The sequence below is a fragment of the Dermacentor silvarum genome, chromosome 11 (assembly GCF_013339745.2).
Source record: "Dermacentor silvarum isolate Dsil-2018 chromosome 11, BIME_Dsil_1.4, whole genome shotgun sequence".
Classification (NCBI taxonomy): Eukaryota; Metazoa; Arthropoda; class Arachnida; order Ixodida; family Ixodidae; genus Dermacentor; species Dermacentor silvarum.
In genome coordinates, this window is record NC_051164.1 from 96,541,230 (window position 1) to 96,602,177 (window position 60,948).

The 60,948-nt window shown below is 45.1% G+C and overlaps 1 protein-coding gene across 1 annotated transcript; it reads left to right on the plus strand.

Annotated features, from left to right (window-relative positions):
• The first annotated feature begins 10,356 nt into the window (after positions 1 to 10,356).
• LOC119432953 (neprilysin-1-like) lies at positions 10,357 to 59,477 on the plus strand. Its single transcript, XM_037700097.2, has 20 exons — positions 10,357 to 10,468; positions 14,330 to 14,371; positions 17,163 to 17,324; positions 19,888 to 19,968; positions 27,205 to 27,407; positions 29,942 to 30,136; positions 31,092 to 31,178; positions 35,550 to 35,680; positions 39,671 to 39,896; positions 41,215 to 41,313; positions 41,953 to 42,030; positions 42,978 to 43,090; positions 44,347 to 44,405; positions 45,136 to 45,187; positions 48,868 to 48,935; positions 49,386 to 49,516; positions 53,529 to 53,594; positions 56,221 to 56,325; positions 56,460 to 56,536; positions 59,286 to 59,477. The coding sequence occupies exons 1-20, from the start codon at positions 10,387 to 10,389 to the stop codon at positions 59,383 to 59,385; spliced, it is 2,157 nt and encodes a 718-aa protein (XP_037556025.1). The 5' UTR covers positions 10,357 to 10,386; the 3' UTR covers positions 59,386 to 59,477.
• The last annotated feature ends 1,471 nt before the right edge of the window (positions 59,478 to 60,948 follow it).

A 60,948-nucleotide genomic window follows, 5' to 3' on the forward strand; every position in this document is an offset into this window, starting at 1 on the left:
CAGAAAAAATGCAGCGTATTTTTTTTTTATTTCCCTAGTAATGATTTTGAACTTTAGCCAGTAACAATTTCCGTGGTACAATGGGGGAAACGGGCCAGGCAAGGCAGCTTCTCCATCGTTTCAATTCTTTCTGCCGCTGCCATGCGCGCTGCTGAGCGCGTAGACACAGTTTTTGCTTTTATTAGTCCCGAAGTTCTCCAGCGTTCCGCAAACTAGGAAGATTTTTCAGCCTACCCTTGCATGAAGAACTCTCAAAGCGCCGTATAGAATGGTTTCTGCTAGCGATATTGCCATAGCCATAGATTTTAATTTGATGTTCAAATAGTTCTATACGCCAGAATAACACCACTCCATCGTTCTCATTATATGAAATCTTGTTGTTGCGGCTTTGACAGATAAACGACGATTGTGTTCTCCATACGCCAATACCTTTTTTGTCTATTAAGCGCCTGGCATGCGCTGTGTTTACGTAACGAGAGTGATCTAATGTGAAAACGTAAGTCATTATTATCAGTGTGCAGTAATACATGAATTATCAGCTAAAATATGTGCGTGTGAATTTTGATGCATCTGCCTCATAGTAAAGGCCATTCACAAAAGCGATCACGGGTCTCAACTCGTGTGAGAAAGGCCGTGCCAAGCTAAGCGCGAGCTTAGCATAAGTGAGACCCTCGCTGGTTCGGGCTGCGCTCTTACGCTATTCTCCTGACACAATTTTTCAGTTATTTCTGAGACAGATGCTACGTCAGACATATTATTGCGATAGCAATTATATGGACACTCAAAAGCAGATTTATGCCGTCGGCGTCGCCGTCGCCGTAGCCGTCGCCGTCGCCGTCGCCGTGAGGTTCCGTATGACGTCAATGGAGTTGAAATCGTCGCCGCGCGCCGAACGCTGTATGTGCGAGTGAAAGGGCGCGATGGGCGCGCGCTTTCACGGGGGGTGACGCACGGCGAACAAACGCGCGTTCTGCGCCGTGCTCGCTTAAGGGCTGCAGATGTAAGCGTCTCTTTCCTCCTTTACAATCACCATATATGTAGAGCAAACGCGCCTTCTTCCGACGCGCGAGAGGCCGTGGGGGAGGGGGGGGGGAGGGGTAGGGAGGCGACGCTAACTGCGGCACCAAGTGCCTATTTATATCAGAGGCTCCGGCAACAGTCACCAACGCCGCACGCATTTTGAGCGAACGCGGGCAAAACGCCGGCGGCGTCGACAACAGTTCTGCGTGTTGCCGGTGCTGCTGCATGTCCAAGTTTACACAGCTTATAAAGCTGCTATCATTACTCCGTATAGCTCTCTTCAAATTTGCTATCGCAATTGATGCTTCGCCTTTCAGGTGAAACTGCGACGACTTTTTCTGACATGACTGCACATTCACGTAGAAACTGAAGTGGACACCCACGTACGCAGATACCCGCTTTCTCCTCTGTGGTTCTCTAAGATTTTATTGCGATAGCAATTATATGGACACTCAAAAGCAGATTTCTGCCGTCGGCGTCGCCGTCGGCGTCGCCATCGCCGTCGCCGTGAGGTTCCGTATGACGTCAATGGAGAGGAAATCGTCGCCGCGCGCCGAACGCTGTATGTGCGAGTGAAAGGGTGCGAGGGACGCGCGCTTTCACGGGAAGTGAACGCACGGCGGAGAACAAACGCGCGTTCTGCGCTGTGCTCCCTTAAGAGGAGGAGGAGGTGTTTATTATACATAAGGAAGAGACGCTTAATTCTGCAGCCCATAAGGGAGCACGGCGCAGCGTCATAAAGAGCTGCAGAAGTAGGCGTCTCTTTCCTCCTCTACAATCACCATATATGTAGAGCAAACGTGCCTTCTTCCGACGCGCGACAGGCTGTGGGGGAGGGGGGGGGAGGGAAGGGAGGCGACGTTTACCTGCGGCACCAAGTGCTTATTTATATCAGAGGCTCCGGCAACAGTCACCAACGCCGCACGCATTTTAAGCGAACGCGGGCAAAACGCCGACGGCGTCGACAACAGTTCTGCGTGTTGCCGGTGCTGCTGCATGTACAAGTTTATACAGCTGATAAAGCTGCTATCATTACTCCGTATAGCTCTCTTCAAATTTGCTATCGCAATTGATGCTTCGCCTTTCAGGTGAAACTGCGACAACTTTTTTACACAACATGGTAAGCAAAGTCACAGAACGTATGCCGTCTGCGTAGTTTGGTGTGCGTCAGCAGCTGCCCGTTAGAACGACAGTCGTACACGCTTTACTGTCCACAAGAAAAAAAAATAACGTGCTTACTTAATTCATCACGATCAACGATGCGGCCTGACCTTCGCAGAGAGCGAGCAACCGTCTCGGTATGACTCCACCGCCACTGCAAGCATGATTTAGTATTTAGTATTTAAACGTGTACAGCCCCGTCATTTCTGCCAAAAGCGAGGGAACGCTATATCATTTAACGAAGTTCTATACCATGTTCTAGAACAGATGTAAGGTTAGAGATTCGAGCTCTAGCTCGAAAAGTGCACACGAAGATGTAATAATAAAGCGAAGTTGTCTAGGCTATAACCTTTCCGGACATTACTAAGAGCGGTCGCATCATGCAGCCGCTGCAGTTGTAGTCATAGTCACTACGCCTACAGATATACCGGTCAGCGGCTATGGTCTCTACGGACTTAAGCAACAAAACAAAAAAGGCTATCTAATTACCCTTACCTAATTATCCTCACGGCAAGAAATTTACGCCTTCAACCGCAACATTCTTTTAGAGACCTCATTGATTTCTTTGGCTCTTTCTCCCATTTTCTTGATTGGGTGGTGGTATAAACCTCTATTTAAATTTCAGAAATTTCTGCTCTAGGTTGGTTTCACGTCGATCTTTGTGCTCGCCCCCTATGGTGTACTTTCTCTCTTCCTTCATCTTTTATCTTCCTTTTCCCCCTTCCTCAGTGCAGGTAGTAAACCAATGTTCCACTCCGGTTAACCTAACTTTTATTGCTCTCTCTCTCTCTCTCCTATACATCAGGCAACCGGGGGAGTACCTGGCCTGAATCGCACGCACATCTACCTAGCCAACGTCGAAGATCTAGGTCTTTCCGATGCTCACGCTCTGGCGCGAGGGCTTTGTAGCGTCCGAACGTTTAGAGGCCGTGGTCGGTGGTTTCGCTGTGTGGCGTTTCTTCGCCACCATCGCTAGACTCTGCTTGAATAGCCATAGCTGGCAGTTCAGGGACGCCTTCACCGCCGAAGTAGACAGCTCGTGTCCCATCATGATGTGCCGTGTCGCCTTGCAGCTTACCACAGCTTCACCTCGACTGACTGTCACACTGCATGAGATCTGCATGATTTTCTCGAATACCCTACCCTGAGAGCTGAAAGCTTACCCCTTATTTACAGCAGCAGGCTAGAGCTCTCCAGAAAGACCTGATGGAGGCTCTGCGTAAAATCTATCGACGACGACCCCGTTGTCACGAGTGAGTGAGTGACTAAAAACATTATTGAAATTAAATAAATAAAAGAAGGCACGCTGGTTGGGGCCCCTATTACAGGGCTCCACTGGCACGGGCGGCTCGCTGGGCTTGGTCCAGAAGAGCCAATTGGCTCTGCCGGCCCTCGTCCGCAAGCCATGCCTCCCACTGCCTATTCCTCATGAGTGGATGTTTCAGTATTATTGGGCTGTCTATGTCCGGAGGCCTCTTGGGACACTCCCATGTGATGTGTTTTAGTGTGGGTACTTCTGTGCACCACGGGCACTTGTCAATGAGCCTCGTGGGGTGTATTCTGTGTAGGTGGTGCAGGTTGGGGTATGTATTCGTCTGAATACGACGCCAGTCCCTCTCCTGTTGGCTGTTCAAATTCGAGTGAGGACGTCCAAAACGTCTCCGCTGCTGCCTTTGCTGTAAAAGGATGTCACGAAGATTCGGTGGAAGGTCGTCGCTGGGCCCTATCGTTGCTCGGACGTTTAATCCTCAATCAATACGGTCTGCCCTCGCGTTCCCTGCCAGTCCCTCGTGTGCTGGGCACCATATGATAGTGTGGTGCCCTTCTAGTCGATTGTCCAAAATTTTGATTATTGACTGGGGTGCCGTCCCATTTCGAAACAGGCGGCAAGCTGCTTGTGAGTCGGATAATATGACAGCCGAATTGCTTTGGCGCTCGGCGTCCTGAATGGCCAAGGCGATGGCTGCAGCGTCTGCCACGCATGCCGAGGAGGTTTTGAAGGATGCCGTTGTAACGTTGTTCTGACACGTAGAGACTACGGTGAACGTGTCGGAGCTGGTTCGACTAGCATCCGTGTAATACACTCCCGGTCCCATGCCGAAACGTTTGTGAAGAGTCTTTGCCCTTGCTCTGCGTCGTCCGGGATGGTACTTGGGGTGCATGTTCTTGGGAATTGGGGCCACCGCAATGTGAGATCGAACATTGCGGTCTATCTGTGCCGTCTCCTCTCCGCAATACTGGGGCCTCAGTGTAAAGCCTAACCTCGCCTAACCTCGCCGTTGTCACGAAGTAAAACTTGTTTTTGCCCTAACGGCTACAGAATGGAATGTCCTAGCTGTTTAATCTAATAGTGTATTCATGCTGTAATACTGCATCCACAATGAATTCCATTTACCTTATTGATGCGAAGGCGTCAAATGGCTCATTGAGCGAGAAAGCCGGTGGCGTCTGTACCCCACCTCGACGCTCGTGACACAGGCTCGCACTTGCTGGCTCGGTCCTCGACGGAGCAGAGTGAGCGAAAAGGCATACCTGCTGCCGCGGTACTGCGTGAGCGAAGACGGCAACGCCACGACGCGACGTCACCCTCGCTCTCGGAAGCCTGTGTCAGCGCCTGCCTGTCTTATCCACGCGTTCCTTATCAGCGCAAGCTCTCGCTTGCGTTCTAAGTGCGCCTCGGTAAGGCCAAATCAAAACACGCCAGTGAGGAGTTTACAGAATTTAGGTCAAAGATATCAGCAAATTTTATTTCTCTTGAGCGGTGACAGCAGTCATACCGAAGAATAACTCGAAGGAAAGAAGGAAAGCTCAGCGGCGTTCAATTTAACATGAATGCTGTCGCATTCAAAACTCTTAAGAAGTGCTTAGATGTCCTCGGTTTTATGTAAATCAAACATAACAGCTAAATTCCTTCATGTCTTTTGCAGCTTCATTGTCTGCAATGTTTTTAAGGTTCTAACTAACAAAGCCCCTCCGACTCTCTTAAGGCCAAACTACATGTACACTTGGCACGTCTTGGCTCACTATTTTTGCCTTCGTAGACATCGTTTCGTATTTGTGTGAGGCAGCCAGAGCTCCGATAACAAGCTATCTGTGCTCATGCCGTACTTCAATGCATACAATCTGTCATGCACAATCTGCGCATGCCTGAGGCGCGTGCGCGCGCGAGCTCTAGTACGCCGGCCCGCGTACGTGTAGTTTTGGCCTTCCTTCATCTCTGTCATCGCACTGCGAGGGCATCGACTTTGGCATTCTTGATTGTCATGAGATAGCATACGAGTCTGTTTGCATGTTACTTGCTCATAAGCTCACGTATATACTACGTGGCATCTGCGGTTTCAAAGGATGTTCTACGTCCCCGTTTTGGTCATGAGAGGCGCTTGCTAACACTCTCGGGGCTGCTATTATTGCGACAGCAATTACAGGGGCACTCCAGGCGCATTTCCGCCGTCGTCGTCGCTGTCGGCGTGATGTTCCGCATAAAGTCGGAGCTCAATAACGTAGCCGAACATCGTAGCCTGTGTGTGCGAATGAAAGCATGCGAGGGTGAGCCGACGATGGTGGCTCGATCTCGCGCGCAAGGGAAGAAGGCGGGGAGGAAGCACGCCGTCTTTCATCGCACGCAAATCGCTCGGTGCTCCCGCCGCGCTTCCTCACACCAGCGCTTTTATAGCGAATGTCCGCGGTCATCGAGTGAAATGTGTTCATGTTTGCTTGTGCGCGCCTGACACCTTGCTTCTTAATTTTGATAGTAAGCGACTAATTACACGTTTATACGGTCAATAAAACTACTACCCTTACTTAGTATAGCTGACTATTATATTTCCTATCACTACCGATGCGTCGCCTTTTAGGCGAAAGCGAGCATTTTAGTCCAGTCTGTGTTGTGCCATTTCGGAAATGGCATTCCAACACAAAATGGCAAAAGTTAAGCGGCAGTGAGGCTTACGAAACCACGGCAGCTCTCAAGGGCTCGACATCCGTGCGTCAAAGCATGCTGATCTTTAAAATATAATTAAAGGCCTCTAGTACGCAGGCTGGCAAAGCGCTGACCGCCTCAAGAGGCATCGGACTTGATCGTTTCATTCGAGTCTGGCCGGGAAAAAAAACGTCTAAACCATCACGTAAGTGTTTCTGTACAGCTGCTGCTGTCGCAAGCCTGCAGATTTTTTCACTTAATTATTTAATTTAGGAAACATTTTTGAGATTTTCAAACTGAAGTTCTTCAGTAGCGCAGGCACGCTTGCTTCCTGTTCAAGTACCTGCTCTTCAAGAGTGCTGCTTCTTGGTCGAGCTAGAAATGTATACTTTGCTGAAGCGCGCATCGAAGGACCGTATCTTTAAATATAGGCCATATGTTTATCTGTGTGTTTTACTCTGTCCTTGTCTGTAAAGCCGCGCCCCAGCACTGTTCTTAAAGTTCTGATTTAATCGCAACGAACGCAGCTCAAAGGTCATAGTCGTGTGTTTGATACGCTAGAGCGATATTTCAAATATGGATAGCTGAGCAAAGCCGTTACTAATTATTTACCTAGATGTAGTGCGATAGCTAGCCCGTCTGCCGAGTTGGTGCCATAAACTAGAGCCAGTGTCACGACGTACCCGCGAAAGCGAACCTACCGCGTTGTTGTGCACGCGTTCGAGCGTGGAAGCACGAGGTGGCCGGTGTCGCAAGCACGGTGAAAGAAAATAAAGACAGACACCTGCGAATGAGTGAGCGCTTAAGAAAAGCGCTCAGCGAATCGGCAAATAACGCGTGGTTCAGGCAGCCTACAGAAGGAAAAGGGCGACGTCGGCATGGTAGACGGAGCTCAGAAGCGGAGCAAGGAAGACGCGTTGACTTGGGTCTGACGTCAAAGTTCCGGACGTAAACAGCTGTCAGAGGGACCCAGTCGAACGCCAACGCACGAGCGGACCTCTAAACGACACGTCTTCCGCTCCCGTCAACCAGCCGACGAACAAGAGAGTGCGAGAGCTCGCCTGCCCTCTCCGCTCACGCCGTTCATCGAACTCAGTAAAAATAACGACTCAGCCACAAAAGATTAAAATTCAAAAACCAATTAAATGGTTTCGGACGTGGGTACTAAGTGAAGGAAACGCTAAAGGATGGTGGTAGAAGTCATAGTCATGAGCATGACTCAGCAAAAATGACATGACTCGGCGAAAAAAGGATTAACACTCAAAAACCAATGGAATATATGGCTTCGGATGTGGCACTAAGTGAAGGAAAAGGCTAAAAGTTCATGGTCGAAGTCATAGTCATGAGCATGACTATGACTTACGCCTTAAGGTATCTCAGGTGTAACTAAAGAGACTCCTGAGGACTCATGACACGAATGTCATCAACTGCGCGTCATGTAGGTCATGAAAGAGCCACCTACGTCTTGGTGCTCTCATGGTCGCTTCGTCAACTTGATAGGCTCCCCCACACTGCTTCGCATAACATCGATTCCCACGGGGCTTGGGATCTGCCGGCTTTTTTTTTTTTTTCAACTGCTTTTCTTGAGCTGGCCTTCAACTCAAATCCGGCAAGTGTAATTTCGGCAGGTGACAAACAACTGTACTTGGGCATCTTCTACGTGCCACCAGCCTGTCCCTGACAAGATTCGTGCCATCAAGAACTTCCAACTGCCGTGTTTTGCTAAAGGTGTTGGGAGTTTCGTCAGATTATGCTCGTACTTTCGACGTTTTGTACGCAATTTTTCACACTTTGCTGGTTCCTTACGGGTCTGCTAAATAAGGGAGTGCCTTTCTCACGTTGCGACGAACAAGCTTGCAGCAATGGGCCTCAAGAATAATACAAAATAAAACTGAAGTCATTTTGTTTAGACCGAAGAACAGAATATTAGGGAATTAGGGAATAGTAAAATTGTAATCGTACCAGCTGTGAAAAGCCTAGGCGTGGTTTTTACTGAATCACTTAGTTGGCATGCGCATGTCAATAGCATAAGGTTAAGAACAAACAGAACAAAGAGTATCGTAAATCGCCATAGACACGTACTTCCTCAAAAAAATTAAAATTAAATTATGGGGTTTAACGTGCCAAAACCAGTTCTGATTATGAGGCACGCCGTAGTGGGGGACTCCGGAGATTTGGACCACCTGGGGTTCTTTAACGTGCACCTAAGTCTAGGTACACGGGTGTTTTCGCATTTCGCCCCCCGTACTTCCTCAACAGGCAAAGATCTTGATATATAATGCATATATACTACCAATTGTTTCGTACTGTTTTACGATATGGGGCAAAATGACAAAACAAAATGAAAAAAAAATATTCTTGTTGCTCAAAAATGAGCAAAACGTCTAATCGTGAATGTACCGTGGTACACACACGCTAGCCCGTACTTCACTTCTTTTCATATCCTCAGAGTCACCGAGCTGTATCCCTACAAGTTATTAAGCATGTACAAAACCGCAGTTTTGAGTAGTAAGAACAGACTATTGTCCTTGTTCAAACTAAACTGTCCAATACCTGCTTACAATACCCGAAATTCTGTCCAGTGGTGCCAACCTTTTTGTCGCACTACATATGGCCAACCGTCTCCATCATATGTGTTACCGAGGTATCTTAATATCTTAATGCAAATAACGTTTCTGTTGAACAAGTTTCAAAGGGCATGCTGATTAACCATATTTATATGTTTGAAGATGTTTAGTAATTATTTATCTGACCTCTTCTAGCTGATCAGTGTTGTGCATGTCATTTCTTTATTTATACAAATGGATGTAATATTGGCCTACTGATACCAGTTCGTTTGAATAGAAGTGTCTATGTTGAATAAGTGGTTTATATATTAATTTATTTGCTTGTGTTTTTGACCGGTGAAAGTATGTCAGTCTCAGTGAATTTTAAATTGTAGTTTTAAACAATCGTTGGTATTGCTGTTTCTTCATTTTGGGCGTACAATGCATCTGTCCGAATGACGTGTGACTACGGGCACAGGGCTTTTCTCAAGCTGAAAAAAAAGTTGTCGCAGTTTCACCTGAAAGGCGAAGCATCAATTGCGATAGCAAATTTGTAGAGAGCTATACGGAGTAATGATAGCAGCTTTATCAGCTGTATAAACTTGGACATGCAGCAGCACCGGCAACACGCAGAACTGTTGTCGACGCCGTCGGCGTTTTGCACGCGTTCGCACAAAAAGCGAGCGGCGTTGGTGACCGTTGCCGGAGCCTCTGATATAAATACGCACTTGGTGCCGCAGCTAAACGTCGCCTCCCTTCCCTCCCCCCCCCCCCCCCCACGGCCTTTCGCACGTCGGAAGAAGGCGCGTTTGCTCTACATATATGGTGATTGTAAAGGAGGAAAGAGACGCCTACTTCTGCAGCCCTTAAGAACGCACGGCGCAGAACGCGCGTTTGTTCTCCGCCGTGGGTTCACTCCCCGTGAAAGCGCGCGTCCCTCGCGCCCTTTCACTCGCACATACAGCGTTCAGCGGCGCCGGGCGACGATTTCATCTCCATTGACGTCATACGGAACCTCACGGCGACGGCGACGGTGACGCCGACGGCCGGAATCTGCTTTGGAGTGTCCATATAATTGCTATCGCAATAAAAAAAAAGCTTTTTGCTCGCCGTTCGCTCTTTGTGTTGAAACTGTACCAAAAAGAGAAATAAACTTGTATTGAATTGTATTGTATTGCATGTCATTACAGCAGTTTCTGCAGTCATCAGTGAGATGCGTTCGTGTTTGCTTGTGCGTGCGCAACACCATGCTTGTTAATTTAGTTAGTGTGCCTATGTTTACAAGTTTATACGGCCAATAAAACTACTATCCTTACTTTCAATAGCTGTCCACTAATCTGCTATCGCAATCGATGCTTCGCCTTTCAGGCGAAACTGCGACTTTTTTTTTTTGTTAGAGACGAAGGCGGATGATCAATAAGTGTATATCGGTATATTTCATCTAACAGAATGTACAAAAATGACTGTTCGCATATTTTATCCAATACGGTGCCCCGAAGCATATGTGTCCGATGTTATTCGACATTTTAAATATTAAGACGCCAGAAAAATATCCCTTCCATTTGAAAGGTTAAAAATGGCATCCACATGTGTTCTCTCTCCACTGCACTAAAGGTCATATAAACCACATTGCCGATATTTCTTACGAACGTCTTGAGACTTGAATTCAACGCTTGTTCTCGAATGCTCGTGTTCTTTTTACTTTCAAAGTTTTTACAGATGACTGAGTGAAGATCAGCCATGAATCTTGTGATATTAGCAAGCTTGATGGCGTTTCCATGCTTGTCATATTCCACCCCAACGACAATCAGAGACTCCGAAGGCAAGTTTCTTGAACTGTAACTTGCGGTAATAACCTTTAGTACACTAAAAGTGGCCGGGTCCTCACATAACATTTCTTAGCCATATACCAACCGTGCACATAAACATAGGCTGTGTATGATGGTGAAGATACCAACCATGGGTAGAGCTCTTGTAAATGTCAGTTATGATCGCCAGCTCGAGTGCTGCGTTTTCAGTATCATACAAATAACACAGGAATTAAAGCTAGTGATTTAAAAACGAGGCTCCTTTTTTGCTAAGTTTCCCGGACTTCCCCAACTACGGCGGCACAGTGCTGCTGGTGTCTGCCAAACAGTTCATATACACAAAAGCGCAGCTAATATGAAGTCATCTCTTCTAAGACCTTAAACCTTTCTTTGCAAACCCTGAAAGACACGACTCTGGCTGCAATCATGCCAAATATATACAAAAAAGGCTATATGACTGCATTCACGAATTGCGAGCGCGAACGGGCTGATATGGCCCATATACTTTGGGAATGTCAACGCCCTGAAGAAGGACCAAGAGGAAGGGGGAAGATAACAGCAGGACCTTCTGAAGCGGGGCGCCTCGCTGAGAGATGGCAAGCCGCCCTCCTCAGCGAGGCACCCGAGTACCAGGAGTGGGCCGTCCAGTGAGCCAGGGCCATTGCCGAGGATTTCGAAAGATTTTTCTCCGGCGATGGACCCCTGGCAGCCTAGCCCCGGGCACCAACAGCCTTAACCGCTGGACAAATAAAGTTTATTCCTATCCTATCCTATCCACGAATTGGCTCATACGGCATACATGCTGCCCACGTATGTCTAGGTCTGTTTTGCGTGTCAAAAAATTACTTCCTCTAAACAAATATTGTCGGCTCACAGGAATCTCAAGCACATCGACCCGTTAAAAGAACGGTGAAGAATTATATTTCATTGATTATTCCATTTACTTTATTTTCTTCGATTCAGGCAATCAGTGTGTGCCACTGTGTCCTTGACCAATCGTACACAATGCGCATGTCCCAATATGAACGATTTCAGCGTAAACTTGAAGTTATAATATCGGCTCAGATATATCTCAACAAAGCCAACCAATCTGTAATTGTAAAGGTTAAATTTATTTCACGAATTCTTTGCTTTACTTGCTTTGATGCCATTCGGCATGTGCCACTGCAGGTGTGCCCGTTTTCGGCCTATCCTCCAGAATGAGTATGTCCAGTTGCGACACAGGTACAGAATCCGCAAATGTTGCTTGATACGTGTCGTACATTTCTGTGCATACAACAGTCACCTCCAAATTATAAGCATCGCCGTCAGTTGTAAATCAATAACCGCTTTATCTAGACTTCGCTTCGCGTACGTTCCAACATGCGCGTCGGATCAGCCCAATATTTTTTTATTCACATGATGTCGGCACACAAATACCGCACCGGCTACTACGTGGCTCTTGAAGAGGTGGTACAGTTATATACAGGTTATAGTACAGTTATAGTACAGTACAGTTATAGTACAGGTTTTGTAGGGGAAAGAGCCGAATAACAATGCACCCTCAACTACGTTCTTACTACCAGTCGAAATAACGTCACGTAATTAAAAATATATTCTAAAAGCAAAAATCCTATCAACATTAGCACCTAACAATGTGATATTAGAAAGGAACTATCAAACAATGCGAACCACAATAACATACCGTAACGTACACGGCGACAACGCAAATAAAGAACGTTCTTGTACATTTCTGAAAGTTTCTTTAAATATGGGTTAATAACGTCCAATAATGCTGCTTTCTTCAACACATTTTAGTGCTATAGTAGACTTGTGCCAGTGGTCTGCTCTCTTATCTACGTAATTGCGCGATAAAACCAGAAACCACCCCTAAACATCCTCCCTGCAACAAATGTACACCTTAGTAATTCTTTTAGTAAAACGAAGCGCTCTCTAGCCCCCCCCCCCCCCCCCCCCCGCCCCGCCCCCCCATTTTTTTTTAGAAAAAAAAAAAACGTTGGGCCCATCGGCTCGCTTGGTTGCTCGGATTAAAATGTGTCATTGCGAGCGACAATGCAATAGGAAACTGGGCTGACTTAGGAGATGCAATGAAACCCCAGGATGTAATGAATCCCGGAGGCAGCGTTATCCGCTGCCGCGGGCCGTGGGTTGGGTCCTGCCGAGTAGGCCCGTAATCGCCATGCTGCAAAGCGAACCGCAGATTATCATTATGCTCTTCGTTGAAGATTCGCTTCAATTTGTAGCATTCTGGACACTGAAACAGTTTCTTCACAGCGGCTTACATGTTCCTCGGTGAGGCATGGTGTAAGTGGCGTAACAGTGTCGCGCGACAATCTGAAGTATACAGATCCTGTCAAACACAGTAAAAAAAAAAGTACAAATGAAATACCTGAAAAGACGTTCTAATCGCAGGATCGCACTGGCATTACGCAAAGAATACAGCACGTAACATCCAAAGAAGCACTGAAATACAATCTCGGGCCACTGTGACCATATTGATTTCTTGCATTGTCGCTTCCTTGTATTACTCGTTACTCTGATGGAAAAAGTAATCACTGCTGTGGTAATGCAGTCTAGTAGCGGCTGCTTTGTTATTTCGCAGGATGCTATCTGTTAATGGTTGAAAACCGTTTCAGAAGGCTCACAATTAAGGGTGAACATTTCGAGGCACAACATTTATTGTCATGTAATGAGCGCCAGGGATGTGTTACGCTAACCGTCAACGCATTCATTTTGAGACGCACAGCACCACCGATTCTTGATGCCCGTTGAATATTTATAGCTATGAGTTCCGAAAACAATGGAAAATGTTATACTCGCGTAATGCGTAATACGTTAGGCCCGCTGTACATGAGCGCCTTATGTCACTGGCTATCATGACATGCTACATTGACTGCGTGACATGGAAGCGGCCAGGTAAGCTGATAACACCAGCTTCGATCCGAATACGCCCTTGCTACTTTCGTGCTCACCGCCATGAGAGCTAGAAATAAACGCGAAAATCAGCTATCGCATCGTCCCCTCGGATGCCGATAAAGTATTTGCGTTGTTCTGTCATTGTTATTTAAGTGAGCTGCTTATTTCGATGCTGCTAGGCCTACAAGTACGGCAGCGAGCTGGGAAAGTGCTTTGAGGTCCACCTAACTGATGGCGCCATAGCATTAGCATTATTGACGCGTTGATGATCTGGAAGCCCAATTCTCCCCCCAAAAAATAATTTACCCGGTATGGTCCGGCCCAGCCCAGCAGACCAGACCAAGCCGGATTGGGGCTGTCGGGTAAGCCCGGGCCCAGGAGTAGTTGAGTATCGACCTCTGCGACAGGAGTTTGAGCGTGCGTTCAAAACCACGCTACCGTCGGTTATACTACCAGTCATCTAAATGACTACAGGCGTCCCCGGCCCGACACTCGGCTTTCATTAGGGATGAATTGTCCTGTGGTAGGAGCCCATGGAGAGGGGGGAGGGGGGGGAGGGGCAATGGAAATGCTGTCGAACTCTGTGGACACAACCAAACCCTGAAAAGAGGGGATCCGGACCACTCCCATAGCGGAAATTTTCAATGTGGCATCCTAAGGCACCAATTAGGTGGGGGACGCCCCGGGTTTCAGAGATAATCCCCCTTCAACAACGTTGAAGTCCCGTGATCACAGGCTGTAATTAAATCACGCTCTCACACTGACGATTCTTTGATAAATCCAGTGTACCTATTTTACCCGGCAGCAGCTCTATAGTCTGCCTCTCACAGCAACGGCGGATGCTCTACAACAAGGTCATCCCTGATTGGAAAGCCCGAAGCAGTCCAGTGCTTAATACCAGTTCCCATAAAGCAGCTCTAACTAATGCCTTGCTCCTTTATGTGCATTTTCTTTTCTAGGAAACTACAGCGTCTGTTGCGAACCCGTCTGCATCGAACGAGGTAATGTACTCATCATCAGAAGTGTAGTGTATCTTTTAGTGTTGCACTGATATAACTTACCAAAAGCCCAATAGAGGCCAGAAGTGCATTTAACCCATTCTTGTTTCAAAGTTGTTCGTACAAAGGATTATCTGTTATGCAGGGTGTTTCAGCGAACACTTTCAAAAATTCTTAAAGGTTGCCTGTGGCAGATAACACAATTCTAGTTCATGAGCTGGTCTACTCGAAAGGCGGACATTCCTTGCACAAGAAATTGAAATGCATAATCGAATAATTAACAGAAATTCACTAATTAAGTTTTTAACTAATTAAATCATGGCTCATATTGCAATTTACAAATTGTACCCGTGGAGTTCGCAAAGCAGATCCACTTGGAACGAATTCTCGGGATGATACCAGTTTCGAGATATTAAATCCCGAACTTTGGGGCGAAATGCATTGGCGTTCCAGTTAGGTTCTTAACAAAACGTCGCTTTATGCATTGAAGCACAAAACTAACTGCAACGCCAATGCATTTCTCCGCAAAGTTCCGGAAACTGGTGTCATCCCGAGAATTAATTCTTAGTGGATCCGCCTAGCGAACTTCATGGCTGCAAATTGTAAATTGCAATATGAGTCATCAGGTAATTACTTAAAACTTAATTAGTGAATTTTTGTTAATTAGTCGATTATGCATTTCAATTTTTGTGCAAGTAATGTCCGCCTCTTCGAGTAGACCAGCTCATGAACTAGAATTGGGCTATCTGCCACAGGCAACCTTAAATAAGTTTTTAAAGTGTTCGCTGAAACACCCTGTATATCACAGTAACAGCTTCTCGGCAAGCTTACTCAATATGGAGGATTTATTTGAAGTAATCAACACAGTACAGAGTGCATCATCTCAAGTCAGACATGATGTCATAGCTAGGAACGAATAAACACAGAAAAAAGAAGAAATAAATCATATCTAGAATAGCTGTCTTTTTTTCCGGGGGGGGGGGGGGGGGGGCAGATAACAGAAGTGAAAATCACTGTAGATGAGTCAAAGATTTTTTTACAGCAACAGACATAGGAAGTGTGTGGGATGTTGGCATAGAAACGGGTAATGAGTTCCAAAGAGATAAAGCTGGGGAAAAAATTTTCTATAATTAGTGAAAACTCTGGGTGGAAATAGATTATTTTCATACGCGATATTATGTTGGAATTAGATAGCTTTGACTGTGGTATGGATTTAGTGGCAAAGTCGCTACTGCATACTCGACATATAAACACTCTTAAGGAAAAACGTATTCACTGAGTAATGGCAAGTATATTGGCACTGTGGTAAATGGGTGCGACATGAGTCCTATAGTGACTAAATGAAATGAGGCGTAAAGCTTGGTTTTGGAACTAACAAATTCTAGAAATATGAGCATATGTTTTACCCCTCCATATTGCACCCTACTTCAGACGACTAAAAAAAAGGAGTATTATAATGAACGTAGAATAAGCAAAGAAATATTTTTATGAGTTTTTACTTTTACCCCGATAGCGAAAGCAAGCTGGCGTGTTATTGACATCATAAAGAAATTAAAATTTTAGATTACGGTCGAAAACAACCCCCAGAAAATTAGCTGTCTCAGATCGGCTACTTATTATAATAATAATCTTGAGATGGCAAGATAGTCTTATTTGGATGGCGCAATGGCCTCAATAGCATTTCCTTTATTAATTTCCCTTTTATCACTCTGGAGCCACATAAATAAATTCTGGGGCTTTTTTTACGTGTCAGAGCCACGATTTCATAATGAGATCGTGGCTCAATACACACCCGTACACGTGTACTGCAAATGTTTAATATTACACCCCTAGAAATAAGGCGAAAATATCGGGATTACTTATTTTTGCATAAACTAATTCACAACCACATCTCCTGTTCACGGTTACCGTCAACTGTAACGTTCTGCGTGTCTCGCCCAAACTTGCGTAATGCCAGCATTTTCTACGTGAACTCCTCTGGCACCTCTAACGCTATAACACGTCTTGTGACACAACAAAACACCTCACGTTGTGATCTTGATATTTTCAGCTCTTGCATTTGCTCATTCTCTGACTTTTGTCATTGATGCAATTCAATTTTATTTTTGCATTTTGTACCACTGTTCTTTCAGGTTTTCTGTTTTGTTTGTTGTTGTTGTTTTCTGTTCGTGTAACACAAGTCCACTACAGCGTAAAGCTGTTCTTGGGCACTTTCAGAAATAAATGAAATGAAATGAATGAAGCAAGTCGTTGTGCGGGAGTGCAAATTAATGATTACCCTCTGGTGTTCTTTAACGTGCACCTTAATCTAAGTACACGGGAATTTTTGCATTTCGCCCCATCGTGGCAGACTAAACCAAATCAACCGCCCTAAATGGCACCGAACATATGTATTAGCCGAACAAAGACAAACATTTGCTGTTATTTGTACGAAACGAAAAATTGAAAAACACGCTACAAAGTTAAACTGTGCAAATTAAATTACCGCCCAAGTGTGAACATCTTATGAGATGACTCAAGTACATGCTGCGTCCCGGTGCTTGTCGCAAAACCAATATTATCCGCATAAAATGCTAGAGTAAGCGAAACTATATGCACAACTTCAGTATCTGGACAACGTGTGTGAAACGATGCGCCATAAGGGCATCTGTCACTGTCCCCGTGCAAAAACGAAGACAAATGAGGACATTCATCTGATCTGTCGTTGGCTTGTATGAGCAGATCAAGCGAGAAGCAGTCGAAGTTCAAGAAGGCATGTTATAACTAGAACAATAACGTCCGAATTTCCTTTCAGCAAACATGATCAAAGAGGCACTGAACACGTCCGTTAATCCTTGCGATGATTTCTACTCGTACGCCTGCGGCGGATGGGAGGAGAAACACCCAATACCGGATACCAAGTCGAGCATCGGGAGTTTCGACCTACTTCACGATGAACTGCAAGAGACTCTGAGAAGTGAGACACCTATTTACATCAAACTGCTACTGTAAACACGATATCTATCACGAGAGTGTGAAATGTATTCCTGTGTGCTCAACTGGATAAACATAGTCTATTACCGTACCAACTCGAGAAAAGGCCGCACTCGTGTAGGGGCCGCACCAGTGTAGGGCCGCACCAGTGTAGGGGCCGCACCAGTGTAGGGGCCGCACTAGTGTATAGGGGCCGCACTAGTGTATAGGGGCCGCACTAGTGTATAGGGGCCGCACTAGTGTATAGGGGCCGCACTAGTGTATACAGGCCGCACCAGTGTATAGGGGCTGCACCAGTGTATAGGGGCCGCACCAGTGTATAGGGGCCGCACCAGTGTATAGGGGCCGCACCAGTGTATAGGGGCCGCACCAGTGTATAGGGGCCGCACCAGTGTATAGGGGCCGCACCAGTGTATAGGGGCCGCACCAGTGTATAGGGGCCGCACCAGTGTATAGGGGCCGCACCAGTGTATAGGGGCCGCACCAGTGTATAGGGGCCGCACCAGTGTATAGGGGCCGCACCAGTGTATAGGGGCCGCACCAGTGTATAGGGGCCGCACCAGTGTATAGGGGCCGCACCAGTGTATAGGGGCCGCACCAGTGTATAGGGGCCGCACCAGTGTATAGGGGCCGCACCAGTGTATAGGGGCCGCACCAGTGTATAGGGGCTGCACCAGTGTATAGGGGCTGCACCAGTGTATAGGGGCTGCACCAGTGTATAGGGGCTGCACCAGTGTAAAAGCCGCACCCCCGACTTGACCCCCAGTCTAAATTAAAGAAAAAAATTCCAACCGAGAAGCAATCGCGTTCGGTTCGCTGATGCCGCGCACGCGAATCAGAAAATTTTCCACCACAGCGTACTTTCGTGAGCCGCTACTAGATGGCGAGAGCTGCGTTTCAACCTTTGATGTCTCGGGTGGTGCCATGACCGGCTCCTCCATGACAGCACGCATGTCACCGGCGCCGTGTTTGGATTGAATTATGGGGTTGTACCAGCCAAAATGACAATGTGATTATGAGGCACAGCGCAGTGAGGGACTCCGCGTTAATTTTTTTTTACCACCAGGGGATTTTTAACTTGCCCCTAATACACGGGACACGGGCGTTTTTGCATTTCACTAGCATCGAAATGCGGCCGCGGCGGCCGGGATTTGATTCCCACGACCTCGTGCTTAATAGCGCCTGCGCCGTCCTCTATTTCGATGTTGTCTTCCGGAGTAATTAAGAACTGTAATATAACAGGGATCTCCAAAACCATAGATGGCACTAAAGGCAATTTAATTCACGATTGTGCTGGCCAACTGAGCGTAAGCAGCAGTGGCAGCGATTGCAAAGACGAGTCGCCAAAAAGCATAGCGTTGCACGGGAGACAAAATTCATCGTAACAAGAATGGCGTTCGCTTTTGCGGTGGCGGGCGATCATGGATATTAACGACGGATTTCATACTTGCAGTCGAAAAAATTAGATCAAATGGCCTGGTTCCGTGTAAGGACCGCACTTCGTCAAAATTGAAAAAAAAAATGCTGCCCTCTCACGGTTCTGTATGGTATATACTACAGGACACTCGCATTCATTTGGTCTTAAAATCCAGCTAAGTCCACTCATTCTCCGTCTTTCCTGTCATACCTCATTACACTTAAAGCTGTAAATTTTTTTGCTCCATTTAGCTTACTTTAAACTACTGTCGGTCACCAGTCATGGCTATTACGTTCGGTGAGCTTCATTTGCTAGTGAAAGGCAGAATGCAATACCTTCAATTTATCAATGCCAGAACTAGAGCAAGAGGTATTTGCCACATCAGTATTCGTTATATTGAGGTTGCGCTATAACAATTACTACCGCTGCAAACAAAGAACCAAGCTGACCGTGCGACAATTGTCCAATGTAGAATTTAATATCTTGATAATTTATCAAGCACAGAACGTATGTGATTCCTCGCACTATCTCGTTTAATTTCGGTACCGAGTAATAAAATAATTTAAAAATTAAATTACGGGGTGTTACGTGCCAAAACCCCGATCTGATTATGAGGCGCAAAGGCAGTGGGGAACTCCGGCATAACTTGAACCACCTGGAAGCTCTTCAGCGTGACCTAAATCTAAGTACACGGTTATTTTCGCATTTCGCCCCCATCGAAATGCGGCCGCCTTAATTGCGAATTTCAACAGTCGATACAGTTTTGTGCCAACCATTTCCTGCGCATGATATTAGAATGACTAAAAAGTAAGCACTAAATCATTATCGGCTCTCTGCCCGAACTCACCTATGCATCGACCACTAGAACCATCGAAACCAGACCGATACCAGAACCAAACCACACCATAGACCACTATGTCTGCAAAAACGAAACTATCTATGCGCTTACTTGCAACCGCGCATGTAGCTCTGACAAGGGCATGCAGTAATGCGCATCTTATGGCATGACCCAGTAAAGTGACCTTTTTGCATACATAGCAGAAAGTGGTGATCAGATGCTGTAATTAAGTCATGCTCTCACACTGACGATTCTTTGATAAATCCAGCATACCTTTTTTTTTTCTTGCAGGCATATTTCAAAACATGACGCTCGTAGAAGAGAATCAAAATATAACAGACAAGGTTGCTGCTGTCTACAATGCCTGTGTCGGTACGTGGAATGTTCTCCAGTTGGCGTGGTAAAAGGAAACAATCCATTGAAAATGATTAGCTTGCGCCATCCATATACCTACTCTCCTGAGCAAATGTATAGAGACCAAGGATTCTGAGATAAAGCCGCTCTTTCTTCTCCACCTATATGAATGTAACTTGAAATTGTAGACTGCAGCCCAAACTCTGCATGGGGAACTTTCCAGTGCACTAGTCAATTGCAGTTTGCGCTTCTGAATTACAAATAATTCGGCAAGCCTGTGGTCTGTATATTATTGCTCGCGAGTGTATGTACGTACGCAAGCATCCGCACGTACGTAACCATGCGTGCGTGCTTTGTGCGCCTACTGTCACGACCTACAGTACAGCTTGCAAAAGAGCTATTCAACTGTGTGAAACATTGAGAATCGTATTATTACGGGTCACGGGCTGGAAGCCAGCGCGATAGTAAGGAAAATCGCCGTTTTTTTCCAATAGATAATCAAATATATTTACAATTTAAAATTCCAGGAGTAATTAAACTATAAATATGTATTCCACATGAGTGGTATGCTACTTTTCGCGAGCAAAAAAAAAACGCGTTCCAAATTGCGTGTGAAACTTAATGTATGGCAGTCTACTTAGGATTTTGCAAGGATATTGAAAAGTAATTTACAAGCAATGTAGCAGGACACCGTTTTCAGATCATCGTAACAACGGCTCTCAAGGCGATCAAAAGCTTGTTCCGAAATCATGATCGTCAAAACACTGCCACAACATCAAACGTGATCTACAAGCTTGGTGGTGAGCCGGCATGTTAGTTAGGGCCGTTTCCGAGACCTTTCGACGAAAAGAGAACAAACTGGCTGCTAAGATGAGCACAAATTCGCGTGGTTAATACTGGCAAACAGGGCTTGCCGATGAGAGATTTGTTTCGGCTCAACTTACTTGATGCGAATCGCCCCTTCTATCTATGTCATTGCTCACCAACTCGGAAATATGGATAAAGGAAAGCTGTGTCGCGATCAAGCTCCACTGTAACATTACCAGGGTGTATATTGTCAATATCCGTCATCCTTTTAAAATCTTGAGCCCATCAGAGATGCTTTAAGCATACAAAGAGCCAATCCGAAAGAGCAGCCGTATTGTGAGCCAACCAGAGCTGTAAAGGTGGCAAATTTGACAATTTGGCAGAATTTGTCTACAATGCACTCCCGTAGTGCCTGCACAATCGCCAGCGATATGCACAAATTATGGACTACAGCAGCTTAGGAAACTGTAACACGGATACCTGAAGGTCATCAGGGTACCGCAAAAATAAAGGGAATGTTGTCTCTAAGATGGATGTCTTCGCGCTTCTTAACAAGAGTTTAAAAAGACTTAAAGATTGACAAGAGCAGTAACATTCACAAGCGTAAGGCATTCCCAAAAGTGCGCGAAGCATTGCCGATCAAGATTAAGTTGTTCGTGTATTGTTTCCCATATATAATATAGGGTATTACAGCAAAGCTGTATACAGCTAGAGCGAATCCGTCGTCCGCGAACTGGCTCGTTGGCGCCCCTCGGCGCAACCACATCGAACACGCCCGTGCCACTGCTCACGCGTTCGTCGACGTCGTCTCCTTCACACAGCCGGCTCCGCTGCCGCTCATCATTCCAACGTAAGTTCCAGCGTAGATAATCAATTTACGGTTAAGCTGTGGCACCTTTCACACTGATGCGAAATTAGGCTTTTCGTTACCGGGTATAGTTATGCTTTAAGAACAACAGACTATTTTTGTGGCATCCCGCGCGGGAACTAGATTAAGTAAATTGAAGGTATGCGACTTCAATGCTTGCACAGTAGTCCAGAAAGCTGTTTCTTGAAAAAGGTAGAACGTCTCAACCTTCAGTTGTTACCATTAGTATATCTCTTGAAAGCCCATTGTCTTTCTATTGCAGAGAAATCAGCAAAATCTTCTAAAAAAAAAGAAAAAGACTATACGCCCATAAATGTCCAGAACCAGGAACTACATTCACTTATACAGGGTGTTTTTTTTTTCTGCAGCAAATTTTTAAATTATAAAATATATATCTTGGTCACATTTTGTTTAGCATTCGAGTGTACGGATTGGCGGCCTCTAGATAAGAGCGATTTCCCCACTTACGTGCGTAATTAGCGAAGTTACGATAATTAACTTTCTAATTATCAACAGTAGGTGGCTACAGTAAATGAGTACTTTGGGGCCCGTCCTCGACGCTATACCTACCTCAACGAACAAATTTTGAATAGCGGAGTTCATGTGAGAGCTGCGCGAACAATCAGTTCCCCTTGGCAGGCTCCTTGAAACCGAAACTGGCAGCAAAAAATGTGGTTGATCCCTCTTATATAGGAATCGGTATAGAACACGAAAGTGAAACGTGTCTTCAATGACATGCGGCGGCACCACATGCTACTTGCTCGAAAGCTACAACGCGCCGCAACCGACTGCACTTACGAACGCGCATCCAAAGTGCATCCGAAGCGCAAGCGACGCGCGATGCGCCGCTCGGTTAGCACGGTCCCAAACAGTGTCGCCGTCTGGTGGCCTCCGGCGGAAGGCATCACCGGCGGTGCCAGCGTCTCCCATTAGAAACGCCCGGCGGTCGGCACACTAGTAAGTATATTCTAGGCACTATAGTCGTAGTGATGAGACCACCGAAGCGTTCACTGTCGGTGCGCGTTAGTGTCATAATGCAGTACTTCTCTTTTCTGCTCGTAGGCGGCGGCACCGCCCCGAGCAAGAGCGCAGGTACACGGAGGAGTGTTAGATATATAAGGCGCGTCTGTGTAGCTCTCTGCAATTGCGTTTGTGGCGCAATGGGTTAAACGCTCGGCGATCTATCGTCGCGGACCGAGAGGTCGTGGGTTCGATTTCCAAATTTTGCATGTTTGTGGAACTTTTTCTTCTGGTTTCTTTCTTTGTATTATGTTCGTGTACATTGTAAGCTGACGTATTTCCGTGACGGAAATACGTCACTGAAGTCTTGGTGGACCCCGGAATAAAACACTTTCGTGTTAAAAAAGAGTGTCTGCGTCGTCGATGTCATATGCCAGAGTCAGCGTACTTTTTTAAATCTTGCTCCGTGGACGGACCAACAGATGACAAAGGCATGACGACTGAACTCTGACGGCAACAATTAATGCGTGCAATAAGAACAGGTGGAGCGTTATAGCAGCCAATCGTTTTATCAGTTTCCGCAGCGCCTGTGAAAGCTGGCTGCCACGGACAAGCGCTGAACATTATCGTCTGCAGCAAGTCGAAGAATGAGCGTAAAACAAGGCAACGCATTTCAAGGAATAAATTCACAATGAACCGAAGCACGCACTGAAACCCATCGGCGTTGACGTGAAGCGCCCAATAATAGACAGTTTTAGCAGAGCGCCGCTTACGCTCCGCTTCGCTTAGGCTTCACGCTCGGAGATACTGCAGGGAACTGCGTAGATTTCGCATTTGATAAGCGCGTCTTGCCGAGACGCGAGCGACGCGCTATCAACTCGGCTGCAAAACGACGACGAGGCCAAGTAGATACGCTATCACGCCCCGCTCCGTCGGCTTTGTAGCGGAGCGAGGGATGCGATCTTCGTTCCGCTGACGGTATCAGCGTTGTGCGCAAGCGCAATAGCGTTCCCGCTAAGCGGTTGTGTGGCATTTGCTGGCATATGCCGGTCTGAGCGAAGCGGACAGCATGCACTCAGCTAAAACACTCTATCGAGTGGTCATTCTTGCGGTCTTTCGCCGCTATTGTGCCAGTTTGTTTTATGCTCAAAATCTAAGAGAACGTACACGGACTTAGCGCTGATCTTAAACGGCTTCTTGTCCGTTTCCAATGTCGATACACGAGTCACCGCAATTCAAACTAGAATTTCGCCACGATTAACCTTTGACGAAAGCAAGCGTCAAGTCTGCAGCTTGTCGCAGGGTTAAGTGGTATTCGTAAGGAAGCAACAAAATAATTATGACGACGACGCTTGCATTCGAACAAGCACACACAATTGCCGGACGCTATGACACACTCTGCATCACTATAGGAGCAATCAATTACGGAATATGTATAGCCACCAAACTAAGGTAAAACTAAGCCAAGAAAGGTAAGCAGGACTGAGGCAGGATTGAGGCAGTGGTTGGAGAGATTGTGCTAGAAGTAAAGAAAAAAGCCATACACCACATATTTTCAAGTACAGCTTCTGGGATTTAGAGATTTTTGTTAGATTACACACTTCCTTACAGAATTGGGTTATATCACGCGGCAAACAGCCTCGTCAGCCACATGTTGCCACAGAAGTGAGAGCAAAAAAAAAAAAAAAAAAGAAAAAAAGCTGGCTACCCTTTTTTTTTTTCTGTTTCGTGGTTAACGCTCTGTCACAATCTTTATTCTCGCGCCCACGTAAGCAAGAGCCGTTTCATTCGAACCTTATATATGGACTCACTAAACGTCTATATATAGCACTTTCTGAAGCAATGAAGTGTTATCAAGTATAGTTAGTTTCTGAAGCAATCAAGTGTTTTCAAGTATAGTTAGCACCTGCCTACCAAATTCTCCCGTTCTCCGTTCGCGAGCAGTCTCAGTACAGGAAGGAGAGAGAGTAAAAAAAAAAAGTCCATTATTACATAAACAATAAAGGTCAAGCACTGTGGTACTTGCGGCGGAGTGCCTAATGCAGCAAGGAAATAGGACTCAGCATTAAAGAAGGAGCGCGAGCAGTGATGTCATGTAAAAGGACGGCACAGCTGTCTTCTCACCACACATTTCTCACGACACTATCTGCCATGCGCTTACGTGTTCCCGTCCATAAAGATTATAATACGGTTAGGTAAGTCAAAAAGTTTCACCTGGTGGTAGGACAGGAAGCACCGACACCGCTAGACCGGATCAATGATGGGGATTCGGGTGGCGACAGTCGACGCATGGCGTATAGCGTCGAACTCGGTGGCGGCAAATTCAATGGCCTGGACGCCATTTCGAAGTTCACCAAACGGAGCTTGGATGTGGTCCGAACGCTGCACGTCTACCTCAGGCAACGACGAAAACGGGCTGGTTGAGTCGTTCAAGTTCGGACGGCAGCCTGCAGCGGCCTTATGCACGTAACTCGGTCGTGCCAGGCAGCTAGCGGCCGGCGAAGTCGCATGCGATCGTGCCGAAGACAGGCAAGAGGGGTAGGAGCGTCAAAAATTTACCCCCTGTAAAGGCCCGGCTATAGACTGGCGGGCACGCGCCACGCAATCACGCTACACTGGCGCAAAGCGGACGCTCTGCAGTCTACCGTCAGCGCAGAGTCAGCGTGACTGGCGGCATTTGACGCTGTTTTGCGTGGCCAGCGCAGGGAATAGAGGTGTCCTATCTCGCGCCAGAGCCGCTCAACCAGAGTGCACCGCGCGCTAGCTAGGCTGGCCTAAAGTCCCTAGTTATTGTTTTAATCTAGGTATTTTAGGCTGGCCGGCCTACATTTCGGATGCAATGAGGGGATGACGCCGAGTGTGCGTCTCGGCCAAACGAAAAAAAAGGGCTCGGTCACCGCGCCCCTGTGCGCATGCGCTGCTGCAACTGTTCATTGCCGCACTGCTGCAGGCCAAGTTCAACGCGCTGGGCCGCGATTTTCTAGCGAGGCATTAAATTAGGACTGCTATTAGAGCGAGTTGGTCTAAGCACATGGCATGATGGAGTGATTGTGTTATCATAGGAAAAAAAGCTCAGAGGTCGCAATTCAAAGAGAAGTGTGCAAATCTGCAAGTTCATCATTTTCAGGTGATCAATGTATGCATAGCGGCATGACGCTAACTGTGGGAAGGATAACCGATGTACATGTTTTCATACCTTTGAAAACTGTAGTTCAAAACTGTACCTTTCAAAAATACGCGTAAGCAGTTAACCATGGTTAATGAAAAAAGTAACTGGTACGTCCGACAGCAGCGGCACCTTTAGTCATTAAATTAGGACCGTTATTAGAGCGAGTTGGTCTAAGTACATGACATGATCGAGTGTTCGCGTCTGTACCTGTTTCCGCTAATTCCACACACCTATCTTCCTGCACTTCGGTGCTTCGGGCTGCATTCATGCTGTGATCTTCAGCAATGTCCTTGGCACATGGAATAGCGCTGCCTGTAGATCTTGAGCAACGAAGGAATGGTGCACATCGTTTCATTTTCCATCCTAGCTATCTGCCGTAGCCTGCTAGGCGTGTCGCCAGGCAGACCTCTCCAGGATCCTTAGATCTCTCTCTCTATCTCTCTGGGCATTTCTTTGCGGCCTTCTTTTTATTTGCTTTTATTGACGATTTATTGTTTTCCAGAAAGAAATCGACGCGTAGCGAGAACTGGCCAACAATTTGTGAGAATGCTAATTAATGATTTAGGCAATTGTTCGCAATGACTTGCATTACGTTTGCAATCAATATTTTCAGGGGTTGGGATTCCTGTAATGCTAGAAACATAACAGCGCATAGGTACACTAAAGAGTAAAATAATTTGTGCACTACAAGAAAACTACCCCTTATAGGAACCAAAAGCCCCTCTCTTACCAAATAAAGGCCCCGCTTATCGTGAGAGTAAAAAAAGCTTGATAAGACAGAAAATATACTAGAACAAGAACTTGTCGTGGCGTCAAATTGATTTCCGCACCAGCTCTCAGTGAGATAATGAACATTAAGAGCATCTACTTGCTCGGGGTTACAGTTAAGCCTTTATCGCTGCGATTCATTTCAACGTATTCCAAATAACCCACGGAATTAGCAGGTTTTGAGAACACCCTTACTGAGCCACATTAACCCAAATATGGAATACATACTTTGATATCTGTGACCTCACGCTAACCTATACTGGCGCTGCAGGGTTTCGACACGGAATTAAGAAACAATGAAATAATAATGAATAGTAATGTTTAAAAACTAAATAAAATTTATACTAATTTCAACTTGGTCCGGCGTCTGTTTCTTATATTAATGAACCTTTCCAACCAACCAAATTATATCGGATTCTGAATTTCATCTAAAAAACTTCATTCTGGTATTCTTTCTCTTTTTTCTTCGAATAATCAACCTCTTCTAGCTAAATAGAGTTTTTAAAGATGCTTTATCAGTCCAAAGAGGTTTATTGTTCATCTTCATAATGCCATTCGCGGCTCTTACCGGAAGATATTTTATGAAAGATTTGATTGCCTCACTGAAGTGTATACCCCAGCGCCCGATGTCCAAATGATTGTTTCAAACAATTCGTTGCTTTATGATCTCTCAATTTCGCAGAAGTTCCGACAAAGGAAGATCAAGTCGAAGTTCTTTACAGCTTAATGAATATTTCGGGGTTTGGTCAGTGGCCAATAAAGCGTGGAGACAGTTCTCCCACTATAGGAAACTGCACGGAAGTGCTTAACAATATTCCCATAGTTGCCCTGCTGCCAATGTACATTGACAGAGATGTCAAGCTGCTTAATTCTTCCGTGGTTCAGGTAAGAAATATTTACCTGAATCTGGGACCAAAGCAACGGTTTTCTTTGATACCGTACATGAACGCGCAAACGTTGACTCTACGTAATAAAATACAAAAAAGAAGAAAAATGCTCTCTATTCGTATCTATTATCGCTTAAACTATAGGTCTCAGATTAATGCAGTACAATCCCACCCGATAATGAAGCAGAGTACGTCATTTTGCACTCTCAACCCGACACGCAATGCACACGTGCTAGTAATTATGTGTAATCAATTTTTAAAGACGAATTGAGAATTCGACATACTGTAAGGCCTGCTGACTATACCTGCTTAATAATGCCGCCCGCATGCGGCATCCGCCCCCTCCCCTCCGCCCCATGTGCGCGTTTCCTATATATATATATATATATATATATATATATATATATATATATTGTAACGAAATAAAGGCGACACAGAGACAGCACCCGTTCCTGGGCCAGCTGTTGCTTGCCTTCGAGAGTGGCTCGTACCCACTATGGGGGATTGGCCAAGAATCGGGTGATTGAAGAAAACCAAATTATCGGAGTCTAATAAGGATCACTTTTGCAAATTTTTGAATGACTAAAGGAATTTATTCATACAAAATTTAAGAATTTAGCCCTAAAATCGTCCTGATTCAATCACATACCCCACAACAGCTGCACCAACATCCCTATGACAATGTCCGTCAGAAGAGGCACTCAAAAGATAGAATATCGGGTATCGTAACATTCAATCCAGCACTTTAAAAATTTTCTTCTAAAGCGTGTTTTATTGATGAGGAAAAATGGCGGCATGACAGGAAGAAGTGTTCTATTGTTTCGTCTTCACCACAGTATGAGCCCAAGGAGGAGGGCGCCAGACTAGATCGATGCAGATAAAGGTTTAATGTAGGAATTCGACATCTGAATTTGGTAAAGAGGACTTCAAGTGTTTTTATTATGGCAGAATTTTCTGTTCCAAGGAAATAGGAGGTGTCGATAATCAGTTAGATTTATTAATGGCAGGTAGAATGGCAGGTATAGAGAGGCGGATAGATTTAACTTTCCGTGGCATGTGATACGTTAGTGCGATATATGTACGCGATACGATAAGCGGTGTACCATTCATTGCCACACGTTACAATGATTGAAAATCAACATGGCAGCGGCCAGAACAGCACAGACCACCCGCTTTGATTCGAATTCGCCCATGCTACTTGCCCTTAACTGTGAGAGCCAAAAATGGAAAAGCAGGTACGAATGTTAAACTAGCGCTAAACACGAGGGAAGGAAAAAAAAAGAAAGATGTGAAGAGCACGAGCGCCCAGACCATGTGTTTCTTACCGTTCCGAGTGTTTCGCGCTATTTTAACAATTTTGCCGATGTACGGACTATCCCGAACATCTACCTTTCTGCTAAAATCAGCCATCGCTCAGTCTCATGTAGTACGCTCGGGAAAAACTAAGTGGTGTATTCGCATTGTTATTGTGATCAGCTGTCTTGACGCTGGTTGCTCTATGGAGATGTCTCCGAGCAAGGAAAGTGCTTTGATTTCAACCTAGCAGATGGCGCCACCGTATTAGCGTGGGGGATTCGTTTGCGAGGCGTAACCCTCTAACATCCTGATTCGTCAATGCATCAATAATTTGCTTCTGCGCACCAGCGCAGTGCACGCGATAGCGGATCCGTGGACAGGCGACGTATACACCGCGGGCCTGACGTATCACGGTAACGTATCACGCAAAGCTAAAACTTTCTACAATGGCACGTATCGGGGACGCTACTACTTGAGGACAAAGGCTAATTATTACCATTTACTATGCGTATCATTATGGGCAGTTAAATTAGCTTCTTGCATATTAAGTGGAATCAGCGATGTGAACTCAAAGGTTTGCCCAATCTAAGAACGTTTCGTAGAGAAATATTAGTAAAACCTGGATATGCAGAATTAAAGTTCTGGTACTGAACGCCAGTTACCTGGTTCAGAAGGTTTGCCGATCGCTTGAAGAGACACAATACGTGCTCTGCGGGCTCGCTTTCTATAATAACTAGGTACGTAGGCAAAATATATACACTTGATATCGTTTTCTTTCTTTTGCTCTTCAATAAACACACTGTTATACGCATGAGCCCTTTATGAGTTTTCAATTTAACAAAGCTCCCATTTAATAAAGCAATCTCCGGTTCCATCGACTTTGTTGTATATGTATATATGTTGCAACCGTAAACGGCGTTGGATATAGTGAACTAGTTTATACATATATATATATATATATATATATATATATATATATATATATATATATATATATATATATAGCTCAGGTGCTGAGCTATGCTTTTCGCCACTGCAATGTTTTCTGTGATTGTTACAATTATGATCCGCTTGTTAAAGGAACCGCCAACTTGAACTATCTGGCGCCCACGCATTGCATTTCATCAGGACCCTCACAACCTAAAACGATCGCAAAATTTCTGATAACTTGGATTTTACAAAAGAAGCCAGCATCGTGCGTGTCGGTGAAATAATGAATAAACTCCGAATTTTCAGATGGACCAATTAGGTTTTCCATGGGTGGGTAGGAACCAGCTTCTCCATCCCAATACAACTGAAAATAAGCCGATAATCGCAGCCTATAAGACGGTTGTTAAGACGGCGCTGAAACTCATGAACTCAACGTTAACTGAAGACGAAGTGTCTGCGCTTGCCGACACACTCGTGGATTTCGAAGGACAGCTAGCCAACGTAAGTACCATTTCTTTGTTTTTGTTTTGTTTCCTCTTTTTTTTCCTTTTTTTTCTTTTTTTTTGGGGGGAGAAGACGGGGCGGGGGGGGGGGGGGGTGCGGTAATCATACATAGTTCTATGAAGACATGCCTTTGAAAAGAAAACTACATAAGCACTGCCTTCTGCCCGTACTAACATGTCTAACTGAAACTTACAGGGCTTAGTGTTTTCGGCTGAAACATAAAAAACTAAAAGAATACAACTGCACCCCCGCATTCAAAAAGAGGGCGTGAACTTGAAGCCAGTGCTTGCTTGCACAAGGAAACGTAATCATCATCTTAACCACTTTCACGCCAGGCGTTGTCTTCAGCCTGACTTGACCAAGTCAAGCAGTTGCCTGAAGTTAACGGTGCATTTCTGAATACGAGGGTTATTCTCCTTATGTTCGAATATAAAGTGCAGTCACTCTCAATTCCTGCATAGTCACATTGGCGTATGGCGTTGGCTCCTTCGTAGACTGATTTTCCAGAACTTTGTTATTCTGTGTATTGGGTGCAACTAGCGTTGAAGAGCGGGATCTGCAGTTATAGAGGATATTGCTGCATCAAGAAAATTGGTGAAAAAGATATTCACCGCGAACGTCCACTGAAAGTTCATCTGAGTAAAATATATGTCCACGGAAAACCACATTTTCCTGTGGAAAACCGTAACGCTGAACCCTAGATACAGTATCACAAAGAAACTCGAATAGAAGCGAAGCAGCGTGTAAAGAAAAACTACAGGCTTAACGGCGATACGTGAAAAGTAGTTACATGCAAGTGGTTGCATTCTTTGCGCAAAACCTGTCTGCTATTTTTTATCTATAAAAGACCTAGCATTTACATTACGTTTTTGTTTCGTTTTTTGTCCGTTTTCTTTTCTTCAGTTTTTGTTTTTATTGCCATGCAGCGACCCAAATTTCAGTATACTTACAGTTGACGGCCCCTCCCGAAGAAAGACGCAACTTCATGGAACTCTATCACAGAACCACCATCGGCAAACTACAAAAGAATTTCACGCAAGTAAGCGAATCGACACCTTTGTGCTCCGATAGCGCTTTCGCTCTCAGAGAGACGCAATTTGTTTTGCACTACACCGCTTTAAGTGTTCTGAATCGAGGAGTCTAAAATCCGTAGTTTCGGTCGGTCATTACAGGTGACGTTTTCACTTTTGCGGGATGTGACGTCCAGATGGGCATGCTCTCCGCTGTCTTACCCAATGAGTCCGCATGGAAAATAATGTCCACAAACGCGACCGACCGAGAATAAGCTCCCAGGCTAAAACATGGGTTATCTAGAAACGCGCAACTTATCATTGGATAGTTTTAGCGTGTTAATTAACGTAATGTCGTTTCGGAATACCGGGTTTTCGGCGAGGTGTACGGCCGCAACAGCACTGCTAGCGACATCTGGTGACGCAGTATCTAACCAGAGATCATTACAAGCTAATACTGCAGTGACTCAAATATCCGACTTACACTTTTTACACTTTTTACAGCGAAGCTGTTTAGGGCTAGGTTCCCGAAGGGCGTGTCCGCGTGTAGAAAAAAAGTATCATCACCAGCATTGGCTCGAGCGTCGTCGTCTTTTTGAGCTCACGGCACCTCCTCCCCCACGGCCGGCTGACCCCCCGCTATATCTATTGCGCCAGTCAACCTTTTATGCTGCATTCCCCCCTGAGTAGAGTTGGGCCTGGCTGCGAGGCTAACGCGGCAAGCCTGCTGCAAGCTGCGCCCGACTAGAGTTGAGCCCTGCTGGGAGGCTAGCGAGGCTAGGCCGGCGACGCGTGCTCTTCCCCTCGCCCCTCCGGCTACTCCGCGTGCGTATATTTACAGGGCCGCTGGGGGGCCGCGCCCTCATGGGGGCTGACACATATCCCGTAATTCCCCATGGGGGCCGCGCCCTCATGGGGAATGACGGGATATGTGTCTGCGAGGCTTGCGTTGGCTGGTGTTGAACGAGGCTTCGTCTAAAACGTGGATATGGCTGCACAAATACTGCGTTCTTAAAATAAAATCTACATAAACAGCTTTCATTCACTCATATTACATATTTCAATAAAGTTTACTCACCTACAATGCAGGATCAAGCGAAGAAAAGCAAGAACAGACAAGTTGTTCCAAAGCGAGCGATAATTTTGTCGTCTGCCCTCCAACGTTTTATATAATTGTGCATCCAATAGTGAGCCCTCAAAATTAAACAAAACATGTTTTGTGTAATAATAAAGCTAAAGCAGTTTTTACGTGCTCTTTTATCAGGAAATCCATCATTTTACTAATAACATGTGATTATATCATCATATAAATTGTATTTACAAGCACTTAAAAAGCTGGGCTACTTACGGCGTACTTTTCGCACAGCTCCTTTAAATACTAAACTAGTCGCTTACAAATAAGTTATCCGGCCACTTATGGAGTATGCCTGTGTAGTATGGAATCTACATAAGAAATCAGACACCATAAGTTGGAAATGGTCCAGAAATAAGTTATCCGGTTTATCTACCGTCGATATGACAGCCACTTTTCTCCGTCTTCTAAACTTTCAGAGTTAAATCTAACAACTCTCAGCATCCGTCGGAACATAGGATCCCTAAAGCTATTGCATTCACTAATTAACTCCATCGAATAATTCTTGCCTTAGCAAATACATAAAAAATGCGGAACCTTCCTCATTTAGGACATATCACCATCTTAATATTGTACCATATCGGTCACAAACAGATGCGTTTAAATATAGCTTTTTCCATTTAACCATTGATTATTGGAACTCTCTGCCTGGTGCCATTCGTTCCCTTCCTTTGGACGATTTTTTGCTTAAACCTGACTGTTATTGATTTAAATTTTGTGCTATGTTTTTTGCTCTCGTGCTGCTTATATTTGCAATTTGTGTACGCTCTACAACTGTATAATTCCCCACTCCTGCCATAGCCCTAACAGGGCTGCAGTATGTAAAAATAAATAAATAAATAAATAAATAAATAAATAAATAAATAATAAATAAATAAATAAATAAATAAATAAATAAATAAATAAATTATGACAGATGGAACGGTGCTAGCCAGGCGCGTCTTCAAGGCTTTCTTGGCTCTCCGAGAACGATGCCAATACGAAGTCACAATATACCGGCATTCCCATGGATGCCAAAGCGCAGCAGCGTCAGTTTTCCCTGAAGGTAATGTAGTGAGAAACTCTATGGCCGGCTCTCTCCGGGCTCCCGCCTGTCTACGAAGAAAGTAGGTCAACAGAGGAGTAGGTGTGAGAGAAGTTCACGTTAGCGTTGGTTGTATATAGCTTTGGTCAAGGACTCGTGTCTGGGAACATGGTACAAAAGAGTGAGGAACGCGCGCTAGGAACGCCGCCGCCCGTGGACGCCGAGCCAGTTCTTTCAGAGCCGGGCATTGTATAGCCATCGTATAAATGTTAAAAACACTCCATTGTGCTACTCGGAGCCGGCACCGAAGCCTCTTTGCTGTGTACGTAGCGAAGGGGTCGGTTTACCATTTCGTAGCCAAATCCAACATCGCAAATCCCCAATATAGCTGAACCCCAACATGGCAAATCCCACCAGAGTGCCAGATTCGCTGGACTTGCCTCTCCGCAGGGTGGAAGAGCTCTGACATTTATTGCAATAGCAATTATATGGACACTTCAACCGGATTTCTGCCGTCACCGTCGCCGTCGCCGTTGCCGTCGCCTTGAGGTTCTATATAGATAAAATCTTCGCCGCGCGCCGTATGCCCGAGCGGAAGCGTGCGGGGACGCGGGCTATCACGGAGAGCGAACGCACTCAATCTCCCACGCGCAAGCAGGGAAGCGGGAAGCCAGCGCCGGAGGCAGCGGGGGGGGGGGGGGCACACTTTTACTCTGCCAACAACCGCTCTCGTCGCTCGCTCGCACCGCCGCTTATCTCCACACGGCTCTGACCTTTATGCGCCGTGCATTCGCCGCTCAGTTTCCGTTGAAGCGATAGACCGCACGTACCTTCGCCCGTTGCTGCGGCGTATGCGCTTGCTGCCAGCGTTTTTGACAGTCAGTTGTCTGCAGTCATTCAGTGTGATCTATTCATGTTTGTTTGTGCGCGCTCACACCACGCTTGTTCAATCAGTTAGTAATAGTCCGGCCACATTTTCCAACGCACGCTACACATGCAATGCTGCCCGGGTCGGCAGTGCAGCGCTACAGGTGTGTCCCTTCGCACGCGCTGCCCACGGGAAGCGCTTCTCATCAACACCACCGTTTCACACGCGCCTTCTCGTGGTCATCGAGTCTTTCTTCATGTCGGTCTACTTACGCCGCAGCACACCTGCTTACTTAATCAGCTCATATTTACTACAATTCATATTGCTACCAAAGCCGCTCACCTTACTTCGTATGACATTGCTGTGTTGCTATCGCATTCATTGCTTCGCCCTTAGGGCGAAACTGTGACATTTTTTTTTCTACAATAACACTGACGCGAAGTACACATTTGGTAAACACACTGAAGTTGAACAAAAAGCCACAAGATGTCGCTACCAGCTTTGCTAATGCCATCCGCGGCTCCGGTAGTGCGCTAATCCGCAAACGTTAAGAAACTAGTATTTTTTTTACTGAAATAAAGCTTTCAATTGTCTCTCAATATTACATGATCTTTAGGGAGAGATTTGTTTGCGCCCGATTCGCCAACCATAACCACTACTCTTTTCGCTTTGGTAACTACCCGTGGTTTCTTTATACATTATAAAAAGCTTCGTCATCACGCCCATTTGCTTTACAGCCCAGTCTCGCGCAATCTGTCTCCAGTAATGTCACAACTATGCCTGAAGAATGCATATGCCTATGACGGCATGGTTTTCGAGTTAACCATGAACTAATACACTGACTGGTGGCTTGGTCGTAATATATATATATATATATATATACGCATTGAACATGACGCCACGGCAAGCATCGATGATATTAGTTGTGGTTGACATTGAAAGGTAGAAATTTAATGCTCTCCTAACTTTTGGGTGAACTACGCGAAAACGGAACAAGGAAGGAAACCAACACGAGCGTTGGTTATATATATATATATATATATATATATACCACGCCGCCGGCTTCCCGCACTTGACACACATACCCTTCTTTCCGCTGGGGCACTCCTACCGCTAACGCATTAAAAAAAACACAGAAGCCGCTTGAATGACGCTGCTTCTAAGTAACCTTCGTTCAAAAAGCGTGGCAAACACTGCTGTTTATATATACTCTACATAAATTATAAGAGGTTTTGTCTTCTTCCACATATCAAATATTCATCACAAACAAATAACTAAGCATCATTCCAAATTTAGTAGTAAAATTCTCCTGATCATAGTTGTACTTTCAAGCTTCTAAGGAAGACAGTGTTTGTGAATCCTTTCGTTTTCCTCAGATTCCACTGCTTCAAATGCTCAATAAACAGTTTTCATTGGTGAACATTACGTTAAGCGAAAACGAGACGATAGAACTCTATGCTATGGAATACTACAGTAAATTAGACGAATTTCTTGGGTGCGTTGACTGGTGAGTAAAAAAAAAATCTCAATGATTTTCTTCCGCAGCGATTACACAATTGTAAATATGCAATTTCGAGAAGTAAAAAGACGTTCTCGTCTAACATTTTTGCGAACCGAGTATTGCGAATACAAATTCAGTCGAAGCATGCGACATTTAATCAGCAGAAGCCCTTTCTTACGTCTGTGTATGACTGTGCGATTATTTAAGAAGCGCTGAAGCCTGATGATGACAAAAAAGCCCTAAATTGTGCCAAGCCTTGAGAACAGCACATGCACGTTACGCGATCGAAACCGCATCGGTATTGTTCGCTACCCTCTTGAGCAAGTAAGTATTTTTTTTTGCGCTATAGCTTAACTCTTTCCGTACCGAGCCCATTGCGCATGGTTAGCCCTCTATCGATCGCTATCAGACGTGAAGGAGGTGAACCATATTTTAGTTTTCTAAGCAGTTCGCTTTTTTCCCGCGAGGCGGTGATTTTTAAACGCGGTGGCGTATGCCACAGTCCGATTTAAAGGGTTCAGCCTCATCCATCCATCCATCCATCCATCCGAAGTTTCGCGATCGTCAAAGCAGGATGCAAAAAACGTACAGCTCCGGAAACTGCGCGCGCTCTTCGGAATGTCACAGATATCGCGATTAAGCTGCCTCTGCGGCTGATCTTATCGACACATCGAATAGCAGCGAGTCAGAGGACGCTGATTTTTCGTCGGACTTTAAGTCTGAAAGCTACGACGACGCAAACCAGCCCGGTACATCGGCGGCCGCAGCCCGGCACGCCCAACTGTAGTGCTTGCAGGTAAACTTTTGTGGGGAAATACCTGTTCAATGAAAAATTTAGATTTTTTCGGAGATAGTGCCTAATAGACGGCAATACATTTCTTATATCTCATAATTTTCGTAGCGTATCTCTTTTTATTGCGATAACAATTATATGGACACTCCAAGCACATTTTTGTCGTTGCATTCGTCGGCGCCGTGATGTTCCGTATAAAGTCCAACGGAGGCAAAATCGTTGCCGCGCGCCGTGCGTTGTGTGTGGGAGTGAAAGCGCGCGAGGGTGAGCCGGCAATAGCAGCTTAATCTCGCGCACGCGAGAGAGGAAGGTGACCGGAAGCGCGCGGTCTTCGTTCACGCGCTAGGCACGGGGAGGAGGCGACAGGAGACGGGAGGGTGCGTGTTGCTTACGCGGCGGCTGCTCACGGAGCTATCTTGAAAGCGATCTGCGCCGCGGCCGAAGTGAGCGCCCGCGGGAGCCTCATCTTCAAAGCGATCTGCGATTGGGCCAAAGTGCATTCGCGAGTGCCGATAGCTTCGTATGCGCTGCGCTTTCGACGTTCCGTTCGCGTTGAAGCGAGAGCCAGCGCGAATGTCAATTTGCTCGCTGCCGCTGGCGCGCTTCTTCACTCCAGCGTTTTGACGAGCTCCCGCGGTCATCGAGCGAGATGTGTTCATGTTTACCTGTGCGCGCGTGACACCGTGCTTGTTCATTTAGTTAGTCAGCGAATATTTACACCTTTATACGGCCGATAAAACTACTATGCTTACTTCGTATGGCTGTATACTAATTTGCTATCGCCATCGACACTTCGCCTTTCGGGCGAAACTGCGAAGTTTTCTTAGCAGATACAAGCGTGTCTTTAGGAACTTTGTTCAGTTTTATCGCACAATCTTGATTTAACAATTTATGCCTTTTTTATGACATTTAGCGCGTCAACAAAACTTTTATGCGTGAAAAGTGCGTTCATTTTGCTTTTAGTTTATGTATTACATTAAATATTGAGTGCAGTAGTTCCTTCACGGAAAAATTAACATCTGCCGTAACAAAAAAACACCTATTTTCCCCATGGTAGGGAAAGAGTTAATGACAGTAACGTATCCTGATTAGCGAATAATCTTTCATGAAGCAATTGTAGTGCGAATTGGCAATCCTCCAATGAATTTTGTTTCCACAACCTACCGCGATAGGTGCGTGCCTATGGCGTTATGCTGCTTAGCAGGAGGTCACGTGTTTGATCTTTCTCCCGGCGGACGCAGTTTAATGGGGCGGAGTGCAAAAAACGCTCGTGTTCATATACCCCTGCATTGTGTGCACCTCAAGGAATCCATGGGGGTAAAAATTAATTCGGAGTCTCCCACTATGCCTCATAGCCAAATCACGTTTTTGGCTCGTGAGACACCCGAATTTAATTACATTATTTTTGTTTCCATAGACAGAACTGTTGTGGACTTAAAGTTCCTAAAGTTCAATTAAAACGCGCAAAATCCGTTAGTGAACCACGTCACCCGGCGCTTGCGCATAGGGAGGCTACTGTCCACGAACAAGTCTCGAAATGGCAGTCCGTTTTAGACACAGATTGAGCATGCGATTCAGTCGTAAGAGAGATCGGTGGTTCCGTAAGAGAGATGGTAGTTAGATGCATCGCCACCCGCCGCTTTGACCGTGACGCAGTGTGGCAAGGGCTATAACGCTCACATCGCCTGATGAGCTAACACTCAAGCGTTATCGCTGTCTCCCATGGCCTGGCCTCATCACCTCATGCGACAAGTTTTCTTGGCAAAATCAATGGCCAAGTTCATTCCCTTCGATCCATCACCGTTACTTTGGACTATTCATTGGCATTGTTGCATGCATTTACGACGGAGCATGTTTGGAGCGCGTTTCAAGGCAGTAACGTCGCTTTCTGCAAGGGCATAGTCACGTTTTATGTACCAGAATAAGTCATACAAGTTATCATTTGAATATCCGTATTGAAGTCAATGCATTAAAATCTTTAATTACAACCATATCGTTGCGCCGCAATTGGCCAGTCAGGCTTATCCCCTTCTGTCACGGATTATGATCGACTGCCGAATAATGTATCAAATATACATAATTTTATGAAAAAGTACTGCAGCTCCCATTAAGAGCAAGTAAAGGTGGGAGCATGACACTTTCTGCATTTTATGATGAGTCATAATGTTTTTTCGCTTGGTTTACCATGCTGCATAACGTCATAATTATAGTGTGATTAATTACTGTGCACTCAGTAATGATACGTTTCTTCATAAAAAAGGAATTGAAACACTAGCGTGATTACTTGCAAAATAAATTATTGGTTGCAAGCATTACCAGAAAGAAAAATAAATTCTTTCGCAATTGCTACAGAAACATCCCACGTCACACCTCCCGTCAAACTCTGTAGCGTCTTCTCCAAAGTGGATTTCTGTAGTGATAGATTTCCCTTAAAAGTAAAATGAAAGTCTATATAAGGTAAGCTGAACGTTCAATTTACCCTAAGATTAATTTTTGTGGTCTATTCCTTACCACAACTGCCCCGAAATGGCAGAAATAAGTCGCGTCCACAAAGGTGTGACTGAAGGGGACACACTTGTCCAATAGGGCAGAGAGTGAGCAATGCTTGATATGTTGGTGCGTTCTCGTAGCATACCGCTTATAAGTTTCTTTTTCTTTTTTTTTTCCTTTTCTTTTTCTTTTTGGTTGGCGCAAGTTAGTCAAGTAGCGCTTGGTTCTTTCGCCCCTCCCTTTTCCCTACTTCTTGCGCTACCTTACAGCATGTTAGTCAAAATACTCAGTTTTAATTACTCATTTTTAGTCACTTACTAACTCACTTGCGCAAGTAAGTGCAGCACCTCTTGGACCTTGAGCAGACACGTATAGGCAGTGCGGGGTAATATTACCAGTTTTGTAAGTTTCGCAGATTTCACAGAAGACATCTCTCTACACAGTCATCCGAGAGCATAGTAATAGTTTTTAATTAGGGGGAGGGCTCGTAGGTCTGTGTTAATATATGTCACAGCGCAAAATAAAAAAAAATTCATTAGAACAATAAATGAAAAACTGGCTTTTTTAAAACGTACTGCTCTCTAGAGCAGGAGGAGAAGGAGAGCTACGGGAGGATGTAGCCTTGCAGAGGCATGCCGGCAGTGGCTCCGCCCGTGTTCCTTAGACACCTGAGTACGTAAAATCAATCGCCACGTTCAAATTTCCATTTCTAGCGAGACCCTTTTCAACTTCGCCGGATTACGAGAGATTCTGAATTGGGCTGCGCGAGCATCGCAGGAATTCCGTAATGTTTCGTTCGAGCTGACCAAAGCCTCTTCAGGAATCAAGGTCGAGAAGCCCAGATGGGAAAAGTGCGTCAGCGCAATCAATGGCATGATGCCAGAGATCGTCGGCTACCTCTACGTCCTACAAAAGTTCAGCGAAGAAGCCAAGAAAGAGGTAACAGCGTACACGCTTACCAAACTGTGCTATTTTTATTTTCGCTGCAACCCTCATTGATCGCCAAATAAGTGGTTTTCATAACATGGCTGCCATAGTGTGTTGCCGGCTCCTGCAATCCCCTCTGGCGCCTGCAGTGCACAGAAAACGTTGCCTTCTGCAACTATCATTTTCGAATGCGACAAATATAAGACACCTGATTGTAGCATAACACTTAGCAATAATTGTTGTACTAATTTGTGGACTATTTTCCAGATTTTAAGTGCCGCCCGATGAATGTGTGACACCCGATGAATGTGGAATGAATATATTTTTTATTTTTGTGTTGTTCTCCACACCCATCCCATTTCTTTTTGATTTTATATACTTCCCTCACTATGCCCCCTTCCTCTTAGTCTCTCTCCTGTTCTTCACTCACTATTCTTATTCTATGCACATTTTCTTTTCTAAAGCTGGCAGGCGTCGTGATAGTCCTCGTGGCAGTTGCCAGCTAGTTCTCCTTCTGCTCTGTGTGACTGTTTTGTCTATGCAAATGTAATAGAAATATTGCTAATTACGCCAACGGAGCCGTCGCTAGAAGGTGCGATTTGGACACCACCTACAGCGTGAGCTCCTCAGCGATCGTTTTGACCAGTGCGAAAATAGAGTTGAAGCAATCCAAAAATCAAGCGCTATATACTACACTAGTACTATGGCCACGGGACGCACTTTCCGTTTGATCTGCAATAGAAAAAAAAGCTCATTGGAGGAGACTTCTAAATATGACTCGGAATTATAGTTCAGAATTATGACTGCAGACATCCGATCTTTATAAAACCAAAAACTAGCACTAGCTGTGGACCACAGTTATGGAAATGGCAAATTTCTCATATCCTAAATACTTATCTACAATGCTAACCTTAATAACACAATCTCTCTTTTTCTCCTTTTTTTATTTGTTACAATTTAAGGAGCAATCGACAGCTTCCCTTGACCAAAGGATTCCTGTTGACAGTTAGCGTATATATAACTTACTAGCGCAGTCATGTTTCATTGTGTTTCAATTACCGAAAGTAGTGTCCTAGCTTATATTTCCTTCTGGTTTGATTTATTCAGCTTTCATTCTTTCATGAGACTGATACAGCGTACTCGTTTCTGTATTGAAGATGCATCGAAATATGCTTGTTCCCGTGTTGTTAGACAATTAGTAGTACAATGCCGCATTCTTACGTCTCATATAAGAAAACTTGCCGAACCTTCTGCACCCAGAGAACCTTCGTTCTGCTCAACAATCCACTTCACTGCCCGCCAAACTATGACGAACGCTGTGTTATCGTAGGTGGAAGACCTCGTCCGCAGGCTGACGACAATATTCAATGAAACGGTTCAGAACAACGACTGGATGGACAATAAAACTAAGTCTGCTGCAGAAGAAAAGGTATAGTGGCATAGTTTTCTATATTGTCAGAAAATAATGTCAACGAATGCGATGCCCTTATTCATTTCAATAAATTTTTTAGGTTTCCGTGGGGGCACACTTAAATGTTTGCACCCTTAGGGGCTGTCCTCAAAAAAAATCGTCATCTGCTTTATGTTACTTTTCTTTCATTTACGCTGCGCGCTCCGCACTTCCTGGTCAAGAACGGCACGTGCACCAGCGTAACATTCTTGACAGGTAATTAGCGAGCGCACAGTTTTTAAGAAAGAAAAACAAAGCATGACAGATGAGAAATATTGTTTGGGACCGACACATGCCCAAAAGATGCAAAGTTTTTTTTTTAGTTTCTTATCCTAGCTTTTATTTAGTTGTCTTTTTAAATTATTATTACATAAGGCGTTTAGTAGGACATTTAGACATAAATCATTGTGCAACCCACAATCTGTTGCACACAAAGAATGCACACCGCACATACGAAACACTCAGTTTTATCTTCCTGTGTGGTGTGTGTCCCGTTCTGATGTCGTCTGTATAATTGTTTTCGTGGTTTACCAAAAAATAATGGCCTAGTCGACATTCGGTGCATTTAAAATTTCAACGAGCCTTTAAGGTACACCTATATTGATATTTTTTTTCCAGTTGGCAAAAATGACTTCGAAAATCGGATATCCTAGCTGGCTATTGAACAAGACATATCTTGAGCAGCTTTATATATACGTAAGTCCTCATTCATTGTCTAACAAATTAGCACCGTTAGCAAGCATTTACTGCTATTACATTATGGCACTCGGAAAACCTTGCACGTAAATGACGTAAACACCTGGATAAAAGAAAAATACGTTCCAAATGCGATAACTCACTGCAATTAGCCCATTTGACCATAAGCTATAACTACGTCACAGTTAACAAAATTTATGAATTCGAAGAAGTTACTCTTAAGTCAGCCCAAGTAACTTCTTCGAAGGAGGCCTAACAGCGGAGGTCCCGATACCGTCTTCGACAATGGGACCTCCTTCTGTATGCTAAATACGTACCTTGAATATGACCGAACTTTTATTAATAATTTGGGATACTGACACGGAAGTGACAGTTGCACTGAACGGATGTTTCACATTCTGTTATAGGTTTTTTCCTTTATTGCAGGGTTTGTATCCACATTTTTTGTCCCGATTGGGTTTATTATTTATTATGGTATTGTAAACGGTGGAAAAAATGTAACGTCAAATTCTCCACAACGCTAAACTTTTATTTCAATGTACTGTAACATCAAGTGCATCTTTAAAATTATTAGGCAGTTTGCTACCACACCTGCAGAAATCATTTGGCAAAAAGTTCATAGAAAAAGAGAAATATGCTGTCCATATATTGTCCGATATATAGAAAGAAGAAAACGGCAATATAATGTAAACAGAAAGAAGTTCCCTTGAACAAGGGAATGTTTCTCTGAGATGTGAAAATATGTGCAGAACAATGGCAGCCTTTTATTTTCTTCTCTATTCTGTGGCGCCTGGTGTAAATTACCAGGAACACTTTCTATGTGCAGCTATATATGCGTGAGGTGGTCATGCTGCAAAGTGTTTTGTTACAGTACAGCTCCTGTATTAGGACTACAATGAGTCCGTAGTCTCTCAAGAGTTATTCATCGGCTTACTTCAACGTTGCAGGTACCAAACCTAAATTTGAGCAGCCCCTACTTGGAGATGTCTTACTACATAGAAGCCAACAACTGGAAGCGACAAATGCTGCAGCTGCGAAAGCCATATGACAAGGAATCTGTGTAAGACTTGGAAGAATTTTTTTTGCTTATCATCATTATCAACATTTAAGAAAACATTTAAGTTTGCTGCATCGCGAAGGCCTCAGCTTAAGATATTGAATAAGGGCTGTTCTGGATATACGAGAACCGAACTAAAGTATTTGCTTATTTCTCGCACGTATTGAAACAAATTAAGATTTTGGAAGCATCAGTAAATATCTCACGGAAGAAACATACCTTATTTTTATTGTGACAATTTCACCATACGTATGAAATCGTGCGTAGAGTAGACGTTTCAAAGTCAACTAGCAATTACCAATAAGTGCAATCAGCATATCGAGGCAATAGACGGGAAATAAATGTCCCATTTTCTGTTTACTTCATTAAGAATGCAAATGTTATCGCAAACCTAACCTTCACTCATAATTATGCCTCCAATTCAATTAAGAAATTCAAATAACTTCCTTTATGCCTTACATGGCTCTATAGGGCTGCCACAAAAGATAGAGCCCCTCGTTTCCCCTCACTCTTTCCCTCAGCTGATGTAAAAGTTCGGAGGTCTCTTCAAAAATTCACCATCCCTTCCCCTGTCGAGAAAATGGGGGTAAGCAAAGCTTGTCCTGTGTGTATCTGACCTTCGTCAGGGTAACGTAAAGTTGACGACATTTCATGGTAATAGAACACAAATGTTTATTAAATATATGCATCGACGGAAGGAAACGTACAACGCAACAGAAGGAGAAGTTACACGAAAGAGAAACAAAAGTAGAAGGAAAGGGAACGAAAGGTTCCACGAACGGGAAAGAAAAGTAATAGGAAAGGGAAGGGAAAGTAGTAGATCAAGTACACACACGACAACCTTCGCTTACCCCCCTTTTCTCGACAGGGTAAGGGCTGGTGATTTTCTCTATCTTTATCCTTTTCTTTCTCTCTTTCTTTGCCTTTCTTTCTCTCTCTCTTTTTCTCTATTTCTTTCACTTTATCTCTAGCTCTATTTTTTTTTTGGCCCTGGTATGTGCCATTGAGCTTGGACCCTTTCTGCACTATCGCCAGGCTCGGCCTAGTTTTCCGCGTGACACCGCCACCACCACCACCACCACCGCCGAAACTTGTGAGCCTATAAAGCTTCGCTTAAAAGTGTCCCCTTAAAGGTTTTCTTACATGTTGAAATTTTCTTACACTTCGGTATTAGCTGCTTTCGGCGTTGTCGGAACGAAATGTGAACAATAAGCGTTAATATTTACTTTGGCCTCATGGGCGTTACTCTTTCATTGCAGGTGGTTCGTGGGTCCCGCGGTTGTGAACGCTTTCTACAATCCGGCTGCCAACGAAATGGGTAAGAGAGCGTATTTATGGCTACGGTCGTTTCAAACTTGGGATGCGAATATTTTTTTATCAAGTTGAGGTCACAACATACTTGTTGCATTTATCAGTACTTTTCCAACTCAACAAATTAGACTATGTGACTAACTTTAATTCCAGATCAATGCATTTAAGATCAACGATTATGCTGCCATCTCATTAATTGAAAAAGCTTGGCACACATTATTCTATTCGATTGATGAAGCTCATCAAAATTATATCGCAGCTCGAGAGCAATGCCAACTACATCCGTGAGCACGAGGTCGCGGGACCGAATCCCGGCCATGGCGGCCGCATATCGGTGGGGGCGAAATGCAGAAAACACCCATGTACTTAGATTTAGGTACCCGTTAAAGAACCCCAGGTGGTACAAATTAATCCGGAGTCCCCCACTACGGCTTGCCTTATAAACAGATGGTGGTTTTGGCACGTAATACCCCACAACCTAAGCAACTACAACCGTGAATTGTACAAAAAAGCAAAGCTTCGTGCAGCCGGTTACCATTGGTGAGCTCGAGCTTCAGGTAACTTTAGCAGTAGGCAATGTTAAGAAATGTCAGTAGTCATAAATTTTCACCCTATTTTAAGCAGGCATTTCTTTGCCATTTTTTCTTATTTGGGGGGGGGGGGGGGGGGAGGGGGCATGGTTGCCTAATCCTACTTTCAAAAAATAATGGTTCTGACATTACGTTGTTTCTTTATAGTGTACCCGTCTGGTATACTTCAAGGTGTGTTCTACCAGTATGGTCTTCCCCGGTAAGCAACATAACGCCATGGAACGTTCTTTAAAGTAACGAGGTATATTTTCACGTGGGTAGAAGCTCTACATACGCCAGGATTTGCGATCGAAATGCGCAACACGCTAAACGTAGACAGAATTCGCGCGTCTCAGGTGAGCACGCTAAGTAGAGAGGGCTAGCTTGTTCACAAACGCATGACCTTGTCCGTGGTGGGCTCAGCGAGGTGGATAAGCGTCGTGTCATCAGCGGCGGCAAGCAACCAGGCGAACAGGTTGGGGAAGGCGCTGCATGAAACGTTCCTTGAGCAGAGCGCTGTTGGTGTTGACGTTACCTTCGCATCCGGTGCAGCAGTTGGGAGGGACGTCTATAACCAAGTTCTTCGCTGGTTGAGAGTTGTTGCAGGCGAGTGCGTTCCGAAGGCATGGATCGCGTGAGGATCTTTTCCTTGAGGCGCTCATGCGGGGTTTTCACGCAAAGGCTGGACGAGGACGTCCGTGAGGTCGTTCACTACTTTTGGTGACAGAGACGAGATCGGTGGTAGTACTGCGTCGCCTGCTAAGTGATCCGGTGCAAGTGGAACCTTGCGCCACAAAATCTGCTGCGATGGATTTGTACGACCCGCCATGGTAGCTTAGCGGCTGTCGCGTTTCGCTGGTAAATACGAGATCGCGGGATCCCGGCCGCGGCGGCCGCGCCGCATTTCGATGGGGGCGAAATGCAAAAACGCCCGTGCGCCGTGCATTGGGCGTTCGGTAATGATCCCAGGTGGCCAAAATTAATGCGGAGTCCCTCACTACAGCGTGCCTCATAACCATATGTGTTTCGGCGCGTCAAACCCCAGTATTTAACAATTGTCCGAGTACGTCAGTTCGCTGCCAGAAGTGGCCCGTCCGCGGTACGTCGAAGAAGCTCTCCGCCTGCGGCGAGCAGTACGCTGCCCGCGCTTCCCTAGACGGCGGGAAAATGATCCGATGTGCTTGCCCGCACATAATATATGGTTACCTCGTGAACACTCCTGGAGCATGCACTACACGGGCGCAATGAAATCGTAGCGCTCGCTTAAGGCGTATGGCCTTGCCATGGGGGGACATGTGCGGACATTTGATGTAGCTCACTGAGCACTGAGGAGGCAGAGAATTGTCATCTACGATCGCGATCAAGAAGCTCGATCCCCATTGAATGGATCCGGTTCGAGCGAATCGCGATCGGAAATGCCCGTGTAGCCATACTCTATCCGGATCTGGCTAGGCCACGATCGAAAGTGCCCCTGTGACATCAATCGGTGCGGTAGTTTAAATGACTGTTCGCTGCTGTAGTAAACAGCAGTTCACGTAGCGCGCACTTATCTAATACGTCAAGCAGAACGCTGTCTACGTACCATATGTTGTTTTCGTGCCGTAAACACGAACGTGATCGCATTTGCCCCGGCGGTTGCCTCCTGCGTTCGAGCTCCGAGTTAATAGGGAGTTCTAGTATAGCGGAAAAAGCTTACGCTTGCGTTAGCGTGCGACGCAACGCTAACGCAAAGAAAGGCTGCACTGCGCGGTACAAGGTAGTGCTTTAGAACAGCGGAACGGAGCAAAACGCTAACGCTAACGCAAATACACTTGGGCGCCATCTCGAGGCGGATACAGCAAACATGAGCAAACATGAGTAAACCCTCTCGTTAAGCCTACACCGCCGCTAATCGAGAACGCATATCGAAAACAATGCCTTTTGTCACCTGTACGCCGCTGTCGAAGCATCATCACACAAATCTGAAGCGAACACGAGCATTAGTGGGGAACGAATGAGCCGAACAGTGCAGGCCGACGACTCGATAGATCCGAAGTGGACGGCTCTCGCTTCAACAGGCGCCGCCATCTTGCCCTACGTACGGAATCCCTTGCGTGCGTTAGCGTTGAACGCTATATTCCGGAAATAGCGTACGTACGTAAGAGTTCTGGCTACGCTTACGTTCTGCGCATGCGCAGTTTGCAGCACGCAACGCTAACGCTAAATCCTTGCGTTTGCTGTTTTCCGCTATACTATAACTCCCTAATATTATCTAGCATGAAAGCAGCAGGACACTGCCAAGGTAGCAGCCGCTTAGTTCGAGTTTACAAGAAAAGCGCAAGTGAACTCCGCAGATTCTGTCCGCGTCTGACAGCTGCCATTCGTCGTATGCGCATTGCTATTGAGCATCCATGTTTATCGCCGCTTCTCGTCCCTAGGGAAACACAAAAAAAAGACAATCCGACTGACGTTCTTCATGCAATTTACGCACCGAACCGCACAACTTGCTGGTATGACGAACCAGCTCGACGAGCACGCAGAAAACACCCACTGATTCTTTCTTGACGCAAACCTTGCTACATGTATGCATTATCCAGCGCATTCTCACCGCATCAGCATTTCCCGTGCTCGAAAACTCAAGGTCTTTTTGAGATAGCGCGATTGATAATTTGACACATAACGTTCTCCAAGCCTAGTTATCGCTTCCACTTCAGTTACCTCACTGATGAGCTGGTCACTGTTCCTGCCGACAATCATGGTTGCATCGTAACATGGTCGACAACTATGCACTCTGAAATTGAAGTTAACAAGGTTCCCATTTTTTGAGGTGTCTCTATCCTGAGCAATGTTTGCTAGCCGTGCCCTGCTCAGCAGGCACCTCTCGCTCGGATGCGAGTCGGCTAACCTCACTCGCTCAGTTTCAGCAAAGCTTCAGGACAGGTTCGCCACACGATGAAACCATCTGTTTCAAGAATACGTGTTTGCGCAAATGTGACCTGTCTTCATATGAGCGATAGTCGAGGTATCGTCACAAGTTTCTACTGTAGAGAGAGAGCTGTAGCTCTGATGGCACGCAATGTAGGAAACGCAATGCGGACAATTGTATGTGCTCGTTGACTTTGTGCCTCGTGCAACATGTAATCCGGAAAGACTCAGAAGTCGTGAAAGCAGAGGGGGTACGAACTATAGCATAGTAGACCATGGCCGGTATTTTGTAGCGATGCCTTTCCCATGCTAATGCCTTTTTGCGCTTTTCCCGCTTGGTCAGTGGTCAGAGCGACAGTCCGCTCAGGTTATCAACGGGGTCAGCCGGCCGTGAGCGGTGGATGATAAGACTATTATAGAACAAGGCGTAATGAATCGCTATAAAATACCGGCCCATATTTTAGTGAATTGATGTTAATTTTTAACGCAGCATTTAGATAAACCAAAAGCCTGAAACCGACCGGACGTAGTGGAACATTTCAAGATTTTCTGTTGGGCATGCATTGCTCGCAGCGTCTTTAAGAAGTGTCTTAACATTACCGAGAGAATAAACGAGGTCCTATAGCGGCCCCAGGCCAGTCAGGAGATTTAATTTTATTAAAGTACATATCGGACTTTCACTGGTGAGATGCAAATGCAGGGGTTTCATAAGGAATGGTGAAAAATAGATAATGCTGAATCTGTTTCCTTTCTTTTTAATCACCGATATCATTTATGTTGGCTATGGCATACTACTTAAAGTTCTTTCAAGACCAAGTGTTCGTTCTGTACCTATTTCTCTGCGTTCCAACAAGCTGCAAATCACGCGAATCATATCAAACGCGTCTTTTTCAAGCCGGAATGCAACCCCAACTTAGTCCTTCTGCGGATACTTGCTACATCACTAAACCTCTACTGGAATTCAGATAAATTCAATTTTTCACTTGCCATGTGCAGTTCTCTTAACTTTGGAGCTGTTGGAATGGTGGTCGGACACGAAATGACACACGGCTTCGATGACACAGGTGAATATATTCGTAAAAATATCATTCTTAATTTCAAGAAACTCTTACGCAATCTTTATAATTGAGAGAATGGCGTTTCCTTCAATAATTTTCAAGTGGCAATTGTCTTTTCTGCAGCATTACACTCAAAACCTTGGTACAAAGAAAGACTTGCTACTTTTTTTGGTCGTTCGTGTCTTACTCTTAATCAAGACAGTATTTGCGCTTGTTATACGACGCTTATCAAACCGAAGTAATTATGCACGCCGTTCTTGGAATAATCCAAAGCCCCAGGTAACATCGCGTTCATTTAAATGTGTCTTTACTGAGTGCTTTTAACTCATCAGCGTGCTATATGTAAAAGTAACTCTTGCCATTATATACACGCTTACCCCGCCTCATTAAAAGATTTATATTCTCTCACTTAAAAAGTTTCCTTGTTTTCGTGCCTTTCTTTCTTTATCTGCGTAGGAAGCCAGTTTGACGCAGATGGCGCATTGAAGCAATGGTGGACAAATGAAACTCGTGCCGAATTCAACAAAAAGGCTGAATGTTTCATTTATCAGTACGGAAACATCACTGACGAGGAAGCCAACATGACGGTGAGATTCCTGACAGCTTGTAATCGGGAATTACATTCCGCGCTTTCCGTACTTATAGGGTTGCCGGCCGTCGCTATGGGTGACCAACTAACTCAATTCAAGGTACTAGATTCCTCGCTATAAAACACATCATATATATATATATATATATATATATATATATATATGTCTTAGCTAACGTTAGCCAAGCTATTAAAAAAATTAACAGGGTGCAAGATGCAATTTTAAGACCTACGCTGTTGGGTTGTCAGGACTCTGACAAACGCACACAGTGTTTTTAACCTTTTATTCCGTTGGACAGCTTTACTAGTGTTAGCTGGAGCACACGGTGTTCACATAGAATACAGCTTGGACCCGAGGGCCCAGCAACAGCTGGTGTGGAGGGCCAGGGAGGCACCTCGGGTCTGGGGGCCACATCCAGAGGCAAGCAGGAAGAACAGCCGGCTCGCGTTTCTTTTCTTTATATTGAATGAAGTTACTTCCTCCTCCACTTCCATGATGCTTGACACTCAATTAACTGCAGTAACAACGCATGCAAACTGTTGAGTATTCATACAGCCGAGCTTCAATTCATGTTTCTCGAGAACGACTTAAAGGTGTAACTACGGATAAATCTACGTGACGTTCCAGGAAACAATCTTGAGTGTGAAAAGCGATGGACTGTATCAAAAGCAAGTCGCAAAACCATTTTTTTCCACACTAAAACTGAGAAAGGCATCCGTTACAGCTCTCAGGAAGTGACGCAGCACCCAGATTCAGCCTCACTCAAACCTCACGCGCCTAACCGTCCTTTAAAGGAGTCCTGAACCACCCCTGGGGCTCGGTGAAAAAACACTCTATGCGGATGGCATACGCTACGGTAAACATCTCAGCCAAAGTTTGCAATCGTGCGCGGCGCGTGGAGTTCCCAAGCGGAGCGCCAAGTTATCTTTTATTGCCATAGCAATAGGCGCATTTCTTCTGTCACCGTGAGGTTCCGTATAAAGTCCAAGGGCGATAAAATCGTAGCCTCGCGCCGTATGCTGTATGTGCGAGTGAAAGCGTGCAAGGGTGAGCCGGCGATCGCGGCTCAATTTCGCGCGCACAAGGGAGGAAAGCGAGAAGGAAGCGCGCTGCTTTGCAGTCGCGCCGCATAGGGATTGTCGATTATTTTTTTATTCGATTGACTATTAATCATTTCAGTGATTAATCGGTTTCGATGTAGGCTTTTTCATCGCTTAATTGATTAATCGAAATTCTCGCCGGGCTCCTTTAAAAAGGTTGAAACAGAGTTGTCTACATTTGTAGGACCCTATTTTAATGTTCGAAAGGTGGAACAAAGTTTGAAACACAAGTGTTTAAACGTTTGATAAAGGATATTGAAATCTGGGGTATTACGTGCCAAAACCACGATTTGATTATGAGGTACGCCGTATATAGTGGAGGGCTCCGGATTAGTTTTGACCACCAAGGGACATTTAACCTGCCCCCAAAGCTGGGGACGGGGCCGTTCTTGCACTTCCCCCCCATCGAAATGCGGCCGCCGCGGCGGGATTTGATCCCGCGACCTCATGCTTAGCAGCACAACACCATAGCCGCTAAGCCACCGCGGTGGTTAAAGGATATTCTTTAACTTGTTAAAGGCTAAGTATGTTTGGTACTAGTACGTGGCTTTTGAAAATATAAACAATATATTTTATAAAGTGGCACTTAGTGCAGAAATAAATTATACATGTCGCTAGTGAATCCCTGTACAGTACAGTTAAACAAGAAATTTTAAAAATAGTTAAAGTGATAGGCGAAATACAACTTAAATATGCAAGAAATTGAAACAAAAACCTTGACTCCAATCCACGCTGGGAAGGTGGTTAAACAGGGCAGCTATAAACGACACCCACAACGATTACCCATTGTGACGTCACTTGAATTCACACGCTGCTTTACAAAGAGTGAAACCAGAGACAAGTTAAATGTACTTAACCACACCCTTTATTACTTCACAACGGCATTATATTCACGCTGTTCCTCTGGCGTCCTTACTTTCCGTGGTCTACCCATGGTAGCCTGGAATGACCTGAATGAGTTGCTAGACCGTGGTGACGTCACTACGTTATTTCTATGCTGTTGGGTACTTTTCCACTCGGAGTAGCTTACGCAACCGTAATCTTTACTGGGCAACACACGCCGGAGAAGGAACGTGCTTCGCATTATTCGCAGACGTCATTAGCATATATTATACGGTTTGCACTTCACGCGAGGGATTTGAACGACGTCAACCCCTTTCGAAGCAGCTGCAAACCTAAACTTTACCGGAACGCGTCGGAGGGTGTTATCATTGTTCACACGCGCCTTATCATCCATAATGTGGTTTTGATGCTTGTATGGTAGTATTTGTTTTGAAAGCGAGTGCTGAGCTTTATGCTGTATGCCTCATTTCTAAGGAGATATGCTGTTTGTATTCAATTTGTAGCACGCGTTTTTTGCTTACGCCAACACGAAAATTTCCTTGGCTGGTAGAGGTATGCAGCTTTGCTGTAATACACAGCCGAAAAGAAATTTACTGGATTAAAACTTTAAACCACATGCCCTTTTCTACAGAGCGAAGGAATGTCAATTGGATGGGATGGTTGGGTGAAACCGACACCTGCTTTGAATGGCCACACAAGCAGCATGCGAGAATAGATGCAAGGGCGCTATGGATTTGCTGGAATCTACATGGACTCCATCGCTATGTCAAATACGTGCGCCAAACCGGCGCGCATCCTGTGCCACGTCTTTAGTGGACTGGGAGTGACACGACGATCAACGACTCGGTTGCTATGTAGTGTGCCTTGAATTGCGAGGGCATTTCAAGCCTCTGGGATTCGGACAGCGTGGTGGCGTGTGCGGTGTGGGGGAAGAGGTGGGAAGAGCTCGGCTGGGCATTACGCGGGACAACTCCGGTCGTTCTCCGGTCGGGACAACTCCGGGCCATCGGGGCCGCATGGCTCCGGGAGGAGGGAAGGGAGGGGAAGGGGCGCGTTCTACGCCGCGCGCGCCCGACCGTGCCGCTGTATCTTGAAATCCATCTGCGGCAGGGACAGGGTCCGCGCTGCGCTGTGTTTTCGCGGCTTAGTTCGCGCTTCATGCGAGTGACAGCACGAATGTCAATTCGCTCACTGCTGCTGCCGTGCTAACTCACTCACCGCAAATTAGTGGACAACCATACGAAGTAAGGGTAGTAGTTTTATCGGCAGTGGAAAGTTGTAAACATAGGTATACTAGATAGCATGGTGTCACGCGCGAACAAGCACACATGAACACATCTCAGTCTTCGACCGCGGAAACTCGCTGTCAACACGCTGGAGTGAGGAAGCGCAGCCGCAGCAGCGAGCGAATCGACCTTCGTTAAGCGTGTCGCATCAACGCGAACTAAGCTGTGAAAACACGGCGCACTGCGGACTGTGACCCGACACAGATGGCTTTCGAGGTATACAGCAGCCCGGGTGGGTGCGCGCGGTCGCCGGAGCCGCCCAGAGCAATCCATGGCATCCAGTGGTGACGTCCGGTTGTAGCAGAGGGGCTGTAATTGAATTGCTGACTGCAGAAGGTTGTGGCTTGTGTGGAGATTTGATGCGGCTGGATTTTGGTCTTTCACAGTCCTTGCCCACCTCCGCACAGTCCTGACGTCAAGACAGGCATCCCCGTAAAGTCGAGTCCGGTGGCGATGAATGTTGATGGGCGCACAAATACTTTCGCAGTCAGAAATTTAATTAGAGCCCGCTGTTTCAACCACACGTCACCACTGGATGTCATGTACTGCTCGATTACTCTGGAACGAGAAGAGACAGGAAGGTGAGGCAAGTGGCATTCTATAGCTTAAAAATCAGTTCATTAATAATGCACTGATGTTACCATAAACAGTTCAAAATGTTTGCAGTACCATTGGCAAAGTAGTGGGCTTGGAGGCATTACTTTCTGAATCGCCTGCGTACGTTGTATAGGCAGTGGACATTCGTTTGCGTGACTGATGGTCTATATTTTTTTATTACAGATCAATGGGAGAAACACAGTCGGTGAAAACATCGCCGACAACGGCGGCATGCGAATGGCCTTCAAGGTGAGTTTAACACATAACTGACGTGTTTTCGGTGTCTAAAGTAGTATTGCGAGCATAACGCGCGCCGCGCGCATGCTCTCATTCCCTCACCTTAACGTCCCATGTCAAGGCAACATGTGCACGCCACGGAGAGGAGGCAAAGCACACGCCGGTGGTTGCTAGGCAACGCGCAGTGACGTTATCGTTCAGCGAGGTTTTTTAACACGAAAGTGTTTTATGCCGGGGTCCACCAAGACTTCACTGACGTATTTCCGTCACGGATATGACGTTCTTACAATGTACACGAACATAATACAAAGAAAGAAACCAGAAGAAAAAGTTCCACAAACATGCAAAATTTGGAAATCGAGCCCACGACCTCTCGGTCCGCGACGATAGATCGCCGAGCGTTTAACCCATTGCGCCACAAACGCATTTGCAGAGAGCTACACAGACGCGCCTTATATATCTAACACTCCTCCGTGTACCCGCGCTCTTGCTTGGGGCGGTGCCGCCGCCTACGAGCAGAAAAGAGAAGTACTGCATTATGACACTAACGCGCACCGACAGTGAACGCTTCGGTGGTCTCAGCACTACGACGCCTCGATGCCAGCATTCGAAGGGACGCTGGCATCAAGAAGCACTACCAACGCCACCTAGGTGGCGTTCACCGTACTCAGCACAGCGGAGCGTGGCCTCCGCAATTAGCTCTGAAAATGTTTCTGAAGTTGATCGCGGAGGCTGCAATTACGACGCGCTGTACGCGCTGATTTGACTCGGTGACGATTCACTTACGTGCTTTGTCTTGCGCGTTGTATTAGTGTGTCAGTTACGTGCTTCGTCTTTCGCGTTGTGCTAGCGTGTGCAGCGTAGTGCAGCTTCCATATGCACGACGGTTGCTCATGGTCATCGACGTTGGTAGTCGTGATGGAGGAGACGTGCCACCAGGCGTCAGCGTGGGTGCATCAACGCCTAAGGGCGCTCTAGCCACAAAACACCAATAGACATTATATATCAATGTGCAATAAACATTACACTACTTCTGTGAAGACACGTTTCACTTTCGTGTTCTATACCGATTCCTATATAAGAGGGATCAACCACATTTTTTTTGTATACGCTCCACGAAATGATGGTCGGCTTAAACAGCTACGCTGGTAAAAAGACCATGGAGATTTACAAATATGGCAAGAAAAGAAAAAAATCAATAATGAAAATGCGTTGGATAACACAAAGGGCAATCATTTGCAATTTGAGGCCTGAGCTGGCTGCCGGAGAACAAACATATACATGACCAAATCTTCCCAACAGGGTGAACCACATGTCAGCTGCAGCAAGTCAGGAAATGACTCAGCACATCGTAATGGAATGCCATGATATTCACCCAGCCAGACCTGTAGGAAACGGGCACCTTCCAGAAACTCTGGTATTCATAAGCGGATGGAAGCATTTACTGGCTAGCAGTCGAGATAATCGAGATGCATTTAGAGTGTTTGTGGAATAAGAGAAGCGTTTTATAGAAGCGGAGTCGTCGAAGGCGTAGGGGTCTGTACAAAGATAGAGGTTACAATATACAACGGAAGATGAAATTAAATGTCAAAGAGATAGATGCACAATGCTAGACTGCCGTAGATGTATTTAAACCTGATTAGCTCAAGCAGGCTAGGTTTCACCTAGCCTTTTATGCACCACCCCGTTTCAATGTGTATGCCAATCATCATCATCATCATCATCATCATCATCATCATCATCACCACCATCGTGTCGCACGCTCCCTATGCACAAGTGTTTGTGACGACGTTCCCGCACAGCCGCGCGTTTCGCGGTCTCTGCTTCGCTTGGCCGCGGCTTCGCTTGACCGCGACGTGAAGCCCTGCAACCGACGCACGTAACGACGAGGCTTCTGCTACAGACAGGAAAGAAAAAGAGCATGTGCTTACTTTGTCGATCATCTTTGATGGTATCGTGACAGCATTAAAAAATGCTGTCAAGATAAAAGTAACTGGAAGCACAAACGTACTTCGTTACTTTTGTGCTTCAATGCATAAAAATGCGTTTTGTTAAAGAAGTGGAACAACAGCGCATTCTTACAGCGAGATTTATGGCGCATATCTCAAAACTGGTGTCGTTGCAGACACTCATTCCAAGTGGATATGCCTTGCACACTCACCGGCTACAACTTCGTAAATTGCCACTGTGCTGTAAAGTAATTAATTCAAACGATAATTAGTGGATTTTTGTTAATTAGTGAATGTGTGTTTCGATTTCTTGTGCAAGTAATTTCCGTCTCTCGAAATAATTCCAGCTCACGGATAGAATTATGTTATCTACAACAGGCGAGCTTTAAAAATTCCGTAGAACATTAAAATGATCATACCGTATAATGGGTATAGCATTCCTGCGGCGAAGAACAAATAAAGCACTTAAAAATAGAACTTAGGAAATCAAATTTGCGCCAACAAATTTGAGTAATCTATACCTTTCAAAAATGGTTTCATAACATAAATAATCAGCAAGGCTGTTTTCTGCCTTAATTCTTTTTTTTTCAGCGTAACACATGACATAGTTCTAAAAGGTGTTATACAGTATACTGTCAAGCACTGCATAGCGCGCTTACTGTAAAAACCCCACTTCATTTATGTTGCAGGCGTATGAAAGACTGCTACAAGACGAATGCCATGGTCAAGACACTCGGCTGCCCGGACTGACGGACCTGTCAGGAAAGAAGCTGTTCTTCATAGCAGAGGCAATGGTACGACCTGCTGTCCCCCTGAAGTTGTTTCGGCCAGCAAATTAAGTTAACTTGCTCTCATGTTACCTCTAAAGTTTGGCATAAGGAGGTTGAAGAACACATTGCAAGACTGACATAAGTGATCTTTTCCACAGGTATGGTGCAGTCGAATGCGCAAAGAGCGGCAGCAGTTTCTAATTCAGTACGACCCGCACAGCCCCGATAAATATAGGTACGTACCAAGTCAACTCAGTTTTATGGGCATAGCTGCAAGCGGAACTGCAAGTAGTAGTATACGAAATATCTCATCATGACTAAGCAAGCGTAATCGCTAAATTCGGAAGAAAAATTTATATAGGACCACAATCTATGAATTCTGTTCTGAGGCAGACAATAATAACAACGAATTCTTAATAAAGGCTTCACATCTTTCATATTCTGATTGCTGAGATGTGTTGCGTTAACGAACACTGGCCGTTGAACAGAAAAATTTATGGCCTGTGTTTTTTCACATTTTATCATAACGCACTGTGATCAAGGTGTCGCACAGAAGGTTGACAACTAAATAAAGGCAAATGGGCCTCAAAGTATGCCAATATCACCTTTTAGTGCACTCGTCTTGCATGGTTTATCTCCTTCAACATTTACCGGTTTCTTACTGTTCGCTTTTACGAGGCAACGTCATTCGTGCAGATCGCATGTTTTGCTTGTTTTAACGCGGTGTACGAATAAAACCAAAGAAACATTATTACTTAGCTGGAGGTTAGGCTTAACTACAATCAAATCTAAAAATAAATGATCTGGTAGCAATAAATACAGTAAGAATCAACTCTTACGATCATGGAAACCATGAAAATGCCTCCGTCATCAGATAGTTAAACGATCACATACGCGGGGTCGCACAATCTCTCTTTCACCGCGGGCGTGATGCGGACATCATGGGTTCAGCAACCATCGGTGGCAAATTGTATTTTCTTCTACATGTATTCCCATTTTATTCATCAGAGTAACATGACTATCTCAAGTTCAACTTGGCTGATCAAACATTTGGTCCCATTTCCTGCATCATCTAGTTGCTTGTTCTTTTTAATTACAAGACATTTATCACATGTATCGTTGAATTTGTGTGTATCCCTGTGTCATCATCATTATCAGCAGCAGCAGCCTATATATATGGCTACTGCAGGACGAAGGCCTCTCCCTGCAATCTCTAACTACCCCTGCTTTGCGCAAACTGATTCCAACTCGCGTCTGCAAATTTCCTAACTTAATCACCCCACCTATAGTTTTCTGCCATCCTCGACTACGTTTCCCTTCTTTTGGTATCCATTCTGTAACTCTAATGGTCCACCGGTTATGCATACTACGCATTACATGGCCTGCCCAATCCAATTTGTTCTCTTAATGTCAATTAGAATATCGGCTATGCCCGTTTGTTCTCTGATCCACACCGCTCTCTTCCTGTCTCTTAACGTTAGGCCCAACATATTTCGTTCCCTCGCGTATTTGTGCGGTACTCAACTTGTTTACGAGCTTCTTTCTTAGCCCTGCGTTATCCCTGTGTATTGTGTACCAATAGTTTTGAAACGTTATAGCCGCCTTGTAATGACCAGGAGAATGGCACATACAATATCAAATAAATAATTTTTAATTCTGAAGCAATAATTTATAATTACCATATCGATAAATAATCAATACCTAAATAAATAAAGATAACTGATTAACGACATAATGAATAAGTAACAAATGAATAAATAACAAGACACTAAACAAAAAAATGCTAGCAAGAACGACATAGTCCGACTTTAACTCAGGGGACATAAATGCACAAAAGACAGCCCAGAACCGAGATCGCATAAAAGGCAGCCATACGTAAACCAATCGCAAATAAAAGCATAAAAGTCAACTCACAAAATATTTCGCATGAAACAGACTAGAACGTAAAATAAGCTCACACGCATACTTCCTCGTAATCTAACTCGGGTAGAGCAAGTCATTCTCCGGAGACTTCATGATTTGGGCGGTCCTTAACCCTTCCGTAGCCTAGGTCTGGGACTCAGCACTTGAAGATCATTCGAACTTCTTAAGGTGCTCTGCCCCGGCGTCTGCAGCGGTACTCGTCATGTGTCACGAATGTGTCCAGGGACGAAGGCCACCTGAGAGAAAGTGCTTACAGGTGCCGGGATACGGACAGACCAGTCAATAGTCTCCAAACACTTAATTTTGAACGATAAGTTGCATGGGCGGCTGATGCAGCCTCTTACGAAGGACTGCACGCATTTTAATACGCCGTACGACAAACCTGTGTGAATACCAAAAAAAAAATGCATAAGGACAGTTCATAACAGAGGTCACGTAAAGCAAACTGGAACGTTAAGTCAGCTCATGTAGATACACTCAATGGGAAAACATGAAGTCGTGTGACAGAAAGGCGCATGAAATCATGCGTTCAAATGAACACAATTTATAATCAATAATTTCCAGCTTTCATGACTAATAAGTAGAGTCTAGTGGTATGCCTTATTTTAATCGAGTATATACTATCTGCTGTCTAATCACATGTGACCCAAGAGATTTGATTTCCTTTGTACGTCTGTAGGCTGGCTACATGCTATGCTATATATCAACTCGAATTAAGTACACCGGGTCTTGCAGCACTAGCCCACCCATTGTTCGACAATCATATTTAAGGTGAAAAAAATGATATATTCCTCGATCCTAACAAGTTTTAATTTTCATCGCACCATAGTTTAAAAAAAACATACTACAGAAGAAAACGCTCCAATTTCGTGTTAGCGCAGTATATTTTCTACAGCTAATCTCCTGTTCCACTTTCACTTAGCAGTTAACTGCACAGAACGTTGGGCGTCGACGCAATATTTCACAGCTCTAGCAATGCATAAAACTCAATTCTAATCGTTTTAGATGGCTTAAAGGGCATATAAGCTATATTCACTTTTGTTTTCCTTTTCTTTTTTTAGAGTCAACATACCAATGCAGAACATGGAAGAATTTTCGGAGGTATTCCAATGCAAAAATGATTCGGCGATGAACCCACGACAGAGGTGCAAGTTGTGGTAAAGTGTATTCATATGAAGTAACGAAGCAACTGAGCAAGAAAGGAGACAACTTAACCCATTACACGCGTGAGAGTGACTTCCCAAATAAAAGAACATTTTACTGATAAAACAACGCACATTTTCTCAATTTCAGTGCTTATCCGCGCGTGCAACATTTTCCTAGAAACACTCAAGAAGTACCACCAAGGATTACGTGGGTGAACACTTGCTTGTGACTATACCGCCTGCTCAACATACAATTCACTACAGATATGATAATCTCTTTCTTAAAAAAATGAATTACTAGCCGCCGAGGACATCATTGAAATGTTCGATAATCACTGACTATGTCAAACCTAAGTATAACGAACCCAATAGAGCGAATTGTTCGCTATATCAAACAACTAAAGCTTACTGACCGATGCCTATGTAAAGTAACTCTCTCATAATAAACTGATTGGATATGATTAGATGTGCAGCAGCGGTATACTGTGCAAACTGCTGACATTGAGAGAAGTGGACCAGAGAAAGTCTATGCAAACTGGCTCGTCGATGACGCCATTATTAAACTACAAATGAGGCAGTGCAGAGTGCCAGAAGTTGGCTTTCTTTTGAAGTCAGAGAAGCGCAGAGTGAAATTAGTTTTTTGACGAAAGATCCAGGAACACATGAAAAGAAATGGATGAATCAAGTGCACACTTATTTGTACCTCAAAGGCCTGGACACGGAATGGAGGAAGAGGTCAAGAAAGTTTCCGACCAAGTGCAGGGTATTAGAAAGTGTAAAAACCAGGAGTCATCAAAAAGAAAGTGAGAGAAACATAGACAGTGTGTAGGAGGGACATGATGGAAACAAAAAAAAGATAATGGGTGTTTACAAATGCTGCAAGAAACAAATCGGGAGCGAAAATCTGTACACTTTGTGCCTTGCTATTAGACCCGAGCTGGTTGTCTAACGAGAAAAACATACCGCCGCAGATATTGGCAACAGGGTGAGGCATGTGTCTGCAGCTGCAAAACCCCGGGAACGACTCAGCTCAACTTAATAGAATGCCAAGATATTCTCGCAGCAAGACCTGGTGAGACAACCACCCTCTACAGAACAACTAGAATTCAAGGCGGATGGCAGTATTCACTGTTAGCAGTGGAGATAAACAAGATACGTCTGAAGGTGGAAAAATAAGGATGGAAGAGACGGATAGGACCGCAGTCGTGGCAGTCTTAGGTAGGTTGTTATGAAGAAAGAAAAAGTCAAGTAGAGATAAGCAAAATGCAAGACTGCAACAGATGTAGTAGTAGATGTAGCAGATCAAGCAATGGTCACCTAATGGTCACCTAAAAAAGATCAGAAGACCTGGCAACAAAATCTTCATGAAGACACCTGCCTGTCTACTGATTACTTCATTTTTTTTCGCCTAAACTCTTCTGAGTGGACTCAAGCTAATTTTATAGGCTGACTTAGCTGTGCCCCCGGTAGAAAAGGAAGCGTAGAACTGACGTCAAACTGCCATCACATCTTTTTTTCCGGGATTGGCAAACATGCAAGAACCTAACCATTTTCTTGTTTGAACCACGTCATCCAAAGT

What these genes read in the sequence shown, in the direction of transcription:
- LOC119432953 (XM_037700097.2), top strand. Translation starts at nt 10,387, where the DNA reads ATGAATCTTGTGATATTAGCAAGCTTGATGGCGTTTCCATGCTTGTCA. An exon ending in GCGAAGAAGCCAAGAAAGAG is followed by an intron (nt 39,897 to 41,214) that starts GTAACAGCGTAC and finishes GTGTTATCGTAG; the next exon opens with GTGGAAGACCTCGTCCGCAG. An exon ending in GCATGCGAATGGCCTTCAAG is followed by an intron (nt 53,595 to 56,220) that starts GTGAGTTTAACA and finishes TTTATGTTGCAG; the next exon opens with GCGTATGAAAGACTGCTACA.